Genomic DNA, 71046 nt, shown 5'->3' with positions numbered 1-71046 from the left:
ATGTGGGTATGAGGATGAATACAATAGTACCGTACCCATAAATCCATTATCATCCCTACATCTTCGTACATGTGCTCAAGTGGAGAAACATCTGATAATGAATCGACAGGGACGTAATCTTCATTTAGGAGTCTCAGATAGCTGGCTATGGATGGCAAGTTCTGATGGTCAGTATTCAGTTAGCTCTACCTACCTTTTATTGCATGGAATCGAAATAATGGACGATGTGTTTAAGCACTTATGGAAGATTCTTGCACCGTTGAATGCTTTGGCCTTTTCCTGGAGAATGTTGTATGATAGAATTCAAACTTGCACTAATTTAAGGAGGAGGCCAGTGATTTGGGAGGTGGAGGAAGTGATCTGCCCGATTTGTAAGGAATCAATTTCACACCTTCTCTTCTCTTGTTGTTTTTCTTGGAATATTTGGATGGCATGCTACAAGTGGTTAGGGTTAATTATCAACTGATATTTCGTTGGATGGAAGGTACCACTTTCTACAACATGTTTCCCCTTGTTGGTCCACCAAACAGAGGCTGGGGATCTGCACAGTATAGGTGTGTGTACTGTGTAACCATAGGAATGAGTGTGTCTACAGAGCTGGATCGATAAATATTGACAAGGTGCTGGATTTGATTTTCTTTAGGTCTTGGTGCTGGTTGAGAGATAAGGTAGATTTCACTTGTTACTTCTATGAATGGCGGCTACACCCCTTGCATTTCATTCTTCTGTTGTAATTTATTGGGGTTCTTGGTGCCTTGTCGTGCTCTTGTTGTTGTCTCTTTTGCCTTGTGCTTTTTCAACTGAAGAGTGTTGTATGGGTTATGTGATGGAGATGGGTTTGTGCCTTGTAGTGCTTAGTGTGATGGGATTGAGTTTCAATACTAAACATATATAGTTTAACTTTGCTCCCTTGGTCCTCTGTTTAGTTATTGTATTTTATGAACTATTTTATGAATTATTTTATTGGGTTGAATACTAAACATATATAGTTTAACTTTGCTCCCTTGGTCCTCTGTTTAGTTATTGTATTTTACGAACTATTTTATTGGGTTGAAGTACCTCTAGTACTTCTCTTTTATATAATATTTGGCCTATTTGAAAAAAATATGCTTAGTAATTGAGGATTGCTGGTTGAGTAATCGATGGCGGTTACCGGCGGCAGGGTCTATCAAGCTGAACGTCGACGGCAGCTTTAGGGACATGGATGGATCAGGTGGAGCTGGTGGTTTGGCTCGTGATGCTCAAGGAGATTGGTTGTTCGGCTTTTTGCGCACAGTTATGGTGGGAATGCTTTCGCATCGGAGGCCGAAGCTCTGCTGCTGGGGCTGAAGTTAGTGTGGGATCGTGGCTATAGAGAAGTCACAGTGAAGGTCGATTGTGCAGAATTGCTCCAGAGCATTGAGAATGGGGATAGTGGCAGGTTCTTCCCTGTCATTATCGAGATCAAGCAACTCAGGGATAGAGCTTGGAATATCTCAATAGAGAGGGTGAGACGGGAGTGCAATGCTCCAGCGGATTACCTTGCAAAGTTGGGTGCGCGTTCTCCGGGTGTCAACTTCAGCTTCTTGGATAAACCACCTTGGGAAGTAGAGACCCTTGTCTTGAGGGACCGGGTGTTTGCTCGTTAGTTTTTTCTTCTGTCAATTTTCCGATGTAACAAAAAAAGTAATTGAGGATTGCATGCCACTTGCCAACCGCTTCAGGTTGTGTTTGGATGAAAGGTGTAGAAATTCAAAGGATTTTAAGTGCTAGGGAATTCAACTCAACTCCCTTTATTTTCAAATTCCATTGTTTGGATAAAGTGATGAAATTCCTCCAATTGTAAATTCTCTGTTTGGCTAATGTAATTGAATTTTCTTCATTTAATTTTCTTATCTTAATATAATAAAGATAATTTTTTGTTAATTGATATTATTTGAATAATTATAATAAAAGCTCGACCTAAACCCTAATATCGGTAGGAAAATCTAAAATCGTCCCTAAACCCTAAAATCGACACAAAACCTTATAATTGACCCTAAATCAAAGATGAGCCCTAAAATAGGCCTGGAAACCTAAAGTCGGCAAAAATCCCTAAAATTGACCTTAAACCCGACATGAACCCTAAAGTCGTTAGAAAAGCCTAAAATAGATCATAAACCCTAAATTCAACTCAAAATCCTAAAATAGAACCTAAACCACTGAATTAAGGCTTTAGGTCAGGTCTAGGGTCTATTATAGGGTTTTCAAATGATTTTCGGGTTTTTCGACTGATTTTAGGGTCAATTTAAGGTTTGTCAGCCAATTTTAAGGTTCAAGTAAGGTTTAGTGTCAATTTTCGGGTTTTAGGTCGGGTTTAGGGTTGATTTTAGTATTTACGGTCGATCTAGATTTTTTTAGCCAATTTTAGGGTTTTGAGCCGACTTTAGGGGTTCAAATCTCAATTTTAGGGTTTTGGCAGATTTAGGTTTTTTGGAAGATTTTAGGGTTCAGGTCGGGTCTTGGACTAGTTTTAGGGTTGTCGGTCGATTTTAGGGTTTAGGTCGGGTTTATGGTAGATTATAGGGTTTCAACCGATTTCAGGCTTTTCAACCGATTTTAATGTTTGAGGCGGTCGTTCTTTGAGTGGGAAAAAGAGCTATTTGATAATTTGTTGCAGGAACTGAACATGATTCATTTGACAAAGAACAAAAAAAATGCCTGACATTGGACAAAAGATCATTCTGAACTTTACTCCGTCAAATATGCCTACAATCAGATTATGGCAATAGATGAGCATGTTCTAGGGGCGGATGAAGCTGCTTTCTTCAAGGAAATATGGTGTAAGTATGTCCCTTTAAAGGTGGCAGTTGTAAGGTGGAGGACTGGCCTTCAAAGAATGCCTACTGTAGATAACTTGATTAAGAGGGGATTGATTTGCCTAGTAGTACCTCTGTTGTATGTGTTTTCTGTAGGGAGCATCCAGAGCCCACACCACATCTGTTTTTCTCCTACAGGGTTATTTATAACATATGGTTGTCTTGCAATAATTGGATAGGAAATCAAGGAGCTCTACCGCTAGAAGGAATGGCTCACTTTCATCAACATGTGTTGATGTGCAAAAGCAAGAAGGTGAATGGTATGTGGAAGACTATATGGTTCGCAAAAATCTGGATTGTATGGTTGAGCAGAAACGCGTTTATTTTCAATGCAAAGGCCATTGATGTGGAAGAGATTTGTAGGCTGATCAAATGGAAGGCCTGGTTATGGCTTAGAGCAAGAGTTACTACCTTCAAAGCCTCCTACTATGAATGGGAGATTGATCCTAGGTATTGCTTGAGCATGGGTGTTGCTGCTGATCGCTGAGTATGTAATGGGACCGTGATGCTAGCCAGAAATTAACACATGAGGCTGGGTGTATATGGGTAATAGGTGGGGTTTCATTATCTCTTTGGGACTACTGGTTATATAATTGTTATATTTGGGGTGTAGCTAGGGGTGTTCATCGGATTGGATCAATCCGATGAAACCGACGAACCGAACCGAACCAAAGCAATTGGATTGGTTATTTTTGTTATTCAGTTAAAAACCGATCCAAACCGATAAAAACCAATGAAGATTGGTTCGGTTCACGGTTTGAAAAATTAAAAACCAATGAACCGATGAACCGAACCGATGATATATATTTATTTATAAAATATTTAAATATATATATGTGTGTGTGTATTTATTAAAGAAATGTTTTGAAGAAATATTGTTAATTAGACTTTTTATGTTTGTTAGATATATTATGTTTTTGTTTTCTATTATTAATTTGTAATGGTACTAATATTAAACACTACTTTAAGCATTTCTACATTGTTAAGTACTTCAGTTGTTGATTATGAATTATGGATTATGAATTTGTGATTAAGCTATAATTGAGTTATTAATTTGTCATTTTTATGCATTGTTAAGTTGTGAATCATATGTGTTTGCTATATATTTAAAGTTGTGCAATTGATATTTACAAAAAAAAAGTTGTGAAACCGATGAACCGAACCGATCCAAACCGTTCATCATCGGATCAGATCGGTTCGGTTTTGAAAATTTTTTTGCTAACAATTGATCGAAACCGAACCAATAAATTTTAATTGGATCGGTTTTTGATTTCACCTAAAACCGGTTCAAACCGAACCGCGAACACCCCTAGGTGTAGCCAAGTTGTTTGAAAAGGCTCTTTTCTTTTTGTTCCCTTTTGTTGTACTTTGCTGATATGCTTCTTTTTATCTTTCTTTCTATTGTATTATGGGTTGGAGTACCCCTTGTACTCCCTTATAATGCATTTCCTTGGCTTTTCAAAAAAAAAAAGTCAGGTTTAAGACTCATATTTTAGGTTTTCTGGCCGATTTTGACCAATTAAGGATTTTCGACCGATTTTAGGATTTTCGATAGATTTTATGGATTAGGTCGGGTTTAGTGTCAATTTTATGGTTCAAGACTCATATTTTATGGTTTAGTGACGAGCGAGTGAGAGACAATGGATTTCACAATTTCATCTAATTTGAGGTCATTCTGATTACCTCATATCTCATTGATTAAAATACCTCATTTAAATATCTCATAGATTAAAATACCTCATTTAAATACTAGTAATTTGAGAATTCCACATATTAGATAACCAAAACAGGGTATTTTAATATGAAGGATTTTAAATACCCTCTAAAATTATATTTCTCTCAAATATTCCTTCGTAAAAACACAACTTTAGTGTCTAGCAGTTAATCCACTGTTATTAGGAGGGATTGCAAGCTGTTGATTTCATGTATAAATAGAAAATGAATAAAGTTGTCTTCACACCTCTTAAATATAGGTGTAAGAGGTGGAGAGAAGAGAAAGATAGAAAGAAAAGAAGAGAGAATAAGAGATGTGATAGGTAGTATGATTGAAAGAAAAGAAAAAGATAAAGAGAAAGTGAAGGTGAAAATAAGGTGAGAGATGTGAACGTATCATAACTCGGACCTCCCTCTTATCTGCTCATGAGTGATAATCTTTTTTTCAATACATTGAAAAACTTCATTAGTGATAATCTACTTGCGAAAAAAGTCAATATCTATTTTTTTAACTAATAAGAAAATCAAGTTACAGAAATAAGAAAAACCAACAAGTATTCCCGATCAAATCATAGACAATACTATATTTCGAACCAAATAACTTTTTGAGTTAAAAAAGCTAAATAATTTAAAAAAAATCTTTTTGATTTTGATTTTTAATATATAATATCCGAACAAATTTTGAATTAAAATTAAGGTATAAAGACATTATCGTTCTACAAATCTAATCCAACACCAAATTTAAATGCCAAGAGATTGAGTACGATATCAATTATTTGTGGTAAAAATATTATAATTTATAATTAAAAAAATTATATCAAGTTTCGTATACCATTTTAAGAAAAATTCTTATATCTTTTTCATCTAGTTCGCCATTACATTGACAACTAGATTATACTAAAAAAAATGACATTCAATAAAAATTTAGTATCGAATTTAAATATATTAAATTTTAATAAAAATGACATTTAATTTGAATATAGATTATTTATAAATAAGAAAGATCACGCACATAATTAATAAGAATTGATAATAAAAAATGAATCTAATTCTAATTAAAACTCAAGAAAGATCACGTACATAATTAATAAGAATTGATAATAAAAAATGAATCTAATTCTAATTAAAACTCAATCTTCTATTGGTTAACTCAATATTTATATTCTAAGGCAATTATAAATACAATTGTGCACCTTCCGGAGGTTATTTCTCTCTACCATGTTTTTTTCTAATACCCTACTGTGAGCATCAATTGTGGCATTCTCTCCTCTCATTCAATAAAACTTTGTGAAGCTTTGCTTGCGAATAGAGACCAAGAGCAGTCACATGGAAGAAGATAGGAGGACAATTCAACATTCCCTTCCTTCTCCACATCCCTACCCGTGGCTTTTTTACTATTGGAATGATAAAGGCGGTGGACATGCTCAAAACTTTTGCACCGTATCACATCCCACCAAAACCTATTCAACAAGTTTTCCAGAGCTTGGAGGAGCAATGCTATGGATGGTGCAACATGGTTGGTTTCTTTTGAGAGTCTACCACCCAGGAAACGTTGCCAAACTATTTCTTTGGAACCCATCTACTTTTACCAAGATTGAGCTGCCACTCCTTGAACTCAATGGTATTCGTGATATCATTTTGATATCATCTCCAACCACAACTGATCAAATTTGCTCTGTATTTATATTCTCTGATTCGCCTTTAACTTCAATATTCTACTGGTGTCTTGGGGATAAACAATGGACTGAAGTCGACTATTACGAGCAACTAATGAGTGCTCTAGCCAATGAGGGTGAAGGATTTAGTGAAGGAGTCATCAAGCTTACTGACCCATTTTTTTATAATGGTTGCTTATATGCAGAAATGTTTAAGCCCTGTCTTCTGGTAGAAATCAAGAAACTTGAACCCAGTGGTCTTAAAATAAGCTCTTCACATATTTTCTTTCCAGAAATTCCATATGTTTTCTTTCGCCACATAAGCCGGATGTTAGAATCAAACAACGAGCTTTTTAGAATTCAAATTTTGCATGCACACCATAAGGTTAGTGCTGTTATTATTCACAAATTAGATTTTCCCAGAAAGGTGTGGCAGAAGGTGGAAAACATTAAGGACAAAGTGTTCTTTATATCCGATATTGACTCATCATTTGTCTGTCAAGTAATCAATCCTGAAACTGAAGGTGGTCGTGTCTTTATCAGCTTGAACAAAAACAACTTTGTCTACATTTACAACATTGAAGACAAAAGTCTTATGGTTTCTCAGCCTTTCTTAAATTTACCAGAAAAGTGGTCTCACACATGTTGGTTAATGCCAGATCTAAGGTAATATGATTTTTCTTTTTGTTGATTTTCATTGATTTTTGAAATTAATTAAAACTACACATATATATAATTTTCACAAAATAAGGACTATTTTCAATTGGGATATGCTTGGAATAATATAGTGATATTGTATGTACTGATGTTATGTAGGATAATTGACCCAATTAAAGAAGATGGAAAGACCCAAATTAGAGAAACAGGAAGCAGTTATGAGATTGGTTCAAATAAGAGAAAGCTTGGTAAGATGATTAATGAATTCATCTTTCAAAAACAAAAAAAGGGGAGAGATACAGTCACTGATGATGACTTTTCACTTCCTCAAGACATAGTTGAAGCGATTGCAAATCGTATTAATATTGGAATTGACTATTTGCATTTTCGAGCTACTAATAGACTGTTCCATTTATCAACCCCACCAATTCAATGGAGATCGTCATCGGCCATATCTATGTCAAGGTTTGATCGTCTTTCATCGTCTCCATTATTTGTTTATTTTGAGAAAGACAACGTCTTAACTTTTGTGCAACCAAAGAATGGTCTCAAGTACAAATACAACATTAATTTGACCATGGACATTCAACAATATTGTGAAATTTGTTATTCGAAAGATGGATGGTTGCTAATGACATTAGACAAGAGTTCCTCATTTTTCCTCAATCCCTTTGCAAAAGAACAGCAAAAACCACTTGCAAATGGATCTGCCTTGAATACCGGGTGCATTGCCTTTTCACATCCCCCAACATCTTCCGAATGTGTGGTTGTTAATTTTGTCAAGATTCCACAATGGCCCCGAATGGACGTAAGAATCACTTGCCCTAGCTGGAATGAATGGGCAGAGTTCTCTTTTGAAGGCTATGACTTTTCGCTCTACAACATTAGCCCAGCCTTTCATAAAGGGGCTTTTTATTATCTGAATAAAAAAGGAAAGGTGGCAGTTTTAAAAGTAGAAAAAGAAAAAGAAGAAGACCCAGTAGCTTTGGATGAACTTGACAAGCTTGATACTCCATGCACCAACTACTCCAACAGTTTCCTAGTGGAATGCAATGACAATCTCTTATCAGTATTTGAGGGTCCTTTTGGAAAGTGGGTTCGAGTCTTCAAGTTGAATGAGTCTACAATGACATGGATTCAAGTTGAAAATCTAGAAAATCACATGCTTTTTGTTGGTCATACATCATTATCTGCAGTGGCACATATTCCAGGAATGGAAAACAAAATTTATTTTCCTAGATTTTATGATAAAAACATTGTGTTTTACTCATTAGAAACAAACAACTACCACACATTTGAAAGTGATGAAGTAGTGAATTTTCACTGCATGGAAGAGAAAGTCAATAGCAGCTGGATCGAGCCAAGGTGGCATTGAGTTGAAATTGTAGTTTGGTAAACAAGTTGTTTGGAATACATAAATTAAGTTATAATTTTGAATGTATTTGTTATCTTATTTTGACGTAAATAGAAGATACCAGTTGTAAAAAAAATAAAAATAAATAGAAGATACTAGTGCTAGTCCTCTCTCTCTGATTAATTGGCCTTGGCTCACCTGCAATTGCATTTCCGTTCCCATTAATTAGTCTTTTCGCACCATTCAATTATCAAAGAAATTGAAATGTCTATTAATCACCTCAGTTCTTCGAAAGTGAAAAAGAGGAAGAGAATCAACAGCTGGATTAACAACTTTGATAATATATGTTTTCTATCATCACATTCAGCGCCTATAATTGAACTTACCCAAACCCTAAGTGAGTGAATTGAAGATGAAACAGTCAAGACTTTTCTTTCCCATGGTTGCTCTATCAAGGCTCGGAAAACTGAAATCTGTTTTTTGACTTTTTTCCTTGAAGAACTCCAGTGAGATTATATAGATAGAAATTGGTATATATGGAGTATAGATTGTGGAGAACATACATAGAGACAGAAAAGGTGTCATATGCACTTTTAGGTTAATTACTAGATGGTGTTATCCATATTATAATGTGAATTGTAGTGTTATGCAGTGTTGTCAAATCGCGATCGCGGAAAATCGCGGCGAGGCAAAAATCCGCTATTTCGTTTAGCGGATCGCGTCGCGGGCAAATAGCGGTTACCGCATAGCGGTTAAAATAAGTACAATATTATACAAAAAACAGTTAAAAACAACATAATTTTAACTCAGTCTCAAAACAACATAATTCAAGACTGTCCAAGAGCTCAAAACAGATAACAAAAGTACTTAAAACAACATAATGTTAATGCAAGTCTCAAAAGAGCACAATTTAAAGAGATAAGAATACGTAAGAGATAAGTTAAGAGAAAAGGAAGAAGAAACAATGGAAAACAGAGCATGAGTTTTGAACAGAGAAGAAAACTGTGAAACAATATATTATAAGTTTAGTAAAGGAAGAAGAAACAATGGAAAACAGATCATGAGTTTTGAACAAAAATAAAAGAAAAAGAGAAGAGAAGATGACTGTTAAAGGAAGAAGAAACATTGAAAAACAGAGAAGAAAACTGTGAAACAGGTAAAGGAAGAAGAAACATTGAAGAACAGAGTATAGGTTTTCAACAAAAAACAGAGGAATGAGAGGATGCGGAAAAGAGTATGATCTACTCAGCAGAAAGCAGAAACTCTAAGAAGGTTTGCTTGCAAGTTGCAACCGTGATGTAGAGTGTAGTCTCTGAGAAGTGAGAACCAGAGAGAATTTGAAAGAGAGGAGAGGAGAGTTGAAGCGTTAATATAGAGAATAGTTATTAGGGAATTAGGGTTTTTTTTTTGAAAATGGGAATTAGGGTAATTAATGGGAATTAGCGTTAATAGGAGGTGGCCCATTATATGCTGTTTTTAAAACCCTAAAAACTAGCCAGAAAAACGTTTGAATTCCATGAAATCCGTTATTTCCGTTTCTGGCATAACGCCGCTATGGCGTTCGCGGCCGCGATCGCGATTATCGCGGTGGCCGCTATGTAGCGGCATAACGATTGCGGTGAAGCAAATTCCCGCTACGCTATAGCGGGTAGCGGCCGCTATCGCCGCTATTTAACAACACTGGTGTTATGACATTCAGGAGGGTTTGTTGCTTTTTACCATCTCTTGTCGCTTTAACTTTGTTAAATGCCAAAAAAATTCTGCCTTGATCAATGTAATGCTTTTAACCATCTCTTGATCAAAGTTATATTTTTTACTGCCACCACCACCATTGTCATCACCACTGCATTACAACACTGTCATCACCACCCTACAACATCGCCGCCGCCACCACCATCACCACCACCACCACCCTACAACACTATCACCGCCACCACCACTACCGTCATTGCCACCAACATCATTGTACTTAATTTTTATGGTTACCCCTGCCTCGAGATGCTTAATTTTCACTAATATTAGATTGCAAGTTCTGAAAAGTTTCAGTTTAGGTTGGGATTTAGGTGTCATCTCAAAAAATAAACTAGATAATATATTTATCTTTTTTGGGTATAAGAAAACTATGTATATATATATATATATATATATATATATATATATATATATTTTTGGTATGTATAAGACCAATGCTCTTGATTCACGACCAACACTTTACATGGATGGGTGACTGTGAGCTGCATGGGTCTAGCACTAAAACTTGATATTTTCTGTACAATTGAGAGGACTCATTTCCAAATTTCCAACACTCATGTAACCACAGTTCAGTGGGTTCGTGCAAATATCAATGGAAAAAGGCCCAGAATATTGAAATAATCACGAGGAGAAAAAGTAATGCAGCCCTTAAAGAAAAACTAATTCAAATATCCCAGACGAAGCAGCGCATCTCAAATTGTGTATGCTAAGCTTACATTAGTCAAATTACAAATCTACTTCACATAAATATCTTACAATTTGGCAGACTTACCCATTAGTATTGCGAACTGATCCGATCCTCCTTGACACTAACGCAAAAAACCAGAGAAAACCTCCTTGACGCTAACGCAAAAAAACAGAGAAAACGAGTAGTGAGATCTAAATGCATGCAAAAGGGATAGTCACATAAGGTAGTGAAAAGAAAAAAGAGATCCAAAATACTAACCTGATCAACATGTAAACGACTCCTCCAATTTAAGCGACATTCAACTATTTCTTCTTCCTACCACCACTGCCCTTAGTTTTTTTATTGGTCTCTTTAGCATTATTGTCAGGTGTTTCCTATCAAAAAGAAAAGAGAGCATGTCAAGGCATGAATCTTTCAAACCAGAATAGTAACTTGTTCTTGTTCTATGGTGCTTTCAATTTGTGGCATTAATGTATTATCTTTTTTTTTTTTGCTTAGTTAAACTATCAGCAGATATTTTCAAATGGATGGTGCTTCATTCAGGTATTTCAAGCAGATCAAGGGCAACTTTAAAAGCTGTTAACCTAGATCCAGACGCCTATATGCTAAAGGAACTAAAAGCAAAGACACAAACAACCGAAGTTACGAGTTATACACTATCGGTTTAAAATGTATGGCTCGAGAAATGCAAGAAGGCTTGACATAGTTTTTACATTTTAAAATGCAAAATTAGTAAAAGAATTATTATAACGTCAGAATAGATCCCAATAAGCTATAATTCATCATTCCACTAAGTCAACGGAATGATAGTTGCTAAAATATAAATTATGCATAAGCATTAGATTGACTTTGAAGGTTCACCAGGGGTATTCAGCTTCAGGCACCAATATGGACACCTCTACACAATGGCACAGATACATTGGAACTCAGATTATATTGTAAGCTCAACTTGCCAAAAACCATGGGCCTTGACCAGTTAGGAAGTTGCAGAGAGAACATCTTATGCTCAATTGCTGGTTTGAAAGATCTAAGCATGCATTTGCTTTCCTGTCATTAAGTGTAGTCAAAATTATGCTAGCATAGATTTCTGGTAAACATGGGAAAAAACTTCATGTTTCAAGTACTTAAATTCAGATGTGGAAGGCAGAACATCCCATCATCGCTGCTTTTTCTTTTAAAAAAGAAGGGAATTGGGGGGGGGGGGGGGTGGGACTGGGGAGGGTTGAAGAGCTACAAATCTACGGTAACTCGGTAAGTGAAGGAATGATAGGATAAAGAATTAAAGATGATGTTAGGTACATAAATCAGGGCGCCCAATTGTTTAATTTCTGTAACTATCAATGTTCATCATCACATTTTCAAGAAATCTGATAAAAAAATCTCCAGTATTGAATATAAGAATAGTGCAGCTATCTTGGACTTCAATAATTTATGCTCATAATACTTTCTTTCACACAATTTAAGTGAATGGGACTTTTCATGGAATGGAACAGTTTCATCATCATTCATATGACATAAGGTGACAATAATTTTCTTGGTTTCGGGCAGTTAAATAGGGAAAAAAAACTGAATCAAAGCCAGCCCGAAGTCTGACAATAAATGTTTGGGCGAACAGCTAGCCAGGCTTTCTTCAAATAATTCTGAATGTTAAGTAGTGGAGATGATTGACGTAGTGGGTACGTACCTTCCGTTTGATAGGTACAGATGAACTTGGAGCTGGCTTAAAGAATGACTCCAAACTGTAGTTTTCAGAATATAAGGAAAAAAAAGAGTTAGGTAGGTAAAGGAAAAATTAATTTAGAACACTCATGTCCAAAGAGTTAAGAGTCCCTTACCGGCCTTGTGATGACTTGTTCTTTGCAGCTTTAATTTTTTCTATTGCCTAACATTGATAATAGAGATCATAACTAAAATATTTTGTGAAGATGCTATGAAAGCTCACTGTCAACATTAATTATATTTAGCTTCCTACCTTTGTCACCCTGTCACTGTTGAACCCATTTTCATTAACCAGAAATGTTATTAATCCCTGTATGAAAAGCAACATAATGCACCCAAGTTATCTTGCCAAAGAACACAGTATAGAGTATGTAAGTCCATGTGCCTTTGAAAGGATATTTGAAGTTCTCAAATAAAATAGTTATTTACTTCTTCATCTGGAGCTGACCACTTAAGATTTAGTTCGTCGTCTCCAGTTGTGACCATTGGTTCCTTAAAAAGCCGTCGAGCCTCCTGATATGGCCAATCCTCTGGTATCTGGTACCTGAATCATTGTACTCGCTTATATTGTTAAGATATATTCAAATATGTTTTGTTATGATTGATTATTGTTATAACTCTGGTGATTAGGATAAGATGCATGGTTATAATAAAGAATATTGTTTTGTTATGGTAGATTAGGATACAAATACAATAGGATACCAAATACTGTCATGTTAGATTAGGATAATATACGATTTTTTTGTTTCTACTGTGGTTTGAGTAGGAAATATCACAATTTAAAGAAGTGTTACTAAGGATGATATTAGATTAGTCTATAAATATTGTACTTCTAAGTCGATAACTATTTAGAACATACCCAATTTAAAAAAGTGTTACTGAGGATGACAGATCGGCTCACTAGTAAATATCGTGAACCGAACCTTGCGTTCATAATTGAGCATCGTCATTGAGTTTGTATACTACACTAAGCTTCTCTACTAACAAAAGACAGCATTAATCTGATATTACTAACGATATACAATAACTAACTAGCTCCATTAACATATTAATATAGTAACAAATTCTAGCCACGATATGACTATGATATAACAAATTAAAAAAGCAAGTAGTCGGGGTACACTGTCATATTAGTAAACTCATACTCATTAAATTTAGAAGGGCTCAAATATCTAAGCCAGAGCCTGATTGGAAATGCAGTGCAAACAGAACAGAGAGAAACAAGTAAACTTCATTTCACAGGCTTTCATCATGTAATTTATAAGTATTCAATTACATACACTGAAATGGTAATTTTCAAACTGGAAAAATAAGAAAAACCTTTCTTTGTTTATGTTCTCCAGAATATTTTCGATAGAACCATGTTGACGGATGAGCTTCAAAGCTGTTTGGCCCCCAATCCCTGTGACACATCATTAATCATTTACATTCACGTTCTATACATATGAATATAGAGATTAAAAAGTGACCACAATACTGAACTTGGACACATCATCATACGAATAAATGAGACTAAAATACCTCGAATGTTATCACAATAATCACACCCAGAAAGAATGCACAAATCAATAAATTGGTCCATGGTCAGATTTAACTCCTCCAAAATCTGAAACAAAAAGAAATATCAACAAGCAGATGAAATGTTAAAAAGTTCATGTATGTTGAAAGCTCTAAGGACCTTCGCAACTTCAAATTCCATCACAGGAACTTTTTTCGAGCTAGGATCCATTAGATGGCGAAGAAATTTAGGAGCTCCAAACGTCAAGGAATCCATGTCTTCAGAAGCCACAGCATAAACCTACAGTATATGAAATATCCCACATAAATTCTATTGAAGGCTTATCTTAAAGGAACGTCGCCAATTATTTTAAATAAATGAAAAATGGATATGAAGGCATGTCATGAGTTAGGATTACCAGTTGGAAAATAGGAAAGGAAGAAATATCTGAAATATAAATGGGTTGTATAAAAAAACAATAGAAATTTATGGCAACATTTATGGTTCTTACTGTTAATAAAGGATTAATAACAATATTTGGAATCTATTTGTCAAGAATCCTGCTCACAAAACAAGGTGAAAAACAGTAGATATGAACTTACCATTCCAGCTTTGCAAAGAGCAGCACATTGAGCCTCTGCTTCTGAGGGAGCCTGTGGAATATGAAGCCTTAACCACATGGTAAACACATAAGATGACAAATACTTTAGTATAATGCTATATTGTCACCTCTACGACCGGCACTCCCATGAGTCTTAAGAGTTTTTTGCAGTCTTCATTATGCTGCTTTGTCACCTGTAAGATATAGAGATACAGACTCAACAACGTGCATAAAAAACCATGCTTTATCTCATAATATGCAATACTTTTCAAATGAACGTGGCTAAGAAACAAAGACCCACCTTCACTGTCCGTTTACTGAATTTTTCAATATCTTCCTTATTGTCAGCCTAAAATGACAAGAAAAAGTAGCCCAGGGATAAATGTTTTGATTTAATACAAAAGAAACAAGAAATTACAAGCACAAAAGAAACCATGTAGGAAAGTCAATAACAAACTACATATACCTTTAAGGCTTCTGACAAATCCTCAGTAGCCTCAGCTCTCTTCGAGAGACTACAACAAAGTTTCAAAGCAAAAAGCATTATAAGGAATTTTTAGTTAGTAACAGTTTTGCGTTAGAAGTTTAAAACACCCTAAACCCCCAAGAAAAAATAAAAATGTCACTCTCTATGAATAACAGAAAATCCACGCAAAATACCGTTTTGCAAGCTCTTGTTTCTTCATATCCGGGGGCTTCCCATCAAAAACATATCTGCATATAAGCATTAAAATAACATCAACAACAGCACTGACACAGGTGATAGAAAACCGAAATCGTGTTTTCGATGAAAAAATTACACTGGCTTCATCCCGGATTCTAAAAGTCTAATCGTCCGCGTAAACATCCCTTGCAAATGACTGTAAGATACAAAACAATCAACCAACTCCATCATCACACAACAAACTAAGCCATATTATCATACCAAATTAGAATTAAGCTTGTTACCCTATACCTAGTAACTTCGCCGGCTTCGTTAGTTAGTGTTTCAGCTCCGCTTCGTCCTACAACAATCTACGGCAGAATCAAAGACACATAACAACATGAAGTTAGCATCATAACCTTTACTGAATCAATGGTTGAAACTACACTAGGGTTTTTGGGGAGTAGTGGTAGTAGTAGTACTTACAAGGAACTGGTAAATGCTCATGCTGGCGTCGATGGCGATTTTGCGGCCGAAGTAGCTCTCGAATTTGTTCTCCTTCATGCATTTGGGGGCGTTGTCAGCTAAGAGCTTTGTTAAACCCTAGAAATTAAAATGCATTAATCTCAGTGATAATGACAGAATCGATGAAATTGAAACGAAAGAGGGGATGCGATGAGGAAAAAGTGAATACCTTGATACCCATTGTTGTGAAGAGGAAGAGGAATTTGCAGAGGAAATGGATTGGGTGACGGCAGAAGAAGAAGAAGAATGAACGAAAGAGAGAGAATCAACTCCTTCCCGCGCACTCTCCTCAGTGAGGGTGTTTTCGTACTATGATTGGTTGTCGGCCCGTTCTATGTCTAACGGCCCAAATGGCCCGTGAAATTATGCATGTAAGCCCATTAATTTAAATTGGTTATAAATCTTGTCCAAAAATAAAAGGTTATAAATCAAGTCAATAGCATAATCTACATCCATCACTACTACTTAGGCCTAGCTTATATGATAGCATAAGCGTTTATGTCAGTGTTTGAGAAAACTTATGCAAACATCTTACGGCCTACCATAAGATGTTTTTAGCTTATTTTCATAAGTTATTCATGATAGCTTATGAAAAAGAGCTTATGCTTGTATATAGTTTATTTTCAATTTATTTCGATAAACTTTTTTAAATAGCTTATGACCATAAACGCTTAATTATTTTGTTTTCCCAAATGGGACTGTTCAGGGAACGCCGCCCGATGACCCCGTGAAGGGATTACCGCCCTTAAGCTCACGCTCCACTAAGACAATGGACCAGAGCTGGAGGACTACTGTTCTAGGAAGCCCTGAGTACGGACGACTAGGACAAGAACCGGGATGGATACCACCTGGGGGTAACCGCCTAGGACGGTGGTTAGATCCTGGATGATCACCGAGAAGGAATGAGCACCCACTTGGGGATCCTCTTCCAGGGCAATGATGTGGACCGATTATCCTCTAGGACGATCACCACCGGTGAGACGACAACGGGGTCGGTTATGCTCCGGAATGACCACTCCCATTCAAGCGCCACCTCCGGAGCTGGCGGCCAGGCTCACCTCATAGTACAGAACTACAGCTGGCCCCCACTGCAAAGGAGTTTACCTAGGCCAACCACCCTACGGGACTAGGGTGGTTGGGTGCATATCCCGAGGTACCCTGAACCGTTAGATCGCTGCTTTGTGGCGGGAGAAACGGAGAACCAACAGTTCAGGGCGAACCAAGTACGAGCCATGCATGACGTGACATGGCTCCAACCCTAGCTTCACAACGTGTATATAAGGGGAGATCCTCCCCCTTGCTAAGGTAATTTACCCTCTTTACTTAACCTATTTTCTCCTCTCATACCTTTACTTACTCTGTCATCGGAGTCCCTTGCAGAAGTCCCTCCCGGGAACGTCCAGCTCAAAGGCTCACCACCTCCCCTGCTTCTCTCCGCTACCCTTCTCCCACCGGGTAGCTTGGTCCTCCCGGGACCTTAATCATCTTGTTACCACAGTACCACACTACCACCAACCTCTTTTCTCTTATTTTGGTCTCGATTAATAATTATTAGGAAAATAGAAACAATCATATTTTGGATTTCAATAAATTTAAGCTCTTATTATACTTCCTTTCATTTGGTTATTTTTATTTTTTTATACATATTTTGTAGTTTATTGTCTTTGTGATTGTATTCATGCGGGAGGTTTGCACCCGGCTAAGTGTTTCCACATATAAATGTTGTATTTTTTCATACATGTGCACAGACTGGGTTGGCTTCCTCATTCATCACAAAGAGCACTAATGGTTTGTGTTTATCTTATTGTGGTTATGGTGTTGGCATAACAACACCATTTTTTACGACACATCGTGGGCAGTGAAGTGTGCTCTTCAACGAATTGCTTCTTCCATTAAAGAGTGATGTGTTATTGTTGTCCCTGTTATCTCATCCCCGGATCAAGCGAGTTGTATCCTCTAGTCGTATCAGATTGGATGGTGGTATGCTCCATAATTCCTTTTGTGGTTTGGTTGGGTGGGTTATATATCCAGCTCCTCCATTAGCGCTTGTGCACACTCTCCTAAGCTTTTGGCAATTAAACATGACATTATTTTAGTTTGGAATTTGGGCTATCAGCTAAACATTTATGAGAGTGATTCTTTAGATGTTATTCGATTGTTGAGTCCCTTATTTTATCCTCACATCTAGGAACTATGTTGGGAGTAGGGGTGGAAATAGGCCGGCCGGCTCGTCATGGACCTATGGCTCGGCTCGGCCTGACTCGTTTATTAAAAAGGTCAGGCTTAGACTTTTTAAAAGGCCTATTTAACTAAAAAGGCCAGACCCAAACAATTTAAAAAGCCTATTTAGCCTGATAGGCCGACCTACTTAGATATTATTTTTACTAATAATATAAATAAATATAATTTAATTATATATAATTTAATTTTTTTAAACTGATGTATACTTTAGTATAAAAGAAAACCCTAAGTCCCTACCCTAACCTAGATTAGAAACGTTCCAAACATATTCAACATAGCACATCCTCAGCCACACAGGACGCAGGCTGCAGCCAGCTGCCACTACCGATCTATCGCTGCCAAGTCCACCTCTCCTCCAATGATATATGCTTAGTTTTTGAAATGCAATGATACAGGTTTTTTTATTTGAAAAGAAAGTGCAATGATATATAAAAGACTTATTAGCCCGCAAGCCCAATGACCTTCTTTTGATAAAATTGTCTGTTAAATAGGCTTTTAAGAAGGCTTGTAGGTCAGGCCAGGCCCTAGAAAAGGTCAGACCAAGCCATAAAATTTGGCCTATTGATAGGCAACAGGCCAAGCTTGGGCCACGAAAAAAAAATGCAGGTCAGGCCTAGGTCACGCAAAGCTTGGCTCGACTCGGCCTATTTTCACCCCTAGTTGGGAGGCATCTGTTGTGTGTCTCCTTCCACTATATTTGGAGAAAAGTTAACGCGTGCGTTGACACGCTAACGTAGTCCGGTGTGTTCTTTCATATAACTTTACATAATTGGTCTCTACCTCCTGTGAAGTTGAAACAATGTGCGAATTAATTGTGTAGTTTCTTTGTTTCTTTATTTTTCTAATTTCATTGATTTAAAAAAATTATATTATTTTTATATTTTAAATATTATTAAATTTAAAATTAATTATGAGCGAGCAAATGTCATTTTTGCTACACGAAGGTATTTCGTAACGGGTACCCATAAAATTAATTTTCTTGAATTTATAATATCCCATTAAATATATAAATATTTTTCAACAAATCATTTTTTATATACACTATCCACGGAATGAACACTCAACTAAATAGTTACAAGCATTAATCATATTCCTTAGAATGTCAGGTAAGAGGTGATATATCAGCAAACTACCCCAACTTTAAAACTCACCATTTTACAGTCTAAGAAACACGCAGCCCTGAGGCTTCAATTTCAATTCAGGACCCTTCAGTTCCGCCTAGATCATAGAGCAAAAGAGCTAAGATAATGATAAGTATGAAGCAATCCACAAATAGTACACAACAATGACAGCTACTATTGCTATAGTTGAACATAAGTTTAGTCGAGGAAGTAACACTTTTATTTGTCATCACATTTTGCAATATTTACTCCTCATATTCCTGAATCACTCTCACACGCATACGCATAGATCAATGACATGCACACTCTGTCATAAACTCACAGTCCTCTCACAGCATCATCTGATAGCAACAACAGCATGTCATGGTCAACAAGAAAAATATCAATAGTAGAACTTCCAAGGTCGAAAACTACTACTACACGGTTTGGGTCTAGAAGTAGGAAGTCATAGAAGAAGTGGAAAACAGAAAGAAAGGAAAGAAAGAAAGAAAAGTAATCACTCAACTCAAGCACTTTGAAAAAGCAAGCATGGACAAATTAATTTTGTGGGAAAAGGTGTAGAACGAAAATCAAGTAGCATGGAGGGTAGGGTAATTAGCAAATCCAAGCTTATCTTTTATCAAAATAAAAAAGATTGGTGAATCACGATATAATAAAAATTACACCGCGACATATCTGTTTTCTGACAATTTATGATCGTCACAAAACATATTTTATCAGTTTTTTTACAAAATTATCACAAAATGGGTGTTTGGACGTCAAAAAGTTGTTCGTAAATCAGCACTGTTGTGAAAAGGAACATTCATGAATTAAGGACCATATTGAGATAGAGCAGAACCTATAAGTCTTTATGAATGTTTCATATATTTCATTCATATTCACACGCAAAAGCATGTACAATCTAGGCTCAAATTGCATAGGTTAGGTCCAAGGATTTCAACGGCATTGCCAACTTCTCGTGGCAGTGGACCTAGCTAGTGCATGTGGTTCCATCGGGGCTGCAACAAAATGCGTTGTTTCTAGATGCGGCTAGTGAATAATGATGAGTACATCCTTTTTAATTTTGTAGTTCATAATTTATGTTCCAGCAAAGTGAACTCGCACATGTGAGCAAAGATACATAATAATTAGTTCAACCAAAAAGGAATATGTTTCTGACTTTGCCTGATCCCACCAAAAATACATGTAGGCACAGTACCATCCTTTCAAATTGCTATTACCAACCGTAATTGTGACCCCAACGTATTAGATTTTCGAACTGCAATTAGCATCATGATCGCAATCATGACTGCATTACTTTGCAATTGTTTCGAGGTACTGCATAAGCATCAAGACTGCAATTTTGATTGTATTAACCTGCATTTGTCCACAATTTCACGATGCAACAGCAATCACATCTTCAATATCAATTTAAAACCCTAAACAATACATTTTTCCGTTTATAAAATTTATAACATGTTTGGATCAACTTCTTTTTTAAAATAAATTAATTCTGACCCTTAAAAAATATTTGTAAAGTTTCTTCTAAATTGATTTATGTTTATAATGATTTTTAGATGAATTTTCACACAACCACTTAAAGTTGGAATGGTCCCAGGTAAAGCAGGACATTGATGGCTCTGAATGTATATTTTGACATCTTCTTAATTAACATGATTTGGGTGATCTAGATACTGATTTATTGTACCTTTTTTTCAGAAATTGGTTAGGACTAACTTGTTAACTAGCACCCGTGATAAGAATAAGATACTACATTATAGTACAAGCTATAGGTGGGTTAGAGTTTGCAGCCAAAACTTTCATTTCAAAGTGACTCGCTTGAAAATTGCAAGGTTGAAGGGGCTGTGAAACGAATACGCAAATCTGTTTCATACCGATAAAAAAGGATTAAAAACAAAAAAGTAAAAGTGTTTTCAGTTGACTGTGATTTTCAAACAAAAAAGTTTAGCATGATTGCGATACTAGTAAATTAGACTGAAATTTGAAGGAGAGTTCAAATGGGATATGAGGTTTATAGGTAAAATGACATTACATGGGCAAGGCAAAAGGCAAAACTGATTTCTCTTGAAATGATAATTAGTACGTGTTTGGAAATGGGATAGGTTTCCATATTTAGAGAAGAATAGACTTTGGTTGAGTAGTTTTTTTATATGGATGACTGATTTTGAAAGAATTGAAAGTGGATTCAAAGAAGGGGGACTCAGGGGTGTAGAGGACTTGGTCCGGTCCTTTAACCTGCCCTCACACAACTCCATCAATCTCGCACTTCATTAGGTCTAGAGACATGAAATTGATTGAGGAGAAACTCACACTTGAAAGTCAACACTTTGAGGGCAAAATAAAGGTTGCTTGTGGGTTTGTCTTTGGAAGTGAGCATGGTCGCAAACACAAATTATTCTGATAACCTTAACCGGCAATCGGTAAACATATGTTTTTATTGCGCTTGTGAACCATCAACCCCCTAAGAGCAGACATTTGTACCTCTCAACATTTACTGTCGTGCATATCTAAAGCTAGGGGACTACTTTTACGGTACCCGGTCACATTATGTTACCGGGTGCCAATGAATTATTACTCTGACATGAACAAATTCGTGATCCACCCGACGCCCAACAACAAGAGCATATTCTTGTACTCGGTAACCAACATTGTATGAACTCCCCATACAACCCTCACTCTCTATGGCAATTCAAGTAAGGTCAATACACAACCACAAGAATTAAGGCCATCATGAAAATGACTTTATAAACATATGGATCCTAAAGCCTAAGTAACACTAGGCGAGCATCCCAAGATCAATATTGCGTCTCATCAAGAATTCGCCAAATGTCAGTTACATTAACTGTCGGTCTCTATAAAGATCATAACAATCAGAACCTTTCCACAATCGGCTGCGTCTTCACAACCGTTCGCATGCTCACGATTCCTCGTCTATACCGAGGGGGTAACTTGATATGCCTCAACTTACCACGTCTCATTTGAAGTCAACAATTCTTTGTTCGAGGAACAAGCACGACGCTCGAAGATCTCACACAGTATACAAGACTACAATATTCGTCCGATTAAAATGACGCGTTAGAAGATGCAATAAGCCTCCATTATTGATGTACCCCATACCCATCGTGACATCCAACCTCAAAGCCCTCATATTGAACTCTATTAAAGGCGGGTTTCGCAGAGGATAACTAATAAGGTGCACAAATCTTCATTTTCTCCTCAAACTACTCACTCACATTATAACTTGAGCATCAAAGTGATTTTGCAGATTTTCCATCAACATATCACGACGACAAAGAAGCATTTTCAATTTGAAGAAGCTCCTTTCAACAACAAGAACCACCACATCTTAATCTTTTTTTTTTCTCTCTCGACATTTTTTTTGAGTGATTTAATCGGACTCGGCTTATAACTAATAAAGGGTGTGCATTATTGGCAGTCTATCTTGAATCCCCACCATTCATCTACTTAAGTGAAATGTTGTACGGTGGTAATAAGCTACTGATTCACATCTGGTTTACTTTGTCACTTAATCACATAAAAGGGACCCAACTATTTTAAATTACTTATCCACCTTTTAGTATTTTTTATTCACGATGTCCAAAATACCCCAAATAAATGAAGTCCTGCAGAATAATATTTCATAGAAACAAAGCCTGCAGATTTTACATCTAGAATGAGACCATCTGATATGGACCATACTTGGGTGGATGATTACCCTTGTGTGTTGATTTCTCATATTAAACGTCAACAGAAAAAAGGTATCATTATTATCAGTTTCTTCCACCTAATATGTGATGGAAAACGACGGGTCCACTAGTCCTAGAAATCTTTTCCTTCACTCCTCTTTTCCGGGCTTTTTCAAATAAGGAATTAATATGACAGCTTTCTCACACTCTTTTCTTTCCTTCACTTTAGCGTTATCTGTTGTACTCTGTTACCCATTGAAATTCTAGAGGGTACTTATGGCTTTTCCTATAGCAATGAAAATATAGGATCCTTTCCCTCTGACAATGTTGTCTAGTGTCTTACCAGGGACAAGTTTCAACTTCATTTGGTCATCAAAATTTAATAAAGCTTTGACACAAGGGCAGTTAACTATCAGTTAACACTAGCACTTAGTAATTGATTATGACATAATTAAGACCAAATTATTAGGAAACCACGTGATGTATGCATGATTAATTCAGCTTTCTAGTCGATGAATTTGGTAGATAAAGCCACTTGATGATCACATGCTATGTATCAAGTATATATGAAAAAGTGTTAATTTCTCCAAGTACACTCGCTCTTTTCAATTTGATGACCCGCGAACTTTACTGAAATTTACTAGTAAAGGAATAGTGATATAACGCCACAATCAAGATTGTTCAAGCCAAGACAAGCATTATATAACAACTAGAGTGGGGCATGTGTGTCATGGATTAATTGATTAAGATCATTGATTGATTCAGCATCCATGAATCATGATTAGCTACCCTTAAACCTCTCAAGCGTTTCATTGGATCTTTGGAAAATTCCAATTGATTCTAAATTAAAGGTAGAATTAATTTTATGGAGAAATTTATGTTGCTAGTTTTTTCAAATTTTTAGAATTGATTTTTTAGAAAGAGAAGTTATCAAACATGTTTAGAAGCAGAAGCGTGTATGAAGCCTTCGCGACCGTGGTTCCAAAGATTAGCTCAAGTGATAAGAGTTGTGAGACATAAGAGTTAGGTAGAATGAAGGTGAAGGGTCAAGAGTTCAAAACCTAAAAAAAATACTAATTTACTAATATTACTAACAATTAATATTTTCCTATAAAAAAGAAAACTACAATGTCTAGCTAATAATTATAAACACATCTCAACAATATATACTATAATTAAGTTAATATTGACACGGGTGAAGCTAACTTTTACTTTGGGTTGGAATCCACTTGTGATTTTTGTTTCTTGGGGGATATACATCCTCTAATATACATACCAACAACAAGCTCAAGGAGAACATAAGTGAAAGTTTATATGCTACAACATCTTTTTCTTTTTATTAAATGTGTAACCATAGACATGAAAAATATTTCTTAATCTTTAACAATATCTTACAATCTCATGTTTTAGAGTTACCTATTTCTTTTTGTAACAATTTCCCGTACTCTATGGTAACATTTTGAGAAAATGTAATTATTGTCTGAAATAGACAATCATTATCACGTAATAACTCAAGAGCCAACACCACCACCAGCTCTTTTTCTTCCCTTAGGGTTTTTTACACTGAGTTTTTCCTATGGAAGTTTTAATGAGTCTCTCTCATGAGTACCTTAAACACCTACATAGAATGGCGCTGTACAAGGCTTTTTTATATCCTCTTTCAATTCTACATGAGAGGAATGTTCTCATTAATTTTACTTTCCTATGAATAAATTCACTTTGCTCTCAAAAAAAATTCACGTAATAACTGATTCTTATTATAAAATAAATAACACTTATTTAGTGTTGTGAAAAATTGTATTACCTAAAACGAACTCTTATAAATATAAAACTCATTCCTAAAGCACTTTTAGATAACATTTTTTACCCACTTTTACTAAAGTACACAATGGTGTGGTGTGCCAAGTGACACTTTTTGATGAGTAAATAAGAAATAAGAATGATTGATGGTCTAGAAATGATCACTATTATTATTATTATTATTATTATTAGAGCAATGCTATATAGTACGAGAGTGCACGTACGAAGAATGCACGAGAGTAATTTTGTGGCGGTTTTAAACCGCCACAAAATTACAACTGCAAAAAAAAAAAGCAAACCTACTATTTCTGGCGGTTCAAAACCGTCACAAAATTACAACTGTCAAAATAAAAAGAAAAGCTACGGTTTCTGGCGGTTTCTAACCGCCAGAAAATGCTTCGTGCGTGGTGCACGAGCCCCAAGGTCGTGCCCCACAGCATTTTCCTTATTATTATTATTATTATTATTATTATTATTATTATTATTATTATTATTATTATTATTATTATTATTTTTTTTTTATTTTTATTTTGAAACCTATTTTTTTGAAAAGTATTATTTTGAAACCTTAATGTGTATTATTACAAAATCATATTAGTATTAGATATTAATATCAAATGATGCAGTATGTGATGTGTATTACTAGATATTAATAATAATTATTACTATTAATTTTTTTCCAAAACAGCCTAAATTGTATTTTTCTAAAAATAAGGACTACTATCATTAACAGTAATGCATTTCCTAAATTTTATTTTAAAAGATATGCCATTAATATATTATCATTATTGTGCCCAAAAAAATATTGCTACTATTACTAGTTTAATAGATTAACTAATATTAGCATTAATAATAATGATACATTCCCTTAATTTTATTTTAAAAATTAATATGTCATTTATTTATTATCATTAAAAACAAATATTTATTAGTCATTTTGAGAAATTAATTTTGCTGTCACAATCAATTCTGCTAAGGGTAATGATAATCCTATGAATTGAAATAATCAATTATGAGATTTTTAGTACTAAATCTCACAACATTAATTTACAAAAATTAATGTTTTCACAATTATACCCAAATATTAATTATTTTACTTTTAACTCACCTGAACTTACTTTAACCATAATCAATCTTATCAAAAATCAATAATGTGATTGGCAATAAATAATACAACTCATAATTTGGCTTTCTATTCTGGTGTTTATGAAACTGATAAACTAGTGTGCACATTCACCAAGAAAAAGAGAAAGACAGAGCACGATAAATAGCTTTAGAAGACAAACACAGAACAACAGAACACAACCAAACAGTTTAAGGTAATAAACTAAGCTCCAACCCACTCTCGTCACCATCATCATCATCATTCTTGTCTCAAATCAAACCAAAGCTTCCTGTTCAATCTTCACCATCACCACCATTCTTGTTTGAATTCAGAAACTCACACAGAATGGTAAGTACTCTCAACATTCACAACAAACAACCACCATTTCCTTTTCTCTTTGTCTATGATTTGGTTGACATGTTTCAAATCTGGTCTTGCAGGGAGACAAGGAGGTCAAAGAATGGAAGAGGAAACAGAAAGGTGGATTCAGAGCTTCCATGTTTGTCTTTGGTAAGGAAGTTAACATTCTGGGCATAGATTAAAAAACTGTCTTGACTTGATGAATCTTGATTTTGATTCTGTATCTTTGTTCTTCAGCATTGTCAGCATTGGACAACATGGGTTTTGTGGCCAACATGGTGAGCTTAGTTCTCTACTTTATAATGGTGATGCACTTTGATCTGGCCAGCAGTGCCAACACTCTGACAAACTTTATGGGTTCAACTTTCTTGCTCTCTCTTGTTGGTGGTTTCATCTCGGATACCTACTTGAACAGACTCACCACATGTTTGCTCTTTGGATCACTCGAAGTTCTGGTAAGTGCTAAACAATATTTTAGTTTAGAAAAAACAAACTTCAAATCCCAATGTCTTGTCTAATTAGATCAATTTGATTGGTTATTATAATGTTTCAATCATGTTCTGCTTTTTATCGATCAATTCTGACACCCAGAAGCTACTTTTTGTTCGCGTTTTTTCGCGAAATTGATTTTGACTTTGGAATCGATTGTACTAGGCTTTGGTAATGCTGACAGTTCAAGCTGGTTTAGATAGTCTACACCCAGAAGCATGTGGCAAGTCAAGCTGTATCAAAGGAGGTATAGCAGTCATGTTGTACACATCACTGGGTTTGTTGGCATTGGGTTTGGGTGGAGTGAGAGGAGCCATGGTTGCATTTGGTGCTGACCAATTTGATGAGAAGGATCCAGTTGAAGCAAAAGCTCTTGCAACTTTTTTCAATTGGCTTTTGCTTAGTTCAACTCTGGGCTCAGTTGTTGGGGTAACTGGGGTTGTGTGGGTTAACATGCAAAAGGGTTGGCAATGGGGATTTTCCATAATAACTGTTGCTTCCTCCATTGGTTTTCTGATCCTTGCTCTTGGTAAACCATTTTACCGCATCAAAGCTCCTGGTGACAGCCCCATTTTGAGGATTGTTCAGGTCAGTGATCTCTAATTAGTCACTCTCAGTTTTAGTTTTTCAGAATCAATTCTAGCACTCAGAAGAAGCGAAGTTACTTGCATAAGTTTCTCCCCAGAATTGATATTGTATTTAGAATCAATTATGGAATTCCAAACATGTAATCAATGAGCACATACATTTAGTAAAGGTTGTTGAGTTGAAATTTCATTTTTATTTGTTACAGGTTATTGTTGTGGCTTTTAAAAACAGAAATCTACCACTGCCAGAGTCTAATGAGCAACTTTATGAGGCCTATAAAGATGCTACAGTAGAGAAGATTGCACACACTAACCAGATGAGGTGATTTTACTTTCTTCATGCTCAAAATTAATGCTTAACATGATTGCATATTGCTGTAAAGTAAACCAATCAAGGCTAATAATAATGTTCTGCAAATAATAAGACTATTGAAAAATACATGGTCCAGCACATTCATGTGTTGAGATTCTTTTTCTTCATGTACGACGGGGTAGGTAATGCCAAGAAATCTGGGCCTACTATCACTCAATCACTTATGCACGTTTGGTGAAGCAGAGATACAGAGAATGATCATGGAAAATGTGTATTCACCATTCGTAAACAGGGAAAGTAAAGGAAAAAAGAAGTTTTTCTGACAATAACTCAGTGAAAAAAGTCCTTGAAAAACAGTACTAGGTGCAATCAAACTTCTTTTTTCAGTGTTGGTTTTATTCAGGGTACATTACCAGAGAAAGTAAAAGCAATTTACTTCTCAATAGCTGCATAGCTGCAATGCAGCTACCTCCACTACCTCCAATGATTCTGTGTATGTTTGAATTATTTTTTTGAACTCAACACACTTATAAGTCAAATGGTAAAATCTTATTTCTCCATTATTGTGTAGTGAGATGGGTTCTCCAAACACAGATTTGCTTTAATTTCTCTTTTTCTCCTCTATTGAGTTTTTCTTTTGGGTGTTGAGTTGCTGAAATCAAATTAAAAAGCTTAACATAGTAATTGTACAATAATTGATGACCTTATTATGGTTGGGATGACATTTATTCTCCTTTTTACTTTATTTTCCTTTCTAAGCATATATGCATGTTAAAATGTCCTGGTTTTGTTGAATCAGGTTTCTAGATAAAGCTACAATTCTTCAAGAAAACTTTGAACCAAGGCCATGGAAGGTCTGTACTGTGACACAAGTTGAAGAAGTGAAGATCCTAACCAGAATGTTACCCATACTAGCCAGCACCATCATAATGAACACTTGTTTAGCACAGCTTCAAACATTCTCAGTCAGTCAAGGGAGTGTGATGAGCAAGAAACTTGGTTCTTTTGAAGTGCCTTCACCATCCATACCTGTTATCCCCCTTTTTTTCTTATGCGTACTGATTCCAATTTACGAATTCATCTTCGTGCCATTCGCGCGGAAGATCACTAACCACCCCTCTGGTGTTACACAGCTTCAAAGAGTTGGTGTGGGGCTGGTACTTTCTTCAATTTCTATGGCAGTAGCTGGGATAATAGAAGTAAAAAGGAGGGACCAAGCAATAAAAGACCCATCAAAGCCAATAAGCCTATTTTGGCTATCCTTCCAATATGCTATATTTGGGGTTGCAGATATGTTCACTCTTATAGGACTCCTAGAATTCTTCTACAGAGAAGCACCTCCAACCATGAAATCACTTTCAACTTCTTTCACATATTTGTCCATGTCTCTTGGTTACTTCTTGAGCACAGTCGTTGTGAGTGTCATTAATACTGTTACCAAGAGGATTACTCCAAGCAAACAAGGATGGTTGTATGGAAGTGATTTAAACAAAAACAACCTCAACTTGTTCTATTGGTTCTTAGCAATCCTGAGCTGCCTTAATTTTTTCAACTTCCTTTACTGGGCCTCTTGCTACAAATACAAATCTGAAGACAACAGCTGTTCAAAGCTAAATGTGAAGGCTGTAGCTGAAACTACTGCAATAATGGTTGTTGATGAGAAAAAACATGATAAGGAAGACATGAAGGATCATGGAAGCACCCAAGATCTGAGAGCTAAGGCTAAAGAAAGCAACCAAACCAGTGAAGCCAATACTGAGGGACCCTCTTCCTCTGATGAAACAGATGATGGCAAACAAAAAGAAAGAAACTCTAGGGAATGGAAGGATAGATAAGGTTAGGAGGCTCAAGACATGATTTGATATTAATGAATAGATATATTAAGGAGGGATGTGGAAATAGGTAGTGATCGAAATCTCTCTTATCCTACATGTATGGTTTTGTGTAATTGATTGGTAATGTTGGCCCTGGCACTATATCTGTGTGTCTGTATGTGTGCAAAGTTAAAGGTTTTCTTTTCTTCTTTTAACTTTCTTTATTTTACCACATATGTTGATTCACCTGCACTTTTGTTAATCTAATTGAAGTCAAAGGATCTACACTAAAGTTTGTTGCTAACGTGTATCAGGGTTTGGTCTAAGGTGGTTTAGTAAAAAAATTGAACTATCGTGATGCAGTTTAATCCCAACCATCGGATATATTCTAATCATTTAATTTACATATACAAAAGTCGTTATAATCTTTTTTATTTTAATTAAATTTAAAGCTTATTTTTTTATGTGACAACCAATTATTGAATATCTGTGTAAAGAAATTTCATAGTGTGCAAGAAATTTCATGATTTTATGGTCAAGATTTTCACCCCACTCTCACACAAGAAAGGCTTTCGCATGCGATACATCTTCATATACATATACATGTACACATTAATCAATTTAACCAATTCAAGGAGGGGCACAATATCCTCACTTCCTCAATCGAGTCCATTAACAGCTCAACTTTTATAACTTCCGGTGCCACATTCTAATCCATGAGAAAAGTGAAATAATATTTCAAACCACTAAGATAAACAATCAAAGAAAGAGACGATCGACAGGGATAGAAGAAAAGGTGGTTCCTTAAGATCTGGTACATAGCATGTTGCATTGCAAAATTCAGCAGGTAGTAAGCTATGATTTCCATACAACATCAACAACCAACAGAATCAGAATATTTACTTATTGTCATTGAGTATATTATGTTGTTGTCAGCATATTCTTACACACACATTTCACCTCTGAATATTGTATAAAATATAGTAACGCTTCAACCCTTTCCACCAAGCAAGCAAGCAATCATCTGCTAACAACAACATAAGTTTACTTCAGTGGATGACAGGCTTCAAAGGCTGAGCTCTAATCTTGGACTTATCAAGGTTTTTATCTAGATCCTCATCCAGTTCACCGACAACACTTCTGCAAAGTCCAAATGGAAACCAACGCGAGATGGGTTAGGGTGTGACAATAAGAGGTCTCAAGAATAGAGAAAATATGAAAATATTAGGAGAAACAGACATACATGTTGTCACCCCTAATGATGTATAGACCGAGAGCAATTAGCTGTACACCTTCCTGTCGTTAGAAACAATAATGAGCCGACACAATTAAGACAGAAACAATGAGCAAGGCCAAAAACAACTTGCAAGAAAGGATCCGACAACTAAAACTTTAAGGAGAAAGTATACAATGAAGAAGGGAAAGGTACAGGGAGAAAGATTCATTTCTGAATCAAACAATGATTATTGAAGCAAAGCAAGCTCAAGAAGTTAGATATTATGTTTGAAGCAGCGATTATGGTCGTTGTGAATTTCTGAATTGGAAGATTTATAGTGGGAAAAAGGACATAAGAGTAAACACCTTGTAATTCGAGAGCGTAACATTTTTCCATTTCAAGCATATTCAAGCTAAAATATTTGTTTATTTTGATAAATTGAATGAGTAACTGAAAAATTACAACTTTTAGATATAGAAGACAAGCATCAATATATTTGCTAAACTCTATTCTTCACTTTAAACAGATATATCAAGACAACAATTATAATTAGTGGTACAACAATCCCATGTTCAAAGCTAAATGTACAAACACTAGGTGATCTAAGTCATGGCTAATCAATTATTTTAATGAATGCAGAGTGTGTCATCCATACCTTGGTAGAAAAAACTCGTTCATGGGACTCATCAAGAATTATATTCGTTGCCTGGTCAAAACCTTTTAGGGTACCCTGAAAAGAAAAATATTGTTGGGAAATTACAAAATCAATACTAGCAAGACTCAAGAGTTAATTTCATGCGGAGTATATAGGGCTTACCACTATATTTCGTCCATCATTTGTAATCACTGAAATTTGCTCTGCAAAATACTAAAAGCTTTAGGGAAAGTTAACATTCATAATATAATTTAAAACAAATATCAAGGAAATAAAATATGATGAAGTTATGCTATAAGCATAATAAATAATAGAGTAAAACCCTACATTGGTCCTTCAAAGAAAACCCATATCCTTCATCAACTTAGTCCTTGGCGGATTAGTTCTATCAATTTAATCCATTAAAATTCAAATCCCCCATATGTTAGTCCTTCAATCAAGAATAGCCCACAGACGATTTACGTTAACTATTTGAATGGAAGGGTTAAGATATTAGGACTCTGAACGTCAAGGATCAAATTAATAAAAACTAGTCTGCAAGTGGCAACTGCAAAAATATGGATATACTTGATGATAAAACTGGAACATGACATATCTAGAGAAAAAAGATTTCTTTTTATGTGAGAGTAAGAGGAATAAATCCTAACATACCAAAGTTGAATGGTCAAGATTAGAAGTTATCTAGTGGTCGCATGACTATTTAAACTAATCTAAGTCAGATGAATTTAAGTTTCAATCATAACCATTCGTGAATAGATCTACTGACCTACATTTACTCTTTTCACACTAAAAAAAAGACCCCCTCACTTGATACATCCGCTATGTATGTGTGCGCAGGTGTGTGTCTGTGTCTAGCATCAAATCAAATTAAAACAGAAAATACATTACAGATTGCTTACGATCTACAAGAGACTCAAGTCCAGGCCCGGTCGACATCTTGCCGAGCTAGCTATTGTCTAGTTTGGTTGTCAAACTTATAGTCACAGCTGTAAAAAGGTTCAATGTCAAATCAAAACATTAACTAAACAGGCAAACATTGAAAAAAATAAGAAATCGATACCATAAAAGTGCAGCAAATATTATGATTCACACTAGGTAGAGTTTTCCAAGTTTGTGACAGTACTCATTGTAGAGACATGTCAAAAAAAGGAGGAGGAAAACATCATAAAAATGAAAAATGCCATTGAAATTTGTAATGATAAATGTTTGATATGATCTGATTCTGATGAAACAAATGTTATCCATATTCAACTAAGTCAGATATAGTGAGTAATGGAAAACACATAAAGAAGATGCCAAGATGCTGGACACAATCTCTATGAGGCTTGGACTTAAAAGACTGTGATGAGGATTTAATAGGTGTTTGGATCATGCATTATAAAGTTCCAGGGAATTAAAAATCAATTGAAATTCCTTTCATTGGTAAATTTTTTTATTTTGATAATAAATTTTACCGAGAAAACTATAAATGCATATGACAAGGTTGTCAAACTTGAGAGTTTGAGTAAACTCAGAGTGGAGGTAAACTCTACTAGTAAACGACCTCATGCAAAAAAATAATATTTAAAAACAACAATATGGTAGAAGAAGCGGTGTTGTTGAGGTTTTTGACAGTGGAAAAAGGATCTATTGTCCTAATCATTTATTAGAAACTGGATTTACTGGTTCTAAGCTGGTTTCTCCTCCTGTGGATCCTAAGACTCGACCTGCATAGGCGTCTTTAGTAGATTGCTCTGCCTTACTAGTTACTACGACTAGACCGGATATTTCTTTTTCCATGCAACAGCTGAGTCAGTTCTTGGACTGTCGCACTGTGAATCACCTCCAAGCTGCTCATCGTGTGCTACAGTACTTGAAAAGTTCACCTGGTAACGCCTTGTTCTTGCCTTGATCTTCTTCTCTTCAACTGTTGGGTTTCAATGATGGGGACTAGGGAGGATGTCCCGATTCTAGACGACCAGTGACAGGTTACTACTTCTTTTTGGATTCCTCCCTCATTTTTTGGAATTCTAAGAAGCACCCAACAATTGCCAAGTCTTGAATACTGGGCATTTGCAACAGCAACATGTGAGTTGCAATGGCTCACCTTCCTCTTGCATGATCTTCATGTAGTTCATACTAAGCAGGCTGTGCTTTTCTGTGAGAGTGCCTTACATACTGCGTCCAATCCAGTATCTCACGAGCGCACGAAGCATCTAGACATTGACTACCACATTGTCAAATAGAAAAGCCAAGCTGGACTAATGAAACTACTTCCGGTTTCTAGTTGCAATCAAACTGAAAATGTTTTCACCAAGACCTTGTTGTCTACACCATTTCAGCATTTCTGTGGAGATCATTCACTAATAGAGACCACTCATCTCACATATGGATGCTTGGCGGATTCACTAACTACCAGAATCAGTCAGTGAGTGAATTAGTTAGGAACTTTGTTATCAGCATCACACAGTTGTAACTGATTAGTTCAATAGCTAATTAGTTAGTTAGTGCCTAATACTGCATAAATAAGATAGTTACAGTGGTGTAGATGCAAAGATAATCAGAATAATGCATTTCATTGCTTGTCACATTTCATGTTCTTCTGGTTTGAGACATCCTACTATCCTAATGTTCTGATGAAATCATCTTTACATGCCCACTTATCAAAATCACATTATGAAACTAACAATTTATCTATTCTATCAGGACAGAAACTAATAAGATAAGAGCAAAACAAAATCAGAAAAAAGGAATAAACACATTCAAACTGTTCTCTTGTGTTCTCATTGAAATCAGAATTTAGAGGACAATAGGTCAGTACAGAACTCACTTCACGGAGTTCGAAGGAGAGAAGTGTCGTCGTAGAAGGGAACTGTCGCCGGAGAGAGTGCAGCAACCTTCGCCGGAGGTATGCAGTTAGCTTCGAAGGGAGTGGGATGTTGCCGGTTAAAGCAAACCCTATGACCACAAAAATGGCGGAGTGAGATGTGCTTCATTTGGATGTAACTTGTAAGGGCTATATCAAGAAAAAATCTAAGAAAACAATTAGGAATATTTTTTTTAATAGAGATTAAAAAAATAAAAGGTAAGGAAAAATTGAAAATAATAAAAATAAGTGTGGTAAATAATTTTTTTTTAAAGTCCACATTAAGTCATAAAGCTTATGTGACAATTTTTATCTGATCACCAGTCGACTGTGAAAAATCTAATCAGATGTAGAGTATACAAATGGAACTTTTAGATCAAATTTAGAAGTTCAAAGTTTCATTTAATCATATTTTTTATGTGTTTCTTTCCTTCTTCCTCTTCCCTCTCTCATTCCAAGCTACCATAGAACCTGCATGTCATGCATCCACCTTACACCAACCTTCCTCATCTCCCCCTTCTCCATTTTTCATTGACTACTATAGATTCAGGTAGGGATGGAAAAATGGGATTCACCTATTGGATTAGCTCCTTTAGCCCACATTATTTGGCATGTTGGATCAGGAATTTGATCCTAAATCTTAAAAGTGACTAACACGCATTTTGACGGGCTAATGACATGTTGGGTTGGGCCGGCCCGCAAACACATATTTCTACCCCTATATGTAGATTATGTTTAGTCTAAAACTTTTATGATTGCATGACATTATTGTTTTTAATTGTTGACTGATTAATTAAGGTTGAAGTAAACTCTTGTTGATAATTGTATAGCTCATCTAGTACTGTTTAGAAGATTAAGAGAGTGCATATCAAAGAAAAATGTCAACGATTTATTGAAAGTTATTGACACTTACACTTGATAGATTGAGGTTACAATTACATTTTTAATAACAACAATTGGTAAATATTTGTTTGATATTGACATATTGTCATTGGTGAAACTTTCTTGTTAAGTTCATAACATTTAAAAAAGAATAAGTATGATATTGTGAAGATTTTAATTTCTATGTGTGTCAACATATAAAAATTGATAGAATTTTTAAAATTGCTATATACAACCTTATTTTTATTTCACTTCTCTATGCGGTCAACCCACCAACCCACTAAATATTGGTGAGCGTTGAGACTTTAAACTCAAATGTTAAAAGTAGATTAATCTAATCTAACCAATATTTTGGCAGGTCAGTGGTAGATCGATCAGGTCCAATTCGCCCCACAAATTCATATTATCACCTCTAGATTCAAGTGATTCAAGTGTATACGAATCGAAATAAACTTTAAACTATCTATCATACATTGTCACATACAAGTTAGTAGTTAATTTAAGTGACAAATGTTTTGATTCCTTTTACCACCCTGGCTTAAACAAAATTATATATTTTCATGTAATAGCATAAATTTTATGAAAATTATGAGTATTCAAAACTGGATTGTAGTGAATCTAGATCTGTGGGAAGAGACTAGCTAGCTGTGTCCCCTCCTTTGCACATGAAAGTGATCAGAACATTCAGAATCGCAAATCTCGCATGCACCACTGTTATCCTTTTCAATTTATTTATTTATTTTTAATTAGGGACACCATAAATTGGTGCTGTTTGACTGTTTGTGAACACCTTACTTTAATAGTTTCATGAAAAAAATGTAGAGAGAAAATTCAAAGAAGAATCACGTACACATAGAATAATCTGAAATCTGGGTGGGAACGTGATTGAGAACTTAAAAAAGGAAACAGATTCTGAAACTAAAGTCAGGAAAGGAAGAAAATGACTATATTTTATAGCATAAAATTAAGTATTAGTCAAGAGTTGTTCATAATTAATCACGCTGTGTGCAAAATGCACACTATAAAGAACATTTGTTGTTGTTGGATGTAACAATGTGCAGCTGAAGCATCCACCCACCAGAAGGAAAACACAAGAGTTATTTCAAGAAATAAAGGTATGTGCCTGCTGCATTCCCCCTATCTGTGTGTGAATTATTGATTTTGAACATGTTGTGTGTGACCATTTGTGAGATAGTGATTATTATTCATTTGCCTACCTCTTTGTTGTTTTTGAATGTTTCAAGTTTCAACAATGTTGTAACTCTAATCAAGGTATCAACTATAGAATTTCTTAACTAACACAATCAAACAAGCAACTCGTTGATATGTTTTACTTCCTGAACAATGACTCGTCAACAATCAGCAAGAAACCCAGTTAACTCGTTCCAGAAAGCCTTTGCTCCCTCAGTGCTGCGTTTCCTTGTTATTACATTTTGTGCTGCTGAGATACATTGTAAAGTACAGTGAATCAAGGCTTAGGTTTTTGTTTTTTTTTTGGGTCAAAACCTTAGGTTGGTTTAGTTCATTTGGGTAACAGAAAAATTGGGCTGGGCCCCTAACTTAGGTGACATGTTCTTTTTATGGACCAAGGAAAACAAAAGGAGCAAAGTTAGTTTGAGACTTTTTTTTCTTGACTAGTATCGCTAATCGTGAGATTAATCTCAAGTCCCACTGCTTGCGCACTAAGCAGTAAGGGGTTGACCGATCACATTAATTGAGTAGACTTCTCCCAACAAGTCTTTCTCCATACACACTGTCTAAAGATCGAGCTTTGAACTAGATGCTTAAGGAGTTCAGTTATCTACGTGTGCGGCCGGTGCTAGAACTTGTTGGTACTAGTCTTACTGGATTACTAGATTGAACCTATAACAAATACAAATTACATGACCAACTACCAAATACTGGGCATAGTAATCCTATCCAGTTGGTGCTATGTGGTCTAGAAAATAAGTATGAAGTCGGTGGACTTCATGTTTAAACTACATTTGAAAGAGATTAACTACTTTAAGTAAGTATTTGGTTAATCTTGTTTGGTCAAAATTTTTAGACTAACTTATAGTAAAAGTGTTTATTACTAGTTGCTATGCTAACCAAACACACATTACTATAAAAGGTTTACATGCAAATTATATGACCGCAATTGGTTTACTTATGTTGCGTGGAGAAATGTGAGAACTCATGTCAATAGAAATGGAGGTGACAACACCATAGACAGATCAGAGATTACCCAGATAGCTAGGAACAACTAATATCTAGAATAGAAATTGAGTGTTGCGTGAGTGCAATGCAAACGCAATCTGAGTGTTGCTATTTCTGGAATTGGAGTGGCGTGATGGTCATCACCACAGGCTATTATATTGCTCCAAAGAATGTTTCATATAGCTGGTGACCTTTGTAATCAGTAACGAATTCTTTTTTCTTTTTTTATCATTTCAAATATTCCAAGCTTAATTGGTAAACCTTTTCATCTAATGTAGAAAAAGAAAGTGGTGAAACTTGAAAGCAGACCCATAAATTAAATTTAAACTCAAAGTTTTGTTTTTATCCTTGATTTTGTCGGCAATTCTTAGTTGGGTACAACAAGTTCTAGATCCATTTCACATATCATCACCTTCTAATCTTCCATTGTTTCTTTCAGAAACAAAGTGGTAGAGTCAGAAGAGCCATGGCCATGAGGAACATTTTCTGGGTTGGCATTGTAATAGGACTTGTTTTTAGCAACTGGGTTGATGGCCTTGCAACCTATGATCAATATCATTACATGAATGAAACAGAGCTGTCTTTGTTGGAGGCTAATGAAGCTTCTTCCCCATCCTTAGTTGGGAGGAGACCTTTAATGATAGGACTCACTCTTATTCAAAATGCATGGACTAAAAGAGCAGGTAATACCCAATTGCTACCTATAACCTCTTTTGAGTTTATTTCAATAAGCTTCTAAAAAATAAGTGTTTATGCAATAAATGCTAATTGCTATAAGCTCTTAATTATGCTATATATCCAAACGCACCCTAAATATACTTCCTTCTTTTGTGTGGTAGTCTGCATGGATGAAACATTGCCTGGATATCACCTTGATCGAGGATATGGATCAGGAGCAAACAGCTGGCTTGTTAATTTAGAGGTATCACATGATCTTTCAAATTGTTCTTAATACAGGCCTTGGTTTTATTTTTCCATAATAGGTTCAACTTTTTTAGCAAAAAACCATCTCATGCTAGTTTAATGAGTATAGCATAAAGGTTGGCAGCATTAGAGTTTCTAGCTAAGGTGACAAAATGTTTAGAAATAATCGGATACAAGTTTGAGATCTAAACATGTCATATATTGCTGTTTTCAAGTATTATTTAGTGTATGTTTGGATATAAGTTGGGTGCAACATGAACGGACTTTCATCTTAATGATAAGAAAAGTTTCATTCACTTTCTGTCTTGAAGTGAATGCTAATGTCCGTTTGCATTGACGTCAATGAATATCCACACATAGCCTTATTGCTCAAGCTACTTCTCTCTAGGGTGCTATAAAAATATATGTTGGTATTTAAGTGAAGATTCTTGGCAGGGAGGTGGGTGGTGTAATAATATCAAAACATGTGTTTATCGCAAGACATCACGGCGTGGATCATCGACATTCATGGAAAAGGAGATACCATTCACAGGAATATTAAGCAATGATGCAAAAGAGAATCCAGGTTTTCATTCAATTGACCTACCTGAACCAAAATTCTGCTTTATAAAATTGGTTAGCCGTTTGACTCACATTATTCTCTATGGATTGTAGATTTTTTCAACTGGAACAGGGTAAAAATCCGTTATTGTGATGGTGCTTCTTTCACCGGGGATGCTGAAGATAAGGTAGGTTTTGATATCTTGGAGAATTTTTTTTCCTATAACACTGTTGATAACACTTTATGCACATACATAACTTGACATTCATCAAAACTCAGTGAAAATTGTCTGTGGACATAGGTTTCAGGACTTCAATTTAGAGGACAGCGTATTTGGTGGGCGGCAATGAATGAATTGATGTCAAAGGGAATGCGTTTTGCTAAGCAGGTTTGGTTTTATTAAAAAACATATCCGCCTGCGCAGCGCGCGAATCAGCAATAGTTCTCATGTTAATTAGATGCTGCTATTATATTTTTGGTTCAGGCTCTTCTTTCTGGATGCTCAGCGGGTGGTCTAGCTACTATTATACACTGCGATGAATTTCGAGGCCTATTTCCATGGACTACCAAAGTGAAGTGTCTCAGCGATGCAGGGTTGTTTCTTGATGCGTGAGTGGCAAACTTCAACATTTCTTATTTGAATGCATCATTACCACATGATTTTTGGTCCTTAAATTGATTCTTAATTGTTTTCCCTCTGAATTGTAGCCTTGATGTATCTGGCGGGCGCACCCTCAGGAACTTTTTCCATGGTGTTGTAAGGCTACAGGTACTGATAGTTCATTGTTTTATTTAAGGTCACCAATTTATCATATGAGTATAACTTATAGAGCATGATGAGAAATGTTTTAATTTGAAAGTTGAAATTTGGACATTTGACATGGTTATAGCTAATAAAGCATGATGAATAATGTTTTATCCATTCATTACAGGGAGTGCAGAACAATCTGCCGCGCACTTGTACTAATCGCCTTAATCCTACTTTGGTAATCAGTCACTGATATCTCTAATTCTGAAAATTTAGAAATATTTGGTTCATTTGAATGAGTATGTGGAAAATTGAATGCTGCATAATTGTGCTGACTTTTCAGTGATGTTTCCTTTACCCATCTTTCAGTGCTTCTTCCCTCAGAACTTGATTGCCAATATTAAAACCCCGCTGTTCATTCTTAATAGTGCCTATGATTCATGGCAGGTATATACATGATTTCCCACTTAGTTGTATTAAACTCTCCTGATAAGTCATATGTTATATGATCCTTAGTTTTGAGTCAATTTTAGACATTTTATACTAATCAAAAGTACTGTTCTGTTCTTCATCAGATCATGTCAAGTTTAGCAGCTCCATCAGCAGATCCACATGGCTATTGGCGTGATTGTAGATTAAACTATGCTAAATGTTCTAGTTCACAAATACAATTTCTGCAAGGTGGTTTGATGTATAAGAAATAGTTTTCATTAGAAGTACATAAATGTTTTGATAAATCAGTCAGTGTATTTACTATTAAGCCATTTCACTATATCTAATACAGGATTCAGGAACCAAATGCTGAATGTTGTTAGCGGTTTCTCAAGATCAAATCAAAATGGAGTGTTCATAAATTCATGTTTTTCTCACTGCCAATCTGAGAGGCCTGATACATGGTTTTCTTACAATTCTCCTGTCATAGCAAATAAGGTGAGGGCAACATGCCTATAATGCATTTTTAGTTAGAAGTCTTACAATTGTGCTAATAATTGTGGTATGTTAGTTCATCACTGTCACTATTAAGCACGTATAAAAATGTCTATCATATCATGGTCATCTTCCTTGTCACTGCTATCTAAGACTTAATCATGTTCTCTGACTCTTTCTTTCATCTCTATGCAGAAAATTGCTCTGGCTGTTGGAGACTGGTATTTTGACCGAGCTGCGGTTAAGTCCACAGATTGTCCTTACCCTTGTGATAATACATGTCGCAATTTGGTCTTCAGATGAGGCAAATTTCATTCATCACTCATTTGGGCGAATTCTTGTCTGCAATTAGGAGATATGCTATTCAGTTAATGATCAATAACAATAAAAGAAAAACCACTAGAAATGGTTAGTGGTGAGAAACTTAGATAGTTCACATGTGATTATAGCAAAAAAGAAGGGCATGTTTAATAAGCTTCATCCATGATTTATTAGTTGGTGAAAGAAACTTTCATATTTAGATCATTACTTGGAATGATGAGGCAAATGCATTTAATTTTCAGAGTTTGTGAGAGATGATGGACAATTAGAATTTACACACTGTAATAGGCTGAACACTTGCAATGAATATGATTGAATGAGATCATCTCAATCTCATATCTTCCTTTTAGTTGGAATAAAAGGTTCATGGTAACACCTAGACTTCCTTTTTACCATACTCCAAGTCTCCAACCAACTCGGTGTTTCTAATTTTTGCATATTTCATATTCAACGATGTAATATTATAATTCATAAATTCTTTCAGTTTGATTTGATTGTCACTGCTATTGATATAGGATATCCAATTACTATGTTATTATTTAAAACCCAAAGTAATTTTTTTTTTCCAAAAACATAGTTGAAATAAGTTACATGATTATTCATTAAAAAAACTCAGAATTTAATTGTCAGATTAATTTTTTTATGATATTTTATTAATTATTTCATTAAATTTTATTTAGATAAGAACTCAGAAAACTATTTAGCCTCATTTGGGTCTTTAGCCTTTTTTGTATATTTATATCCGATTAAAAATATAAATAAATATATTACACTTGGATAAGAAAATGGATCAATAAAAAATAATTCAAACTTCAATCACATAATTAAAAATGTCTGCCACCTAATATACCAGGACTTTAAGCCCAATACAACACTTGACTAATAAAATGGTTAGAATTTTTTTTCTTTGCGCTTTACAAATAAAGAACAAGCAGCCCAATATATGAATTAAAGCTCTTTCTTGTATCCAACTTAAAAGAATAGACCACAAGTAAAAAACAAATAAATTTCACTAGATAAAAAAAAGGTTTGGACCAATATGGCACAAACCCACTACAACCCACCCGACTCGACCGTCACCTACAAAACCTGCAACCCGAGGCTACATGAGGCCTAATTGGATGGAAATAGGCCCATATTTTCAATTTAGACTTTTTTGTTTGGAATACGTATGAATCAGTTTATTGCATGGATAAAATTTTCGTAATTCTGTAGGATAGCGTGTTCGATTCTCATTCCATTTAAATTATGGCATCTATCTATGTATGGTTAGTTATCCATTCTTAATGAATTTTTTTTATAAGTTTAAAGTTTTTCACAATTGACAATTAACTCTAAGTTTGTACTAGGGAAATATGGAGTGTTCAGTATCATGAGAGTACCAAATATTTTCTCCCATTAGACGCCTCTTACTCTAGTATTTAGGATAACAAACTTATATGTTGAAATTCTAACTACAGCCCGTAAATATTCTCTTTTGGCAACTTTCACTTCATTCTCAACTTGGGATGTTGTGTAAATCGTTTAAAAGTTGCTTATTCCATTTTTACTGTTTTTTTAGGTGGAGGAGTCTTGCCAGTCCACCCAAATATGGGTTAGACTAGTATTTTCAGCCTAAATACCAAAAGTCTGGAGGGTCAATGATGGGTTTAGCTCACCTCGCCTATACCGGTATCCTAATAATATTGACACTTTATTTCCAACCGTCGCTTTATTATTAATTAAAATTCAGTTTCACTAAATTAGCTATGAAATTTATATAATTTAAATTTAGTAGATTCTATATAAATTTTAACCAGAGAAGAGTGTTAGAAATATAATGTATATATATATATATATATATATATATATAGTGTTATTCCACTTTGATTATGTCCAACCCAACTTGAACAAGTGTCGATGATAATAGTAGTCGAGATAAATAAAAAATAAAAAAAATTCGTACGTCCCTCCCTCTCCCTGTCTTCCTTTGGGGGTATACCTACCTTCATTGTTCACAGTTGATTGTTCATTTTGATGTTCATTCAACTTTTGCCTGCTGGGTCTTATATTCTCCTTGATCACTTTCTCAAAACTATATGCACGGATTATCTGTCACCAAGAACAAATCTTCTGATAAGGCTATTTTATATACATAAATTCATCAACACCGTCATTATCAGTTCAATAATTATCATCATAATCAACAATATGTTTATTAAGTCCTTGCCTTTTGTATTATATAAATGTTTATATATGTATGTACACACTTTGGTCCTCGCCCAATTATATGAATGAATGCAAATATTTAAAACTAAAAACTTTATGAAGCTTGTTTAATTAGGATAATAATATTTTCAGAGGGATCAAACTTGGGATCATTGCATAATAGCCACCACCCCATCGTCCTACTCGGGATTTTTGATCTGTTCCTGTATACTGATGATTGTAGGGTCCCACCAAATAGACCCAATAATTTGCTTCACATGCATAGAGATTTTAAAACATACCACAAAATTAAAGAAATCAAAACCCTGGGAATATTTAATAATTAACAAGACTTGTTAAAAATTAGTCTGCACATGGAAAAGTTAATTGAAGATGATGACTTAGTGCTGATAACTTGAGAATTTTGTCTTTAGGTGTGAATAAAAAAATCATAGTATTTTAAAAGTTATATCGTTTCTGCTATATAATAGGGACATCTCTGATTAACATGACATATGAAGTCTTTCTTCTTCCTATTAGCTTGTAAATTTTTAGCATTTTGTCTGGTAATTGGAGAAATTTTATGCTGAAAGGGAAAAGGTATCGTTGTCACTGCAGCTCATGCTTAGAAATATATAGGTTGACTTATTTGTTGATGCTAATTGCAAAAGTTAAAAAAAGAATTGATGAAAAGAAAGTGCTACAATAACTTTTTGCATTGAAACAAGATTATCACCTTGCATGTGGTCAACCGGTAAATAATGATTTACACCCAATTGATTTCTTACTACTTCAACAAAAAAATGTCACAATTATTTTTCACCTTTTCATACTTTTTAACAGGAAATCGAATAGATTCCCAAATATGATTCCTTATGAAAAATCAAACTATTGCCCACTAGGATTATTAGGCCTCTATTGTAGCCATTAATTGTTAATGAATGTTGGATGGATAATATACAAAGCTAACCATACAATGCAGCTTTGTATTGGCCAAAACTTTTTTCTCTCTTTTGAAAGGAAACAAAAGAAAATATGAACTTGTTTATGTGGTAGAGAAATGTTGCTTAAGAACAGATTCTATACCAGTAGGAATCAGCAGCATGCATGCTTTCATTGTCATATATTTTCCTCTCCGTCATTTCTGTCATGTCTGTTCTAATACCCCTGTCCTTGCTGTTTTTAATCTTGCTACTTTCACTTTCAGAATCAGTACATGCAAATGCCCCTGAGGGACCATTTAGAGGCATAGGCCCACGTTCTAAGCTTTTGAGTAATTAATTATGAATTCATTCTAGTTTTCTTTCCTTTTTTTTATGGACTTCATTGTGTCCGTACCACAATGTAAACTGAAGAAAGCTGTTATTAAATTTTTCTTGAGGCCTTTATTGAAATGACTTGGAATTCTTAACTAGTCAGTAGGTGCCATCAAATTTGCTTTGTGGTTTCTGAATTTATCATGTGTTTGGATTTTCATTAAAAAGTCAATATAGATGTTCACTAAAATTAACGTGATAAAATCTTATTTTTCTAATTTACGCTGATATGTTGAAATTAACGTGGTAAATTTTAACTTCTGTTTCGGTACATTAAGTTGAGATAGGTGAAATTGCATGTGTTTGTTTCACCTCAAGTCAAACATATAAGTACTGTGTACAACCAGGTGAAACAAAGGAAGACAAGTATTACATACTTTCCTGTCTTCAGTCATTAAAGGGAAGGGAAACGAGCTCAAATTTTCCAGAAAGTGAAAACAATCTCAATCTTTTGTAGACAATGAGAGACCCCCATTTAAGAAATAGGGGCCCTAGTGGTTTGATACTAAGAGAGAAAACAAAGATGGAAGTTCAGTGGATCAAGTGAAAAGCTGACCATGTGAATAAGAGAAAGAGAACAAAATCCTATTGAATCACAAGCATGATCCTTGAACTTAATGGAAACTATTGAAGTTTGGTACAAAGTCCTTATATTGAAACTTGACAAATATAAAGAATGCAGTCAATTGTATATGGATAAAACTCACAGGCTACAGATCAATAATAACTGAAAAAAAAATGTAAAAAGAGAAGCCTTGGAACAAGCCTTATTCTGCAGTAGTGCTTCTGTGTTTGATGAACCAAATAGTGGGGAAGAAGCTGGAATCAATCTCAAGTATTATATTGTAACAGAATGCTAAAAGTGATTTTCTTTTTTCTTTTTTAATCATACACATATACAAATAATACAATATAGGAAGAAATAGTTAAAAGAAAAATTACAGCACACATCACCTGTGGTCAGAACTCAATAGAGATTTCTGTTCTGACCCAGTTCATATGGGAAAGTCAGCATCTTTGTCTCTTTCTTCAAATTGAAGTTCCCACATTCATTCAGGCTACAGGGTTTGTCCAAAAGCCACAGAAAATCTCTGCAGATCCTTTGTATATATATCTGAACTTTGAAAAGCTGGTGATGGGTGCTGGTTCCAACTAGCACATGACTCATCTGTCATGAATCCTGTTTCTGGTTTAGCCTCAGTGCTGTAAATAGATTGAGAGGCTTGATTATTCTGCACTGTGTTTCCCATAAGAAATGGGTTGTTAAGATACTCACACCATTTCATCTCTTCTTGTTCTTCTGCTTGTAGAGGTAAATGAGCATGAGCATCTTTACCAACCTTCATAGATGACTCTGCCAGCCCCCAAATTAGATTGCTGTTGTCAAGGAAATTTGTGCTGCTAATGCTGCTCCCATTGCTTTTGTTTGTGTTGTTACTGTTGCTGAAGCTGTTACTGGTTTCCCAGTTGTGAACCCCATCACTGGATATGGAAGAAGGGTTGTTACTGGATTGGAAACTAAGAGTAGTGGGCTTTGCATATGTTGTTGGGAAAATAGAACTTGAAACAGAATGGAGCATGGTGGAGTTTATGGTAGAATTGAGGTCTGAGGTTGGTGTGAAGCAAAAAGATGAACTGGGATTTGCAGTGAGCCCCATGTTCTGTCCATAGTTCAAGTTTTGGAAAGAAAAGCACCCTGCCATGTCAGATGTTCTGCAACTATCTAGGAACAATTCCTGGGTGGTGTTTGGGGTGCTGCTCAACCTGCTACTACTGTTGTTGATCTTGGGTTCTGGTGGCTCAACAAAACTCATCACTTCATTGGATGCTTTCTGGTTGCTTTTGTTGGCTGTGAATGGCTTGTTGTCCTTGTTATCATTCTCAACCTCAGAGAGAGGCTTGTGGGTGCTTGGGTCAATGCCTCTTTGCCTGAGCCTCTTCTTAAGGCATGAATTCCACAGATTTTTAATCTCATTGTCAGTTCTTCCTGGTAACTGTGCTGCAATCTGAGCCCACCTGATCATAAAGCACCACATGAAAACCATGGAACAACAAGAATTAGAGAATCTGAAAAAGGGTAAAAGTCAAAAGTAATAAAAAAACATGCTGCAAAAAAGAGGAAAAGAAAAAGAAAAGAAGGCCTTGTGAAATAGTTGTACAATGCATGTTTGTAACTGTTCTTGTCAGGAGTTTCTACGAGTAGTTTATGAGTTTCAGAATTCATTCGCTAACTACCTGTTGCCAAGGACGGCATGGAGTTCAATGATCAAATTCTCTTCCTGTTGTGAGAATGCTCCTCTCTTCAAATCAGGCCTCAGGTAATTTATCCACCTCAACCTGCAGCTCTTCCCACACCTCTGCAAACCTGGCATGAACAGCAACATGGTTAGAACTTTTTGTCTTGTTCATCATTTTGAAGCATTCAAATTAATGTGAATGAAATGAATGGAAGTGCTGCAACAAACAAATGAACAAAACATATATAGTACTATGTATGTACCAGCTAGTTTTGGGACGGAGCTCCAGCATCCATGGCCATGTTTGGTGATGTGATTCAAGAGCTTTTCATCTTCCTCTGGAGACCAGAGACCTTTGCGTAGCTTCTGCTTGTAGCAGCAAGAGTGTCTTCCCATGTTGTGTACGATGTCAAAATCTTCAAGTTCAACCCACCACCACCAGCTTCTTCTGCTTTTTGAGGCTCTTTTTAAAGGAAGCTCTTTGGAAATGAGAGAAAGTTTTGGTGGGCTCTTAATAGAATAGGTTTTTGCTTTGAGAAGCAAAGTTTGTGAAAATAAAATGGCAGCTTCTTAGGGAATCAAATAAATAGGGGATTAAGAGTCGCTTTGGATACCATTAAAAAATATATAAATGGAAAATAACACATTTATGTTAAAGAAATAAGTTACTACTTCAGTTTAAAAAAAAAATATGTGTAGGCTCCAAGTAGAGTTACTTTGATCTAATGGAGGATTTGGAGTTGGTCATGTTAATCTCTAAGCAATGTTATTACTTATTATTACTTGAGCTTTTTTTTAGTACAATATTATTACTTATGCTAACAAAGAGGTGATTGGAGAGTGCCATTATTTAAAAAAATGGAAATGGTTGTAGATATTTTATAGGTGTAGCACTCCAAATAAGAAGATTGAGAAATAAAGAAATGAGAGAAAATAATATATACTAAGTTCAATTTTTTATAGGAATTAAATAACTATTTTACAATTTTAAGAAATGCAATTATATTTTTTTGGGTGCTAAAATGCAATTACTTTGGTTATTAGTATTGAATTTATCTTCTATTTATATTAATTTTACAAATCAACCTTAACAGTTAACACATTCTTTAAGCGATATTTGTTAATTGGAGTGCGAAAACGTCGAGACTCAATGATCACATCAAGTAGGTTAGACTCTGCCAAATTTTTTCTCTATCTGCATTGTCTAGAGATTGAGTCATCGACTAAATGCTTAAGGAGACCGGCTATAGATCGAAGGGGTTGGGATGATTTTTTTAAAATGTGTTTGGATGGTTAATTAGTAGTATGTTTTTTTAATAACAATGTCCAACATAATTAAGTTGATTTTTATAAAATAAATAAACTATACATTTTTTTTGGTAAAAAATAAACTATATACATTTAATTGGCTATTAGAGAAGGAGGTGGTTTTTTTTTTTTTGGTACATCGGAAGAAGATGGAGGTGATTTAATATATGATGAAATCTGATAAAATTAGAGATTAAAATTAAAAAATGATTTAATGAAAGATAGATAGGGTGTTTAAAGATCATACTTCCGATGTAGAAAAAAAAAATCATAATTGAAATTAATTATAGATGACTTTTCTGAGCTGGTCTGTTCTCCCTTCTTCACGGGCCAGACAATCCATATAGTCACCTGGGTCCCACCCGCTGCGTCATCATGTTTGGACGGTCCTGATACTACTGTTCTTATCCATTGGATTTGCATAGCATAGGAGGCTACCGCACAGAATAAAACAGTTTGACTTTTTTATATATGTGTAAAAAAAATGTCACATTAGCATAGTCTTATTCTCAAGAGATCTCAAATGTTAACAGAAAAAACTTCTCATTCTCCTTTTGTTACAAAGCTAGTTAGGGAAGTTATCACTTTTTCACCCACCTTGGTGGTTATGTAACATACAATTAATATAATACATACTAGGATATGATATATACATATGTCAATTCGAACTAACCCATCAATCCGATCCGATCTAAAAACAAAAGTTTGGCTCAAATCAGATTTGTGAATGTATCCTTCCGAGTAGATCAGTTCGAATTTAGAAAAAATTGAACCAATTCAAACTAAGTATTCTAATTTCACTATATAGATTTCACTATCGTATTTTATATTTAATGGGATTAATTCTAGAAAATTTTATTTGGATATAGTTAAATATTGAAAAATAATTAAAATAAATAAAAAATAAAAACGTACTAATTTTAGTGAAATCACATATATCAATTGTTTCTTGCACCATGGCTTTTCAGATCTAAACCAACCGATCACTATTTGTTCGGTTTTGATTGAATAGAACAAACATGAAATCCCATATGAACCAACCTTAACACTTTTGATTGGTTAGGTTGTGAACTGAACCAAACTGACTCGTGTGCAGTGGGTCTAAAAAATATCCACAATGGGTAGGGTAAAATCCGCTAGACGGGTATGGGGTTGAACATGGATAAATACCTGCAAAAAGTAGTGGGTATGAGTGCGAGTATGAGTACAACAATACTCAACCCGTCTCATACCCGCACACACATATTATACATACATACACATAATTGGTGGTATATATATTAGTATACTTAAAATATAACTTCAACTAAGAAAATGTAAGTAAAGTTTTATTATGGTTGCTAATTTGGTTTCACTTATTTTTAAAGTAAGTTAGTACCTATAATATTAGGAGTTTATTGGCAAATCTAAAATTATAAATTTAGAGTTAGCTTTCTTGCTTATTTTTTAAAACTTATATGAAAGATCTTACTTGTTAAATATTTTTTTTTTGAGAAATCAAAGATATATTAGAAAAAGAAATGGCCAAGCCAAGGTCACAATACACACAGTAAAAACAAACAAACTGCACAAAGGCAGGAAAAAACTAAGAAACAAAGCAGTAAACTAAAAAAGCAAACGAACAACACAGGTCCATCAAAAACCCAAAACATCGTGAAAGAGGCACGGGACCTGCCTAAGAGAGCCTGCACGCACACTCTACCACAGACAGCCCCATCTTCCAAACAGATAGCAAAGAGATTCCATCAGACAAGGCAGAACAGAACAAGCTTTAATCAGAGCGATCTAAATATATGGATGTTATATGGTCTTTTTTATTTTTAATTAATGCTTATAATAGCTATTATATTTTAGTTTTCTATTGAAAAAAAAGGAGAAAGTTACATTTTAGTTAGCTAAATTGCGGGTAAAGGGTACGAGTATGAAAATTTGAATATATAGGTACCCAGAGAGTATGAGCACGAGCAATTATGTTGCTATCCACACAGGTATGAGAACGGGTACAGGTACTTTTTGAAAACACGGGTATGAGATAGGTACTATATAGTACCATACTCAGACCTTACCTATTGTCATCCCAAGTGTGCACTCCTAATACATACAGTTAAGACATTTAATTTTTCTCTTTCTATTTCTCTCTTATTACATATATCACATAAATTATTTCTTGAATAAAACTTAAGTCCAATTTTTCTATCTCTCTTGTTACATACATCACATTAACTATTTCTTAAATAAAACTTAGGTTTAGTTTTTCCAATATTGTTTATACGGTTAACCAATAAAACATTTAGCTACTCACTGACTTAATTGTCTATTGAGTTGTTTTCTCTTGGGATTTATTTCATCAACGAATTTGCTCGAGCTTTTGAAAAAAAAAGTGATATATAATTCCCAAAAAACTATTTTTTTTTCAACTTCGGGTGTCATATTCTATCTGGATAACAGTAAAAACTGCGCACATGAAAATGTGTCTAAATTAAATTTTGTCTTCATTTCTTTATTTTATATCTTCTTCATTTCTTCATTTGAGTGTCTATTAGATGTCTGCACTATGCGATTGCATACAAATTATTTTCTCATGTACCATGCTGCTTAGAGCTGAGATTCTTATCTCGTGTAGTGTTTGAAACTTCTTGAGCGTGACGAAATGTCCCCATTCCCACATGATATAATAGCAATTAAGAAGTGTGAGAGAGAAAGAGAGTCATGTAGTTAAGAACTATGTATGGAATTTATTGGAGTGGCTTTGCTAGTCTAAACCTACTCCAAGAATAGTGAAGTAATAAAATACAAAGTAACCAAAAGATTTGAGAAGGACAAAATTCTAGTTAACAAGTAAGCCCTGAGATATAGCAAGGTTTGCAAAACAAAGTAAACTGCATTAAATTGATGATAGCTGAAGCTTCTCTAGGCTCTTTTGTTCCCTTTGGGTGATAATACTCAAATTTTTGAAAACTCTATGACCCTTTCCTTTTCTTGACTAACTTTTCTTCCAGCAGGTACCCTTTGCTATATAGAAAACTGCCCTTCTCATCTTTTTGGCTTTTTGGGGTGGATTTTTTCAAAATCATGATGGTTTGGAAAAGTTTCATCATTTGGGAACAAATGCAAAAATTATAACTTTTGACATCTGAGCATGTTATGGTCATATTTCTTTCATTAGAAACTGCTGGAATTTCAACTAACTATCCCAATGATTCATCTTTTTCACAATTTGAAAATCACACACATCTTTTTAATTAATTATACGTGATTCTCTTCAATGTCAATTTTCTGACTTCATTCAACTTCTCTGTTTCGTTGTTTTCTTTAGGTAGGGTACTAAAGCCAAAGTCAATAATAGAAATAAACAACTGTACTTTCATATACAAATGCGACAATCACAATAATGTTCTTGTCTCTGCTCTCAAATATACATGAGAGAAGACAAAATTGGATGATAAAATATTACAAAGTACAGCATTGATCAGATGAACAATTATTTTTTATTGCAAAATGTAATTGATATGAACTCTTGTACGTGTTGTTAATCAAAATATTTTGCTCTAGCTTAGCTTAAATGGAAAAAGTAGTACTGCACAAACCTTACCAAGAGAATTTGGAACAAAAGAGTTGCGTCACTTTCAAAAACACAACAGAAATGGCAGACCAAAGCTGATAGGAGAATTATTCATCAATGGTCCCTATTACTTAGACATAAATTTATACAATAAAAAGAATAAGCAAATGATTATGTATAAACTTAAAAGGCTGTGTCCGGGAAGAAAAGGTTTAACGGTTTTAGGCTTTTGGTACCATTTTCCCCGTCGGCAACAAATTACATAGTATGCATAGGGAACATATCGAATATTAAAGCATAATTAAAAGTGAGTAAATTTTAATGTATATTATATCACATCAATTTTACATGATAAAACTGCACAATTGACTAGAGATATAGTCAAGATAATCTAAGGAGAGGTAATTCTCACATCGTCACTATGTGAGCTAGTTTTTTGAGTAGAGTTAGGTCTCTTAAATTCTAATTTGGTATCAAAGTTTATCCTAGATTCATTTAGTAGAGACTACCCGAATATGAGTCACCTAAAGATGCTCATTCTGCATATTTCACCCAAGCCTGTTTTGCGGCTTGCCTTGATGGCAGAGTAATAGATGGTGGAATTCCTTAAGCTTCAATGTTACGGTTGATGGAGACGGTCAAGTTACTAAGGGAAGAGGAAAATATAGAATTCAAACTCATATTAAAGCATATACCTAGAAGGGTTTATCTATGCCTCTTAAATAGGCTAAGGTTGTCGGATTCCTATGTTATGTCAACATGATTTGCTGACCCGAGCACAACATATTTTGCCATTGACCCTTGGATTGTCTCGGTGTTAGTGTTATGGACGATGAAGGTTCCTTAGACTTTCATGCTAGAGTCAAGAGGTTTAAGGTGGAGTCAATATCGTGCTTGGCATGAGATACGTACCATCCTTTGATCCTTTGTATCCGCTTAGGTGCTAGGGGACATGAGAGGTGAAGATTTCCTACACCTAGTGCCAGTTAATCCTCTAGAGTGGTGAACGGTCTTGAGTATTGTATTGTCTTACTTGCTTTAGACGAAGACGATATTGGAGATCATACTTTTTGTCTTTTACTTGTGCCTTTGACTTGTTGTTTCAGTTAAGTGATTTCGCTCACCAAGTGCTTTTATGTGGTGGATCTACGTCGCGCGACTTGGTCTGCTGCTCAGGATGATGTCAGCTTTGGCGAAGATGTTTCATCTAAGCTCATCATTGGTCAACGACTGTGTCGGTCTGCTGCTTAGGATGATGTCGAATTTGGAGAAGATATTCATTTGAGCTTGACGCTAGGTCGATGATTGTGTTAGACAACATAGGTGACGAGTCATTTTTTAGGAAAGACACCTCTATGGCTCTATCCAAGTATGTGTTGGGTCGGTCATGAGTGCATAACTCAACCAAATACACCATTAAGAATCCAAAATGACTAGCAGACATTGAAATTGATGAATGGGCAGTGACACATTTGTGACTGTTTTAAACCGCCCCAAACAACATTTCACATCTTTTTTTATAAATTTACGTTGTTTGTTGGTACTTTTAACCGCCACTCATTCGTATATCACGTGTCATAAATTAACGATGTATATGTATCTCATTGATTGAAATAGAAGTAATCACATGATATTATTGAACATATTATTAATTAAACATTTCCTTTGTCCTTGGATGGCACAAATGGAACCATATATTCTCTGCAAGTTATTCGTGGCACAATAGCATCCAAACTACTAATTTGTCTTCAAGTGCTAAAATTTTCCCATGAACGCGTTCTTAATTCAAGTATGATCACCTCTATACACTTTGTTTTAACAGAGAAGTGTATTCAATTAATCAAAAGTCTAGACATCCTTCAGTGATAGCCTGTCTCTTGGTTCTGACACCGTGAAGCTTCCATGGCCTTAGCCATGTCCAAATTAATTCAATTTCAATTTGATATTTGTTTTTAGATAAAACCTTCATGAAGAGAGATGCTTGTAATCTCCACACTTGATCATGCGTTTTTAGGCTTATCTTATGTTTCCTATATGAGCTGTTCAGCCAAGTCAAACTCCAAAAAGATCCTAAGTGTTTATATTTTTCCATTATGTACTTCAATTGCTGCCTCTTCAAGTTAATAATATGTGTCGGCTTCGTTGTCTTTTGAGACGGATAATAATATAATCAGTGACCAAAATGAAGTTGAATCAATGGTTTATATCTAGTCGTCTTTTTCCTCTGTTTTTTTCTTTGCTTCCTTGCAATCAAATATTCATGTCCCTGTTTTAGGGAATCATTCTCTGACTTCAAATGATTGGAACATGTAATAGAACAGCAATGTTTGTACAAAATAAAAACCAAAATTAATGAACACGCTTTCTTGTGATCAATGTTTAATGTGTAGAGATAATAATTAAATATATTCAATTTATTGAAGGGTTCCGGATAAAATACCCCACTTCTTGAAACCAGTTAAATAGCTTTCAAGGTGAAATAAGATTATTCTCCTAATGGGTCTCTAACTGGAATGGAATTACATAGGTTAAAAAGTGTCAGCCACTAAAAAAATCTCTTCTTTTTTTTCTTTCTAAAAAAGGGTCAATAAAACTTCAATATTACAAATTGTCCCGAAGGATCTTATCATCGCCACTTCAATCACCAAATCCTCATATATATATATATATATATATATATATATATCCTTTACATCCGACAACACTGCAACAACTTTATACTTGTTGCGTTCCATCGTGAATCCCTTTGGGTAGCCTTGAAGCTCGAGACTCTGAGCCCTCCAAACCCAGTCACATGCAGAAGATCTAACAGTCTATATAAATCAGACATTCGGATATCGTAAACATTTTTTGACATACGTTTTAGCGGGTATCTATCGTTAATGTTTGCGGCGGTTAAAAACTGTTACTAAAGTATATAAAAACTTAATGTTGCATGAATAGTGGATGTTTACCTATAATCGCCCATTAGAAAAAACCAGCACTAATGTACCTCTCTACGTTCTAGTGTATAGAACTTCACTTTCATCCCAAACATGATATTCAACCGAGACTTAAAACAACACATGGGTTGGATTCTCAATAAAAAAAATGTATATAATTAAAATATTCTTAATAGAAATAGTATTCAAATACTTTTTCCGATGAAGAAAAAAGGTATTCAAATACTTTATTTGATCCCTTCAAAAATTTGTACTATCTCCTTAATTAACCATTATTGATTTTGGTTAATGTATTTGATTTTCACCAGTTCACCTATTTTTTCTGGTTGCATCACTTGTCTCTGCCTTGCCCATTATGATCTGCCAATTGGATCAAAATATCCATTTGCTCCCATGATCAATAGTCTTGAAGTAACCCAATTTTTATACTAGTTTATAACTCTATTCATTATTAAAGTCATATTTTTCCAGCTAGGATACAGGATAAGGTGGCGATTTAATTTTTGTTAGAACAAGAAACAAGCATGTATGGAAGCACTGGTCCATGGCATCTTTTGCTTTCCTTTCTCTTTTCAAACTGAGCTTTATTTACACAAGCTAAGAGCTAAAAAGGTGTCTCAAGTCCTCTTTAATACATGATAATAAGAAGCAGACAATGCTTGAGACAAATCCAATCCCAAATCACTTGTACACTTTGCTGTGTATTTGTCTCATAAATTGCTGAGCTGGGGATTCCTTTGGAAAATTTGAACAGGCATAATATTTTTAGAAAATGGAGCCCCCCAGGCCCCCCTATTTTTCTGCATCAAAGGAAAACACCATAAGAAAAGTTTTGTGGCATTATTGTCAATGCAAGTATGTTATATTAATCTTGTAGGCCATCCCGAAACTTAAGCTTTTAATTTTGGTTCACTGCATAGTGCCACAAATGAAGATTAAAGAAGGATTTGAGACCCCCCATTTTATTAAACACTTTTGTTTTGTAATTTGCATCAAATTTGTCTCGAAAATCATTGATTGCTAATTTTGAAAAAGATAAGCAAGAACCTTGTCTTTGCTAGGAGCCCTTTCTTAAACATTTACATCATGGCCCTAGCAAGTTATTCACAAACGCCCTCCGCATTTGACATATTGGAAGCCACTTGGTCCAACTTTGATCCATATATATTTTTTTCATATTGTGTTTCGATTTCCATTGAATTCAACGTGGTAAATTTTTTCTTCTTCAATCTATGTTGAGTTCAGCGTGACAAATTCTAACTTCTTCAGTAATACATTGAAATATGTGAAATCAGTTTGTGTTTGCACCTACGTCACAACAAAGCAAACACTAACAAGTTGAAGAGCATAGCCAAAAGTTCTAAAGAATACATAGAATTCAGTGTTCAATTGCAATTTAAGAGCTGGCATTTTAGGCACTAGCCAAAAACAGACAGTTAAGAACAAATGGAAACAACTATATTCATTAACATGACATCATAGTAACATTTGCATAGCTAAAATATCTATTTGGTCTTTTCATTCTTTATCGACTTCATATATAGCTGAAGTATAATTTAGTTTTACCAATTATCTTCTTGATGGAAACTTTTCAGTAACTGATGTCAAATTGAGGCATATATTCTGCATATCCCATCTTATGAAGCTTTGATATCTATTCCAATTAATACTACTAATTAACGATGGCATCCAAGTAAAGTAAAAGGGATAACTATGATGGGGAATTTGTGAAGTGAAATTGATGAAGGAAAAGATATAGATGATCATAATGGTCTTTTGAAAGGGAAGGAGACATAATCTACATGCCCTTGAAAAAAATGGAGATGCTTCTGCATTATTCTTAAAACCATCTTTTCCTAATCTTAATCTACAAAGGACAACTAATTGACAAGGAATGGCAATCGCTATACCTCACTATTTCATATCATAACTTTTCTATTAGATTAAATTATAAGCAACATGCTACTGTAGAAATAGTTGCAACCACCATCAAGTGCAGTTTGCAAATCTTGGTCCCTATCTGAGTTCCCACCAAATCTATTATTTGGTATAGTCCTTGAAATTGAGTTGTTAGCAAATTACACTATTGTGCTTAAAGATTACTACATGCTACATTTTGATGCATTATTATTCATGTTTTGATGCATTATTATTCATGCCGCACAAAACACCTTTTATATATTTTGAAATTTACATTTAAAAACTAAAATTTGAAATACTCACAACAATCCCAAAGGGGAATTAAGTGCTTAGTTTTTATTCACGTTACGTAAATGGAAGAGGTAACCGAGTCGGAACACCTTCTGAATTCGGGTCCAAAACTTAGTTGTTTTTTTAGTATACCAAGTGAAATATGTAATTACAATGAATTTTTTCCTTTTATAGTAAGAAAGAGGTCAGTAGCCCTAACTATGAAGTTTATTAAGGCTTGAGCCTTTGACAAAAAGCGGCCCAAGATAACTCGTCAGATAGGCAGGTCGATCACCAAGTGAGAGAGCTCCAAGGAGATTGTATCGCTTGCCGCACGAAGGGGTCGCTCACTAGACAAGGAAGTCATTTGTTGCATGATGGAGTTGCTTGATACCTCACAACCCTTTAAAAGGTTGCCTTAAGATTTCCTAGCGGGATCTTCATTCGCCAGGGCCCCATAGAAGCCACCAAAAGGGGTCGTCTCGAAAGATGAATCGCCTGAATTTACACATGACTTAGGCGGCCCATCAACTGAGTCATTCATGACCGGTTCACAAATCCATTAGATATCGTGTCTGAAACATGAAGACTAAGCTAAGTATGTCGTCATTGAGCGTTTGCCATGTTTTTTCCTCCATTTTATGGCGCTCTTCATCTCACCTCCCTAACCTCATAGGTTGGGCGTGGACGTGGGGCAAACATTAAAATAGATCATCCTCAACCGGTCAACTTTTATATTTGAAATTCTCAAACACAAAACAAAGTATATTCTTAATTAGAGGTTATTTACATTATAATAGATTAAAGTAAAACACAATTTTATCTATTCGATTGGGAATGAGGAAGAACAATGAAACTTGATCATCTTGTAGAGGGAAAAAATTGTAATCTGCTCTATAATATTAGCATTGCAAGCTGGGAGGCATTCTATAACATTTTTTTTGAATATTTTCAATGGTTTATGTAGTAGTCATTTAAGATTAAGAATAGAAAATCTTCATAATGGAGCAGAATTTGTGGATGGCCAGCTTCCACCTCCAATCTGAGAAGACCTCAAGTTATCCTGGTTGGAAACACAAGCACATGCATGCATTTTTCATAAGTTTTAGTTAACCACAACTTAATTATCTTTTTGTCTTGTCAAAGCAATAAGCGATCATGACAAAAAGTTTTAATATCTCTTTCATGACGTTGTTTCCCACATGTAAAAAAGATTAATAGATACCTAATAAGTATTGATTATTAAGTTAAACTCTACAATTCATTCCCCATTTGCTGAGTGAAATTAAGGAAGGAAGACCAAATAAACAGAGGAAACTAATTACTCATCAACTGTGAAAAGCTTTGTCTGGTTGAAATGTTCCTTTGTACCCCATCATTGAATAATTACATTTTTGCTTTTGCTTTGTAGTGGGAGATGATAGTAACTTTATTGCTAGATTTATATCATTGCATGTCATAATTTTGGGACATGAACTATTTGAGATTCTATATAATGAGCATTTTGGTCCAGGATTGGAGTTGAGTCTTCTCAATCAATCTCATTTCAGATCTAATAAATACATAACAGAATTTGATTACAGGGGTCTAATCAAACTCACAAAAGAACTAATGCCTCAGATGAACAATGACCCAATTTCTAATCTAGATGGTTACTGGCCAACCCAACAAAATTATGTCCTCAATAGTCAATATACCCTGTTTTACATTGTACGAAAAATTTCACAATAGCTTCTTGTTCACACTGCGTAATTTTAAGATTAAGTCTTAATCGAGACTAATTGTGATTCTATAAAAAATATTCTAATTCTGAAAAAGAAACTGACATGAACAAAATAAATTTGGATCACTAGCAATCATGGGCCAAATGACCTTATCCATCAAACAAAAAGGTATACAATGGCACAAACTCATAGCCCACATAATGCTTAAGAAATCAGAAGTTCTTTTTTTGTCTATGTCAGAAAATGAATCTCTTAAAAAAAATCAAAATCCATAGCAAAAGACGCAAGCTTTGGACTTGGGGCAAGAATAGAATGCAGATTTGGTTTGTGCCCGGCTTGTAGTCGTGGGGGACTTTCGTAAGGCAGCATCAACAAAACAGTTACTGGACAACTGGTACATTTTAGTCTCTTTCACAAAAACCAAAAAAAAAAAAAACATTTTAGTTTGTTGGTTGTTGAGAAAGTCTCACATTAAACCTGTCGTTTCTTTCTGGTGTCCTAGTAGAGTGAAAGCGAGTGAAAAGAGAAGTGCCTCCAATCGCTTTTGCGTGTCAGTGTCCTCCTCATTTAGGGTGGCTTCTTCTACTTGGTAGGTGTTTTATCACAATAAATGGGTTATTGTCTACATTATGTGATTTTGATACCAAAATAAGTGATTTTTTTTTTCTTTTATTGTGATTTTCTCCCCTTTTCTCTCTTTCACTCCTGTTGTAGACACTTAAATCTTTGGCCCCGACAGTGGCCTACTAGCCTCCAACGATTGCGTGTAATCCCCTTCAACCTCTGTTCCACGGTTCCACCATCCACTATATCTATCACCAACAACTATCGCTACCGGTCGTAGCTCCTCCCACCTTCCACCACAACCCACTCTATTATAATAGTCGGCTCCGCCTTTTCCACCTCTATCGGTGCCAACTCCGCAAGTGTCGCCTCCAACTCCCCCATCAGTTTTATTATGCTACTTGTGTGGGTTGTTCATAAGTCGTCCTCTCTTGTCTGAGTTCTCAGTGTTTCCGGTTTGATCCCTTTAGGTGTTGTTGAAGCCATGATTTCCTAGTGGCTCCACATATTACAACTCCGGTAGAGCTGGATGAGTTATTAAAAATTTGAGCGCCGATTAAGAAGAAGAAAATAAGCTCTCCCATTCATTAGTCAACTGGACTCTCTGTTGAATTTTGGGGGGTTTGAATAGCCTTTAGGATTTTGCTTGCTTCATTTAGCTAAGTGTATCAACAATGAGTATTATTTTTCTTAATTCTCTTATTTATTTGTGCTGTAGTATCACTTTTTGAGATTTTATTCTCACATGATGTAAGTTTCGTTGAGCAATCCTTTAGGCATTGAATCCAAACATCTTTGACAAAAAAGAAGAAATTGATCTTACTTTAATAAGAGATATGACCAAATAAGTGTGCAAGCTCTCATTTCTTACCTAGCTTTCGGGATAAAGTTAGATCTGACCTGAGTTTGAGGATTGAATCAGAATCTATCAAAGATATATTTATTAGATAAGACACACGCAAATATCAAGTTTTGCAAACTTCAGCCTTCAGATGTCCATTCTTGAATGTGAGCTTGTGGTGGGTTGAGAAAATATCACACGAACTAAATATACGGCCAAATAAGACATTATGAAAGATAAAACAACTCTCACATATGAATTAGCTTTTAGGATGGAAGTACGTCATACCTTAGTTCTAACATTTGTGTGATCTTAATAATATATAAAGTCCATCCATCAAATTGGGCCACATTGCGACATAATTTCCAAATGTTTGCATTCTATTGGTTGTTACTATTGAATTTCCACATGACTTATTCTTATTGGTCCACATTGTTTAATTTTCATTGGTAGAAATTAATGAATCCATAAATAAATAAATAAATTAATTAATTAATTAATCCATAAATATAAAAGTTAATAAACCATTGACCAATCAAATATGAAATTCTTTGAATCAATGCCTTAATTTACGTGATTGTGGAAATTTTTTTTCAAGGCCACATTGTTTATAAATATGATTATTAATATTGATTTAAAATTTGAATCATTTACAGATGTGATTATACGAATCTTTAATAGCACATGAATAACATTAAATAAAATTGTCAATATAACATTAAATATCCCAAGTTGCACGCTATAGTTTCTTACTTCATGATACATGGGCCGTGTGGTACTGCAAACAAAAAATCTTCATGCATGGAGAAAGGTCGGTGCACTAAATTCTTTCCAAAGAAATTTCAAAACACGACCACTATTGACGAAGAAGGCTATCCACAGTATAGAAGAAGGCAAACATGGATTGTAATCAAGAAAAAAGACATTGAAATTGATAACAGGTAATAATTTTTTACAATAGTAATATTATTTCCGAGTAAACTAAACTAATACCAATTTGAAAAAAAATAAATTCGTGAAAAAATGAAAGATACTTCATATATGTTATTTATTACAATTTTAATCTGCATGCTGCATGTTCTACATTGTAGGTATGTTGTGCCTTACAATCCTACACTCCTTGTGAGGTATCAAGCTCACATTAATGTGGAGTATTGTAACAAGTTTAATGCTATAAAATATTTGTTCAAATATATCAACAAAGGCGCAGACAGAGCAATGCTTGAAATTTCACATAATGACAACGATGCTCAAACGAAAGAGCTAGTGGATGAGGTAAAGCAATATTATGATTGTCATTATCTTTCTCCGTGTGAGGCAGCATGGAGAACATTTGGCTTTACCATACACAAACGATGGCCGTCTGTGCAAAAACTAAATTTCCATCTACCAAATGAATATTTGGTATATTATAATGATGAAGAAGACGTTGGAGATGTTCTAGAAAAGAGAGGTACAAAATCCACAATGTTTATGGCTTGGTTTGCAGCTAATGAAAAATACTGAGAAGGGCAGGATCTAACATATGCTGAATTTTCCAGTAGATTTGTTTATCATAAAAAAGATAGAATTTGGAAACCAAGAAAGAGGGGTTTTAAAATTGGCAGACTACAGTATATCCCTTCAGGCATCAGAGAGTTATATTACATGATAATCCTACTAACTATGCAGAAGGGTTGTACATCATATACAAGTATCAAAATAGTAAAGGGAATAACATATGATATTTTTAAGGAAGCATGCGATCAATTAGGATTGCTAACAGATGGCAAAGAATATATTGATGCAATTAAAGAAGTCTCTGATTTAGCTTCCAGAGAACAAATGAGGAAACTCTTTATAAGAATGTTGATGATGAATTCTATTTCAAAACCTAATGATGTTTTAGAAGCTTGCTGGCTACTCTTATCAGAAGGAATTTTACACCATAGAAGTAAAGAATTTCATAATCCTGGTATGAAATTTTTGAAGTTATATTATTAATATTTGAAATGTAGTTACAATAAGTTAATTATTGATTGGATTTAATTTAATTTAAATTCAAAACTTAAAAAAAATCACATAGCGCAATATAATATTGCACAGTGTGTGAACAACATTAGTTATATTCGATATAGTGAAAAATCATTGGTTAATCTTTACTTTCGACTGTAGGACTACGAATCGCTGATGCTGATTTGAAAAATTTATGTATCATTGAAATTGAGAAGTTTCTCCAAAGAAATGGCAGGTCATTAAGTGATTACCCATCATTACCAACACCAAAATATGATGAAGTCCTGCAATTTGACAATAGATTTATTGTCGATGAACTAAGCTATGACAAAGATGCATTAAGGATACAATATGAAAAGTTGCTTAGTATGCTCACACCTGAGCAAAAGTCAGTATATGAGAGGGTTGTCACATCTGTGTTGTCAAACTTAGGAGGATTCCACTTTTTTATATGGCTATGGTGGAACCGGAAAGACTTTTATCTGAAACACTTTATCCGCGTCACTTAGATCCAGAGGAGTAATTGTGCTTAATGTTGCTTCCAGTGGCATAGCATCATTACTCTTGCCTGGAGGCAGAACAACTCATTCTAAATTCTGCATTCCATTGGATGCTACAGAGACCTCAACATGAAATATAAAGCAGAGAAGTCTACGAGTAAAGCTTCTACTTGAAACAAGCCTTATTATATGGGATGAAGCTCCAATGTTGAAAAAGTATTGTTTCGAAACTCTAGACGTTACACTTCGAGATTTAATGAGGTCGAAAAATGAAGACAACGTCCATAAGCCTTTTGGAGGAAAAGTAGTAATAATTGGAGGTGATTTTAGACAAATATTACCTGTAATAACTAGAGAAAGCAGACAGGAAATCGTGGAAGCTACTGTAAACTCTTCGTCATTGTAGAAGCATTGTAAAGTTATGAAATTGTCTAAGAACATGCGGCTAACCGCAGCTGAGACGACTGATGAAGCAAAAGAAATCAAAGAGTTTGCAGATTGGATACTTAAGGGCCTGTTTGGTTTGAGAAAATATTTTCTGTTTTCATTTTCTAATTTCATTTCCTAAAAACTGATTTCATTTTTAATTTTTCAAAATTTAAAAAAGTGTTTGGTTTAAATTCCTATTTTCCATTTTTTGAAAATGAAAATATTGAAAATGTGTTTGATTCAACTATTTTCAATAATTGATATTATATCAGGAAGCTCATCAAAGTCTACCAAAGGATTATCCTCCAAAGACAACATTACAACATATTCCTCTAGATCCCAATTGGTGCATCTAGACAACACTACAACATATTCCTCCATATATCCCAATTGGTGACAGAAGCAGTAACACCAAGGAACATTTTGAAACCAACCTTTGCAATCCTGTTAAACATTTCTCTAAAATCAACGCACCTTGAGATATTAGATTTAGCTAAAAACGCCTCAACCAAACAGATCGATTCCTATATTATAATCCATTTTGTCTAGCTGCTTGTTAACCTCCTCAACCTCTGTCAGATTTGGGATCAATTGACGCTCTCAGAGTTAGGGGTTATGATGAGAGAACAAAATGTGTCATCGGTGAGTCCAATATAAAACACCAAATACAGAGAAGTCTAGGTAATTAATCACTCAAAAGCAGTTATAATAGCAAAATCCATGTAATTTATCAGATAATGACAATTGGTAGAGATACACCAAAAATGATCCAAATCGATGAACGTTGCCTCTGGCCATGACGCGAACGGGTGGTTCCAGGCGCAATGATCGCTAGCGGTGGTGCGAGTGGTTAGAAAGGACTGAGGTAGTTGCGGACTGAGGTGGCTGACGCGACATAGGTGATGAATTTAGGAGACTTGCACAGTACACAGGCAGGGAAAAGAAGAGAAATGATAATAACCGACCCAAAAGTAAAAAGAAGATGAATGTGTTTAATATTACATAATTGCCACCGTGTTTTCTCTATTCTGTTTCCATTTTTCACGAAAACACTGAAAACGACATTTTTTTATTTTCAAATTTGAGTCTGTTTCTGGAAATATTTTCACTCAAAACATTTTCTAAATTTTAACCAAACACGTTTTCACCTCTATTTTCTATTTCCAATGAAAATGAAAACAGAAAACATACAAACCAAACAGGCCCTAAAATTGGGAATGGCGATCATCCTGATTCCGGAGCAGGAGAGTATGAAGTTCAAATCCCGCCAGATCTACTCATCCCAATTAGTCCTGACCCATTAATAGAATTGATAAGATATACATATCATGACCTTTCGGATAAAATGAAAGACCCTCAATTCTTTCAAGATAGAGCAATATTGGCCCCTACACTAGAGGTTGTTGAAATGATAAACACTTACATGCTTGGGATGATAGATGCACCAGAACATGAATATCTGAGCTCTGACTCTGCCTTGCGATCTGATGAGGATTCTGAAATTCAAGGTGAGTGGTTTACCACAGAATTTTTGAACGACACTAAAAGTTCAGGAATGTCTAACCACAAACTTTTATTGAAAGTTGGTACTCCAATCATGCTTTTGAGAAATATACACCAAGCAGCAGGTTTATGCAATGGAACTAGGTTAATTGTGTATGAACTTGGTGAACGTTTTATTGGTGCAACTATTATAACTGGAACAAATGTCAATGAAAAAGTGCACATTTTAAGAATGGACTTGGTTCCTTCTGATTCCAAATTTCCAATTAAATTCAGAAGAAGACAGTTTCCAATTGCAGTATGCTTTGCTATGACCATAAACAAAAGCCAAGGACAAACACTATCTCAGATTGGGCTCTTCCTTCCGAGGCCCGTCTTCACTCATGGTCAGTTATATGTAGCTCTCTCAAGAGTACGCTCAAGAAAAGGTCTTAAACTTTGTATACTGGATGAGGCGGGCCAACAATAGACCAGTACTGTAAATGTAGTGTTTAAAGAAGTTTTTGGAAATGTTTGATGTATACAACACAATTTCAATTAATTATTTAATTTTGCTCTACATATATCTTTATACGGTTGGCTTTTACACGAATAACTTATTGATTTATTAAAAAATTACAACATAAAATTTCCGTGCAACGCACGGGTTATGGCACTAGTATGCAATAGAACAACCCAATTCTAAATTTCTAATATCAAATTTGTTATAACATTTTTCTATCCAAATTACAAGAGTTTAGTTTTTAATGTTATTTTAAAATGCGTCTGTTTGCAACTACAGATGTTAAACCAAACATACCATACCAAATTATCATGCATGGTTGGCATTCTCACGTTCTCCATACAAAGTTCTTTTGTGCTGAAAAGAGAAGAGTTCAATTATGAAGGAAGATGAGAGAGGTGGTGCAAGGTAGGTAGTGGCAAACACCAAGCATGCAATGCCAGTCAAGAGTAAGACCATGAACTCAAAGGAAACCTCAAACACCAAAACTTGTCTACTCTTTTTGGTCTGAAGTGATTACATATATTGTAAGGAACAAAAAAATTGAAGGGCTCGGGCAACATCCATCTGAACAAACCTAACAAGTAATTGCATATTTTTCACATTTTTTTTTTAAAAAAGTTAAATATGTTTTTTTCCCTAATTTACACATCAGAATCTAAAATGGTAACTAAAAAAAATCCCCATTTTTTTTCTTGAAAAATTTTATTTGGTTTAAAACAGCCCTTATGACGTCATCAAACATTTTTGAAATATTTCTTACTTAGTTAGCAACTTAGGTGTCCACATGTGAAAAAGAAGGGAGAAGAGAAGGACAAAAAATGATTAAATAGAAACTTGGATTGCACATAGGTTGCTGATTGGGTGAAAAATATTTCAAAAATGTTTTATGACGTCATAAGAACTATTTTAAATCAAATAAAAAATTTCATTAAGAAAAAATATGATTTTTTTTCAGGGACCATTTTAGATTTATGTGTATAAGTCAAAGACTAAAAAAAGACTTAACTCTTTTGAAAAATGTATATGAGTCTTATATAATCAGTTGGTCACTAAGGATCAGGTCAACTCAAATCAAGGATACAGCTTAGTTCCTTCATTAATCCAAATAGGTCAACTCAACTTAAACCAAGGATCATGTCAACTTGATTTTAGTCTGTGACTCGAATCAGACTCCACAACATGGAACCATCAATGGATATTTCCATAGCCAAATCTAGGACTTATCATTTAGCACCCTAAAGATATATCTAGAGAATCGTCTATAACCTTAGATGTGGCAGGGTAGTGGATATTCACAAGGCGGGATGATCTATATCTCCATCATTTAGTGAGACGAAGAAAATGGTGTCCTCTAATTTGATCCAAGACCCAACATCCCATGTTGAGCTCGTTAGGAAGTGTTACCACTACACGACGATTACAGACAAACGATGTAATACTATAAACAGTTATTGACACTATTCGCCGATTAATAAATGTGATTGACACTATTCCTCATGTACCCACGCGCCACCAACTCGACGACAACCAGCCAGAATCAGCATCGTTTTTCATTTTCCTTCCTTTAGAGGGTTGAAACAATATTGGATATGAGTGAAATATTAAACAATAATATAAAAGGGAAATTTTTATTGAAGTTATATGTTTTTCACAACATTGATCAACCGGGGAAAGTGTTGCTTTGTTGAATCCAAACCAAAATGTGTTGTTTAATGCATTATCCAACACATTTCGCATAAGCATGGCCTTTCGTCTCTTTTTTTTCCTCCCTCTTAATCCTCAACTTGTTTGGGATATTGTAATTCAATATTGATTTATTGAGTATAATACATAGAAAATATTGGCCTTTGGGGAAGCAAAATAACATCACACCTAAATAAATTCCTAAAATTGGAACAAAACAACATCATGAGGCGGTGGGTACCCAATTATCCCAATCAAGTGAACAAAAATTATGTTTTTATGTTTTAAAAATTGAACTAGTGACATAGCCAACATCCTTTTCATCGAAGTGGTATGTCTTTATCTAAGTTTGAAAAATTGGAGCAAATTCGACCACCATGTCGTGGAAGAAATACGACCTTTAAATTGTTCAGAAATCAACTTATGTATTTTAATACTATATATGTCATTTTACATTATAAAATTATGATAGTTTTCCTTAACCCTTTATGCCGCCAAAGTATTATCTGAACTTGAACTTGTTAAATTCCAAAATATATTCATGTCATAAGAGGACACAAATATTATTTATCAAATATCATGATATATTTTTATCATATATTTGTCTACATTACTCCAAATTTTATAGTTATTCAATTCTGCTACCAGACCCTTGCTAGTCCGTGGGTCTTGGACAAAAAAAATTCTTTTACAAAAGTTTTTTTTTTGAACATACAAAAGTTTCTTATAGAAATTTGGTATACATATATATTGACCGTAAAAAATTGATGTAAATACGAAATTCTCACACCCTAATTATTGTGATTTTTTTTACTTGTTGCAACAACTTTGATCATGTAGAGTCTAGAGTTATAAATTAATAAGAAATTGATTCAACAAAAACCTACAATAAAGAGTGTTTAGAGATAATAATTTTAGGTAATAATATTATAAAAATATGTTACACAATCAACTAATCAAATTTTAAAGAGATAAAAATGAATTTTCTTATTTAGTTTAATTAGTTGATATATGACATATTCTTAAAATTTGATATTTTAACCGTGTAAAATAATTTTTCATATTCTGTACATGTAACTTTTTCTCTTAATTAAAAGAAACTAGTTTGTAACAATAAAAAAATTAAAAGAAATTAGTGTCTCAATATATCTAGTCCGTCGAGAGATCTTTAGTCAATGTGTATGAATAAATATTTGTTGAAAGAAACATACTCACTTTATATGATATTTGAGTCTTGAGAGATTAATCTCATGACTGCAGATCGTGATGATACCTATGGAAAAAAAAAATAGTTTAGTATTCATTTATAGAATTTATATAGTTTGCACTATTTTTTTGTTCTTGATTAAAGTATTATTATCATCGGTAACTGTGAGACTAATCTCTTATCTCACGATCAACGCACTAAATGGTAGGGGCTAGTGAAGATGAAATTTCATTAGAATTAGTTTAACAAAACAATTCATAAAAAATCTTTTATAGCTAGGAGATTCTTTACGCTCCTATGTAGGAATGAGCTTCCTCTAGTCTCCCTAGTATATTACTAACGATCTGCTCGGTAGTCTGGAAGTGTTTATCCTTTGTTCTACCATTTTTGTTAAAAAAAAATCTTTTATGACTTACTATAAAGTCAGAATCAATTAAAGAAAACAACTTCTAGGCCAGAAAATTGATTCTTGAAAAATTAAGAAAATAAACTTCTGAATTTCAGAATTGGTTGTTAAAAGATAGAAGTTAATCTAAACGCGTTTATAAATCACAAGGGTATTGAGTCATGAGTTTTGACTAGAGGGTCCCAACATTTTGTACCGTTAAATGTAGGCTAGGAGTTTCTTTCTTGGCGCTGATCTGGTCCCAACCAATCACTCCAATAAAGCTAGTCACTTTGTTTGCCACAGCTCACAGTTAGCAATTATATAATCAACTTTTCTATTTCTATACTTTTTAATTTTTGTTTTTTAATGTGAAAACTTTAGTGGCACATTAATCTCCTAATCCTGCTAAATCATTGAGTCCACCATACCATACCATGCCATACCAGCTCATGTGATACAGTCTGTCAATTACATCTCAGACTCTTGCCTTTTTCTGTGGAAAACAAGTTGTTCTGCTTCTAAAGTTGAACTGGCTTTCCTTCTTTTCCTTGGAGTTGTTGCCAACCAAATTATTCCTCTCACTTGAAACTTTTCTTTATTTGTTTCTCCAACTCAAGTTTTCTCAACCTTGGAAGTTAGAAGGTCACTTTGATAGCTTGGATTTTGTATCATGGCTACTGAGACTGTTGTATCTGATCATGCTTCTACAACTGATGAGGTTTGTTCCTTGATCTTGAGCTTCTTCATGTAGTATTTTTGCTCAATTTTAAGCACAAGTCACTTTGATCAAGCTTACATGTTGCTTTTTATGTTTCTTTTTGGAATCAAGCTTACATATCACTACTCAGTGGATAACTATGAGCAAACTTGGCTGATGGTTTTCTTTTGAAAAATATTATATTTATGATTCTTTTTTTGGGTGAAACAATTCTGGAATACTGAGAAGTAGGAAAGTTTGTTGAGTTTTGTTGGTTGTTTATTTATTATCCTTGCTGTTTTTACTTCAAACAAAATTAGTTATTTAAGTATTCACAATAACTTGCATGTGTTTGTTCCAGATAAGACCGAGTGAGACTTATAACTTCAATTATAAAAGGAAATTAGTTTGATCTATGAAAGAGTATAGACTATAGTCTACCTACCAAAATCAGATCTAGAAAATAAGTATTTTGGTGTGGACTGTGGGGCACAAATGAAATGTTAAATGAATAATTCAACATTAATCATATTTATAATTAATTTACTTTCCTCATTAACTTGATGATTCTACTAACAATTGATTCTTACAAGTTCAAGTTTTAAGTATACATATATTTTTCATTTAGGAGCTTATATGTATTTTAGAATTCACATGTAAATTTTTTGAATTTTCATAACATTAAAAGCAAGTTTGAGACCAAAAGTTGTCAAGTTGTGCCCAATGGATTGAAAATTTTCTTTTCAATATTTACCTTCTTCTTGGTCTTAGTGGTAAAATGTTGACATGTTAATCAAAATTCATTATGTAAATTTATATCCATGTCACTCGTATCTTCTTTAATTAACATGACAAAATTTATCCACGTGGAATAATATTTTCATCTAGGAAGTCACACAAATGATAATAAAGTTGCACATCTTCAAAAAAAAAATTATGAATTGTATTTAACATAAAGAGGCAAACTGGATTCAAAACTTGTTTGTGCTTTTCAACCTCTAAATTTACAATCCTAAGTTGGCAGTTATTGTATTCTTAAAAAGACTCTAAACATTATTTTGCACATCAAGAAATTGTTAATCTAACATAAGTACATAACCTTTGTTTATATTTTAAAACAAAAAATGAAAGGGGGTCAAGCTAAGAATTCAAGAGTAGTAAGCATAGAACAGTTACAACATGTCTCCCCTCTTATTCTGTGATTGCATCTAGTAGATAGTTTTATAAGATAAGACAGATATGACACATACACTTATAACTTAGATGAAAGAACATACCAGTGTGAATGTGTGATCCATGAGAAGATGTTTTCAGCAGACAAAATTACCTATAAGGGGGAAGGGGGGGGGGGGGGGACATTCATATTTTGTAATTTGTTTTCTATACATACGTCTGTTTTGTGTTTATGCTTAAGCATCTCTTCAGTGGGCGCTCTTGATTGAATTATAAATCATTTTCCATCTTTTATCATGTAGAAATTTGTGAAGATTGAAAAGGACGAAGCTCTTGCAGAAAAGATCGCTTCTTTAGCCAACGAAGATGGAGTCGAACAAGACAAGCCTGAAGATGCACAAGATCAAGCTACCCCTTCATCCAATACAGAAGGAGATGAGGTGAAGGCTGAGCTTGCTGCAGCTGAGATTGAGAAGCCTGATGATTCTCCTGTATTAGAGGCTTCTGCTGAAGATATTAATCTGAAACAAGACAATGTTGAGGATGTACAAATTCCAGAAGCCCCTTTCTCTAAGACAGAAGAAGAATCTGATAAGAAACTTGAGCCTGAAGTTACTGTAGACTCAACTGATGATTCTGTGCCATTAGAGTCAAATGTTGCAGTTGCCGACACTCTTGAAGAGGAGAAGGAACTGATTATTGATTCACAGACTGGTAGTATCACAGAACCAGTACATGTTGCAGCAGATGAGCCACAATCCACTGAACCTGCTGAGAAGGAAACACCACAGGAGCAAGAAAAGGAACCTGTGGAAACAGATGAAGAGAAGCAACTCGAGACGGCTAAAATTCTAGAAGCACCAGCTGAAACCTTAGAAGAATCAAGTGACGTTGCTGAGAATAATCCTCAGAAAGAACCTGAGGTGGTGGAAGAAGCTAAAATTGTGGAAACAGGTGTCCAAGAGGAGGTGAAGACTGAACCTGAACCTGTGGCCACAGAAAAAACTGAACCAGAACCGGAATCTGAAGAAATATCACAAGTGGCTGAGGAACCAAGCACAATTGCAATTCCAGAACCACAAGAGGCAGAGCAACCAAGCACAGTTGCAATTCCAGAACCCTCAGCTGAAGCAGATGAGAAACTGGGGGAAACCATAGAGGAAAAAACAACGGAAGGGACATTGGAAGAAACCGACAACAAGGATGTAGAGCCTGCAGAAACTGTGAAAGAAGAGCCTGTGATTAGTGCTGAAGTTGAGGAAAACAAGAAAGAACCAGAAGAGCAATCATTGGAACAAAAGGAAGAGGAGCAACCAAACACATCAGCAATTTCTGAAAACTCCACAGAAACCGGTGATGCCATTGCCATAGAGGAAACAACAAGAGAGCTAGAATTGGAGGTAGAGGCATTGAAAGAGACTAACAACTTAGAAGCAGGCCCCGAAGAAACAGTGAAAGCAGAGAATGTGGTTACTGCAGTTGATGAAAACCAAATTGAACCAGAAAAACAACCATTCACACAAGAGGAAGAAGAGAAGCCAAACACAGTTATCACTGAAACAGCAGCTGAGAGTGAAGAGAAGCCAAACACAGTTATCACTGAAACAGCAGCTGAGAGTGAAGAGAAGCCAAACACAGTTATCACTGAAACAGCAGCTGAATGTGAAGAGAAGCCAAAC

General features: G+C 34.9%; 8 protein-coding genes across 10 annotated transcripts in view; 5 read left to right on the top strand and 3 right to left on the bottom strand.

The window, feature by feature from the left end:
* Positions 1-1628, top strand: part of LOC130719799 (uncharacterized) — a 4284-nt gene extending 2656 nt beyond the window's left edge. Inside the window, exon 2 of the mRNA XM_057570406.1 lies at positions 1277-1628. Coding sequence (XP_057426389.1) covers positions 1277-1628 — 352 coding nt within the window. The remainder of the gene's footprint in view (positions 1-1276) is intronic.
* A 1112-nt stretch (positions 1629-2740) lies between these two features.
* LOC130719798 (uncharacterized) lies at positions 2741-3324 on the top strand. The gene is made up of 2 exons (XM_057570405.1): positions 2741-2835; positions 2934-3324. Exons 1-2 carry the CDS (start codon positions 2741-2743, stop codon positions 3322-3324), a joined length of 486 nt encoding a protein of 161 aa, XP_057426388.1.
* Positions 3325-10596: 7272 nt separating this feature from the next.
* LOC130720058 (flap endonuclease 1) lies at positions 10597-15961 on the bottom strand. 3 transcript variants are annotated; one of them, XM_057570641.1, is made up of 19 exons: positions 15812-15961; positions 15604-15720; positions 15430-15488; positions 15275-15334; positions 15135-15188; positions 14941-14989; positions 14776-14823; positions 14603-14668; positions 14476-14526; positions 14054-14173; positions 13897-13981; positions 13696-13777; positions 12805-12919; positions 12629-12685; positions 12492-12538; positions 12341-12395; positions 11505-11703; positions 10915-11030; positions 10597-10811 (listed from the first exon to the last, which is right to left on the bottom strand). In XM_057570641.1, the coding sequence occupies exons 1-17, from the start codon at positions 15821-15823 to the stop codon at positions 11533-11535; spliced, it is 1248 nt and encodes a 415-aa protein (XP_057426624.1). In that variant the 5' UTR covers positions 15824-15961; the 3' UTR covers positions 10597-10811; positions 10915-11030; positions 11505-11532. The 3 variants fall into 3 exon arrangements, with proteins under 3 accessions (XP_057426624.1, XP_057426623.1, XP_057426625.1); XM_057570640.1 differs by having other exon boundaries at positions 11518-11703; XM_057570642.1 differs by lacking the exon at positions 11505-11703.
* Positions 15962-25719: 9758 nt separating this feature from the next.
* LOC130718468 (protein NRT1/ PTR FAMILY 4.5-like) lies at positions 25720-29378 on the top strand. The gene is made up of 6 exons (XM_057569063.1): positions 25720-25943; positions 26036-26105; positions 26193-26410; positions 26610-27032; positions 27238-27353; positions 28144-29378. Exons 1-6 carry the CDS (start codon positions 25941-25943, stop codon positions 29177-29179), a joined length of 1866 nt encoding a protein of 621 aa, XP_057425046.1. The 5' UTR covers positions 25720-25940; the 3' UTR covers positions 29180-29378.
* Positions 29379-29875: 497 nt separating this feature from the next.
* LOC130720952 (sm-like protein LSM8) lies at positions 29876-34009 on the bottom strand. Its single transcript, XM_057571659.1, has 6 exons — positions 33839-34009; positions 31929-32015; positions 31192-31232; positions 31030-31104; positions 30402-30454; positions 29876-30298 (listed from the first exon to the last, which is right to left on the bottom strand). Exons 2-6 carry the CDS (start codon positions 31963-31965, stop codon positions 30208-30210), a joined length of 297 nt encoding a protein of 98 aa, XP_057427642.1. The 5' UTR covers positions 31966-32015; positions 33839-34009; the 3' UTR covers positions 29876-30207.
* A 1721-nt stretch (positions 34010-35730) lies between these two features.
* Positions 35731-40894, top strand: LOC130721018 (pectin acetylesterase 10-like). Its single transcript, XM_057571742.1, has 13 exons — positions 35731-35871; positions 37395-37638; positions 37795-37877; positions 38315-38444; positions 38534-38607; positions 38722-38808; positions 38905-39029; positions 39129-39189; positions 39353-39406; positions 39538-39615; positions 39744-39849; positions 39953-40098; positions 40291-40894. Exons 2-13 carry the CDS (start codon positions 37422-37424, stop codon positions 40396-40398), a joined length of 1269 nt encoding a protein of 422 aa, XP_057427725.1. The 5' UTR covers positions 35731-35871; positions 37395-37421; the 3' UTR covers positions 40399-40894.
* A 3845-nt stretch (positions 40895-44739) lies between these two features.
* On the bottom strand, positions 44740-46716 carry LOC130720885 (transcription factor MYB61-like). Its single transcript, XM_057571589.1, has 3 exons — positions 46420-46716; positions 46155-46284; positions 44740-45935 (listed from the first exon to the last, which is right to left on the bottom strand). The coding sequence occupies exons 1-3, from the start codon at positions 46550-46552 to the stop codon at positions 44978-44980; spliced, it is 1221 nt and encodes a 406-aa protein (XP_057427572.1). The 5' UTR covers positions 46553-46716; the 3' UTR covers positions 44740-44977.
* A 21158-nt stretch (positions 46717-67874) lies between these two features.
* LOC130717579 (uncharacterized) overlaps positions 67875-71046 on the top strand; it is a 4877-nt gene continuing 1705 nt past the window's right edge. Inside the window, exons 1-2 of the mRNA XM_057567849.1 lie at positions 67875-68215; positions 69670-71046. The exon at positions 69670-71046 is cut by the window's right edge and continues 1705 nt beyond it. Of these exons, the coding sequence (XP_057423832.1) occupies positions 68168-68215; positions 69670-71046 (1425 nt within the window). The 5' untranslated portion in view covers positions 67875-68167. The remainder of the gene's footprint in view (positions 68216-69669) is intronic.

This window comes from Lotus japonicus, chromosome 5 (genome assembly GCF_012489685.1).
Source record: "Lotus japonicus ecotype B-129 chromosome 5, LjGifu_v1.2".
NCBI lineage: Eukaryota > Viridiplantae > Streptophyta > Magnoliopsida > Fabales > Fabaceae > Lotus > Lotus japonicus.
Note: the sequence above shows the minus strand (reverse complement) of the source record. Positions and strands in the feature narration are given on the sequence as shown.

What these genes read in the sequence shown, in the direction of transcription:
- LOC130719798 (XM_057570405.1), top strand. Translation starts at nt 2,741, where the DNA reads ATGGCAATAGATGAGCATGTTCTAGGGGCGGATGAAGCTGCTTTCTTC. An exon ending in TTAAAGGTGGCAGTTGTAAG is followed by an intron (nt 2,836 to 2,933) that starts GTGGAGGACTGG and finishes TGTTTTCTGTAG; the next exon opens with GGAGCATCCAGAGCCCACAC.
- LOC130720058 (XM_057570641.1), bottom strand. An exon ending in TTATTGTGATAACATTCGAG is followed by an intron (nt 13,778 to 13,896) that starts GTATTTTAGTCT and finishes GATGTGTCACAG; the next exon opens with GGATTGGGGGCCAAACAGCT. An exon ending in GAGAACATAAACAAAGAAAG is followed by an intron (nt 12,920 to 13,695) that starts GTTTTTCTTATT and finishes ACAATGATTCAG; the next exon opens with GTACCAGATACCAGAGGATT.
- LOC130718468 (XM_057569063.1), top strand. An exon ending in AGCTTCCATGTTTGTCTTTG is followed by an intron (nt 26,106 to 26,192) that starts GTAAGGAAGTTA and finishes TTTGTTCTTCAG; the next exon opens with CATTGTCAGCATTGGACAAC. An exon ending in GCACACACTAACCAGATGAG is followed by an intron (nt 27,354 to 28,143) that starts GTGATTTTACTT and finishes TTGTTGAATCAG; the next exon opens with GTTTCTAGATAAAGCTACAA.
- LOC130720952 (XM_057571659.1), bottom strand. Translation starts at nt 31,965, where the DNA reads ATGTCGACCGGGCCTGGACTTGAGTCTCTTGTAGATC. An exon ending in ACTTGAGTCTCTTGTAGATC is followed by an intron (nt 31,233 to 31,928) that starts GTAAGCAATCTG and finishes AGTATTTTGCAG; the next exon opens with AGCAAATTTCAGTGATTACA. An exon ending in ATCATTAGGGGTGACAACAT is followed by an intron (nt 30,299 to 30,401) that starts GTATGTCTGTTT and finishes TGGACTTTGCAG; the next exon opens with AAGTGTTGTCGGTGAACTGG.
- LOC130721018 (XM_057571742.1), top strand. Translation starts at nt 37,422, where the DNA reads ATGGCCATGAGGAACATTTTCTGGGTTGGCATTGTAATAGGACTTGTT. An exon ending in GCAGGGTTGTTTCTTGATGC is followed by an intron (nt 39,030 to 39,128) that starts GTGAGTGGCAAA and finishes TCTGAATTGTAG; the next exon opens with CCTTGATGTATCTGGCGGGC. An exon ending in ATCGCCTTAATCCTACTTTG is followed by an intron (nt 39,407 to 39,537) that starts GTAATCAGTCAC and finishes CCCATCTTTCAG; the next exon opens with TGCTTCTTCCCTCAGAACTT.
- LOC130720885 (XM_057571589.1), bottom strand. Translation starts at nt 46,552, where the DNA reads ATGGGAAGACACTCTTGCTGCTACAAGCAGAAGCTACGCAAAGGTCTC. An exon ending in CTCCGTCCCAAAACTAGCTG is followed by an intron (nt 46,285 to 46,419) that starts GTACATACATAG and finishes TGTTCATGCCAG; the next exon opens with GTTTGCAGAGGTGTGGGAAG. An exon ending in CATGCCGTCCTTGGCAACAG is followed by an intron (nt 45,936 to 46,154) that starts GTAGTTAGCGAA and finishes CTTTATGATCAG; the next exon opens with GTGGGCTCAGATTGCAGCAC.